Raw genomic sequence first — 71,203 nt, 5'->3', positions numbered from 1 at the left:
GAAAAAGGGGAATGCTTGCAAGCCGAAGAGCACCATCACAACCGTGAAGAATGGGGGTGGCAGAATGACTGGTGCACTTCACAAAATAGATGGCATCATGAAGCAGGAAAATTATGTGGATGTATTGAAGCAACATCTCAAGACGGTGGTGGAAGAAGGTGAGGACCAATGCGCAGCGTGGTAAGTGTCCATATTTGTAATAAAGTAATAGAACACTGAACAAAAACGAACGAACGAAACTGAAACAGTTATGTCTGGTGCAGATAGAAAACACTCAACAGAAAACAATCACCCACGAAACACAGATGGGAAAGGCTACCGAAGTATGATTCTCAATCAGAGACAACTAACGACACCTTCCTCTGATTGAGAACCATACCATACCAGGCCAAACACAAAATAGAAAAACGAACATATACAACTCACCCCCTAACCATACTAAAACAAAGACATAACAAAAGAACTAAGGTCAGAACGTGACAGTACCCCCCCCCCAAAGGTGCGGACTCTGGGCGCAAAACCTGAACCTATAGGGGAGGGTCTGGGCGGGTGTCTGTCCGCAGTGGCGGCTCTGGCGCAGGACGTGGACCCCTCTCCATCATAGTCTTTACCCGCTTCTTAATCTGCCTCTGTGACGCCTTTCGAGCGGCGACCCTCGCCACTGACCTCGGACTGGGGACCCTAGCAACGGGTCCCGAATGGACGGGAGATTCCGGCAGCGCCGGAGTGATGGGCAACTCCGGTAGCACCGGACCGGCGGGAGACTCTGGCAGCTCCGACGTGAAGGGCGACTCCGGCAGCTCCTGGCTGACGGATGGCTCTGGCAGTTCAGGACAGACGGGCGGCTCTGGCAGCTCAGGACAGACGGGCGGCTCTGGCAGCTCAGGACAGACGGGCGGCTCTGGCAGCTCAGGACAGACGGGCGGCTCTGGCAGCTCAGGACAGACGGGCGGCTCTGGCAGCTCAGGACAGATGGGCGGCTCTGGCAGCTCAAGTTATTTTTGGGGCTGCCACTCGTACCAGCCCCGCTGCCGTGCTGCCTCCTCATATCGCTGCCTCCAGCTCTGCCTTGGGGCGGCGATATTCCCCAGCCTGTGCCCAGGGTCCTTCTCCGTCCAGAATCTCCTCCCATGTCCATGAGTCCCGAGATTTCTGCTGCTGCCCGATACCACGGTGCTTGGTCCTTTGGTGGTGGGTGATTCTGTAACGGCCGTTGGCGGTGGAAGAAGGTGAGGACCAATGCATAGCGTGGTAAGTGTCCATATTTTTTTATAAAGTAATAGAACACTGAACAAAAACAACAAAGTGAACGAACTAAACCAAAACAGTTATGTCTGGTGCAGATACAAACACTCAACAGAAAATAATCACCCACGAAACACAGGTGGGAAAAGGCTACCTAAGTATGATTCTCAATCAGAGACAACTAACAACACCTGCCTCTGATTGAGAACCATACCAGGCCAAACACAAAACACAACATAGAAAAACGAACATAGACAACCCACCCAACCTGACCATACTAAAACAACATAACATAATATAAGAAGTAAGGTCAGAACGTGACAGTGCCGAATAAAAAAAACGAGAACAGTTCAACTGTGTTTGGACCGACCTGGCTAGACCTTCTCAAGGTTTCCCTAATCTCGGGGGAATGGAATTGTCGGTTGGGTAGTGATACACAGTGGTGAGAACTATGGAGAAGGATAAAACTCACCTTCTGTTTGTATGGAAGTATGTGCGCAGCTATAAAATGGATTTCTTTATATAATGGACTTTAGAACATTCTCTGAATAAACGGTACTAATCTTTTGCATAAGCTGAGTCTTTGCCTAATTATTATTATACCCATGGTCTTACAAACCTCTGGGATTGGTCAAAGCTATTGATTGATAGTTATTATCATTGGGATTGAACATTCTCATGACAATCAGTCAAGTTAAAGCTTGATTGCAAATGGGTCTTCCAAATGGACAATGACCCAAAGCATACTTCCAAAGTTGTGGCAAAATGGCTTAACCTCTTGATACTCCCCATCCCGTATCCGGGATCGTGAATACAGCCTCAGGCTCATTAGCATAACGCAACGTTAACGATTTCTGAAAATCGCAAATGAAATGAAAATAATATGCCTGCTCTCAAGCTTAGCCTTTTCTTAATCTTGAAACTCCCCATCCCGGATCCGGGATTGTGACTAAGCCTCAGGCTCATTAGCATAACGCAACGTTAACGATTTCTGAAAATCGCAAATAAAATTAAAATAATGCGTTTGCTCTCAAGCTTAGCCTTTTCTTAACAACACTGTCATCTCAGATTTTCAAAATATGCTTTTGAACCATAGAAATTGACTAATTTGTGTAAGAGTATGCAAAGCTAGCATAGCATTTTGTGTAGCATGTAGCACGCAACATTTTCACAAAAGCCAGATAACCAAATAAATAAAATCATTTACCTTTGAAGAGCTTCTGATGTTTTCAATGAGGAGACTCCCAGCCACATACCAAATGCGCAGTGTTTCCTGAAAGCGTCTGTGTGTAGGAGAAATCGTTCCGTTTTCTACATTGCGCCTGGCTACCGAAACGAACCGAAAATGCAGTCACCTACAACGTGAAACTTTTTCCGGATTAACTACATAATATCGACCGAAACATGGCAAACGTTGTTTGGAATCAATCCTCAAGGTGTTTTTTCACATATCTCTTCATTGACATGCAGTTCATGGAAGCTTGCTTCTCTCTCTGTGCCCCATGGAAAAATACTGGCAGGTGACTTTTGCGCACCAATTTCGGCGGAGGACACCGGGCGGACACGTGGTAAATGTGGTCTCTTATGGTCAATCTTCCAACGATCTGCCTACAAATACGTCACAATGCTGCAGACACCTTGGGGAAACGACAGAAAGGGCAGACTCATTCCTCTTGCGTTCACAGCCATATAAGGAGATCATGAAAGACAGAGCCTCAAAAATCCTTGTCATTTCCTGGATGCCAAGTAATCTTGGTTTTGCCTGAAGCTCACGTTAAAGGGCACGCACAGAGAAGATATTTGTATTTCTGGACACGTCAGAGTGTTTTCTTTCGAACAGTAGCAATTATATGCATAGTCGAGCATCTTTTTGTGACAAAATATCTTGTTTAAAACGGGAACGTTTTTCTTCCAAAAATGAAATAGCGCCACCATAAGTGTAAGAGGTTAACAACACTGTCATCTCAGATTTTCAAAATATGCTTTTGAACCATAGCAAATCAAGCATTTGTGTAAGAGTATTGCAAGCTAGCTTAGCATTTTGCGTAGCATTTAGCACGCAACATTTTCACAAAAACCAGATAACCAAATGAATAAAATCATTTACCTTTGAAGAGCTTCGGATGTTTTCAATGAGGAGACTCTCAGTTACATAGCAAATGTTCAGTTTTCCCTGAAAGAATCTTTGTGTAGGAGAAATCGCTCCGTTTTGTACATCACATTTGGCTACCGAAACGAACCGAAAATTCAGTCACCAAAACGTCAAACTTTTTCCGAAATTAACTCCATAATATCGACCGAAACATGGCAAACATTGTGTAGAATCAATCCTCAAGGTGTTTTTTCACATATCTCTTCATTGATATGCAGTTCATGGAAGCCTGCTTTCCCCTCAGAATCGCATGGAAAAATACCAGCAGCTGAAAATGACAAACCAATTACGACGGAGGACACCGGGCGGACACCTGGAAAATGTAGTCTCTTATGGTCAATCTTCCAATGATATGCCTACAAATACGTCACAATGCTGCAGACACCTTGGGAGACGACAGAAAGGGCAGGCTCATTCCTCTCGCATTCACAGCCATATAAGGAGACAATGGAAAACAGAGCCTCAAAAATCCTGCTCATTTCCTGGTTGCCGTTTCATCTTGGTTTTGCCTGTAGCTCCCGTTCTAGGGCACCCACAGACAATATCTTTGCAGTTCTGGAAAATTCAGAGTGTTTTCTTTCCAAAGCTATCAATTATATGCATAGTCGAGCATCTTTTTGTGACAAAATATCTTGTTTAAAACGGGAACGTTTTTCATCCAAAAAAGAAATTGCGCCCCCAGAGTTTCAAGAGGTTAAGGACTACAAAGTCAAGGTATTGGAGAGGCCATCACAAAGCCCTGACCTCAATCCTGTAGAGAATTTGTAGGCAGAACTGCAAATTGTGTGCGAGCAAGGAGGCTACCCAAAACGTTTGACCCAAGTTAAACAATTTAAAGGCAATGCTACCAAATACGAATTGAGTGTATGTAAACTTATGACCCACTGGGAATGTGATAAAAGAAATAAAATCTTAAATAAATCATTCTCTCTACTATTATTCTGACATTTCACATTCTTTAAAATAAAGTGGTGATCCTAACTGACCTAAGACAGGGAATTTTTAATCTGATTAAATGTCCGGAAATGTGAAAAACTGAGTTTAAATGTACTTGGCTCAGGTGTACGCAAACTTCCGACTTCAACTGTACGAAACAAGAGGCTGCTGAAGGAAGGACGGCTCATAATAATGGCTGGAACAGAGCAAATGAAATGGCATCAAACACCTGGAAAACCATGTGTTTGATGTATTTGATACCATTCCAGTTATTCCGCTCCAACCATTACCACGAGCCTGTCATCCCCAATTAAGGTGCCACCAACCTCCTGTGATGTACGAAGGGGTCGTATTTTCTTACTCGCCTGTGTGATAAAAGGCTTGTTTTCATGCAAATGTTTCAAGAGTTTCAAAAGCGACATTAGATCATGATAGACGATTGGCCTTACTTGTCGCCAGTTTGCCCTATAAGATGTCACAAATTATCCAGACAAATGGTCATGGTCATGAGCCTTCTTTCTCCACCTATCCTCTTGCCCCTCCCTGACACTCCCTTTTATCAATGACACTGTCAGTAGAGGTGAATCGGGCCCTTGTCTTGTTTTTGTTGTCTTCCTAACCTTGATATTTGTCTCGATTTTTTTTTTTTTTTTTTTTTTTGTCGAGGTGGCTTGAGGTGGTGTAGTTATGTTCCTATCAACATCAAGGATGTTCAACCTCAGTAAACTAGCAAATATTGTTACTGGCATGCACACATCCGTCTGCAACTGCAAATCAAATGATTAAGGATGTATGTCAATGTTATGCAGCTGTTTTTGAATTTGTTTTTCTCTTCATGCAAAAATCATGTGGCAATATGTTGATGTACGTAAGTGACCTTATCCCATGGTTTGCTGTCTTTTTTTATTTTTATTAAGAGATGTCCAGAAATGTGATCTTGTAAGCAAATCCATATTATAGATAATACTGAATACTTAAACATCTTCCATATTAATTATCTTGCCCCTACATGGCGTAATATTACATGATTTGGAACATTGTAGCTATATAATGAGCACATTGTGTTTGTAATGTAATGAGCACAATTGTTCATTATTCGTGTCTGGGGTCTCCTAATGCTCCTCTAATGTGTGTCTCCTGCCCTCTCTTTTTCTTTTCTAGGAGGTGAATTAGTGTTGCCTATAATAACAGTGGATTCCCTTGAGCCCCCATCCATCGCCACCCGTTACCCTGCTATCCCCCCTCCTCCCACCTCCCTGTCCCCACTTGAGACCACCAAAGTGTCCCTGATGCTGTCCAACCCTCACCCTCCCTGCCCCCCGGATCAGGAGGACTGCGGTGACCCTGTGGAGGTCTCGGCCTTCGGTTCTGGGGAGATGACGGAATCAGATGATGAGGACTTTTACAAAAACTCCCCTCTGGTCACTGATAGGACAGTCCTGCATCCTCCTCCTCCCCCCGCCGTCGGTGAGGGCGGGGCACAGAAACCCCACAATCCCCGCCCCCTTCCTTATGCTCCCACCACCAACCCTGACCAGCTCCACATCCCTGCGGGCAAAATGAACACCCGTGACCAGGTGCTTCTGCCCCCTGCCCCTCCGTCATCCCGGTATACACCTGGACTAACTTACCCCCCCAATTTCCCCCATGTGCCCACAGCCGACCCTACAGCCCCCGGTGAGAAGGTCATGCACCCCGGCCTGGTGGATAGGATCGGAGAGTCCAGTAGCACCACAGGGATGGTGGTTGGCATTGTGGCAGCTGCTGCCCTCTGCATTCTCATCCTCCTCTACGCCATGTACAAGTACCGCAACCGTGACGAGGGCTCCTACCAGACGGACCAGGGACACAACTTCATCAGCAACCCAGTTTCCGAGGGCAACGGGGCCATGGTCAAGCTAGAGAAGACACCAAGCACAACCACGGCTGCAGTAGCTAAGACAGTAACCAAGGGCAAGAAGAACAAAGACAAAGAGTATTATGTCTAAGAGAGGGATGGATAGAGAAGGAGAGAACAAGAGAGATAGGCTAGAGCAGGGTTTCTCAACTCCAGTCCTCGAATACCCCAGAGAAGCACACCTGATTCAACTTGTCAACTAATCATCAAGCCCTCAATCAGTTGAATCAGGTGAGTTTGTCCGGGGCAGCAACAAAGATGTGTGCTGTTGGGGGTACTCTGGGACTGTTGGGGTACACTGGGATAGAGGAAAATCATGGAAAGGGGGTTCTCACAAAGAATTTCACTTCCACATTATCTTCTAGATAAATATCCAAAGTGTAGGGTGTAATTGTTACATTTGTGGCACACAAAAAAAAAGAAAATCCAATTTGCGATCAGTATTTCCACAATTCCTGTTCAATTATGCTTTGAGAATTTGTATCACATACCAAATATTGTATTGGATAACATACCATTTCATACAGGATAAGAAGCATATCCATTTTGCTGTGTTTGTATATAGCACCAATATCTATCAACTGTATGGTTATGGTTCCCAGTGAAAACTCAGTTTAAACCATTGTACTATAGAACCAGGATTGCATGAATGTCAGTTCATCATGCTCTATCTCAAGTCCCTATGTCTTTGTAATGAAGTCAGCGGTATCAGTGTGTACTGAAAGGTCATTATGGTAGATAAGGACAGAGCAACCCAGTAGAGTTTACTAGATTAAACTAAAGCCATACCCATATTTGGAGATTGGGTGACCCACCTTCTCTGCAGACTAGCCTACCCCATTTTTTGTTATCCCACGTAAAACGGCTTTCAACTCTGTCTATCTCTCTGGTTGTCCATGGTGCTATGTTAATGGTCCAATATCATTGAACCATGTTTCCTTTTGGGAAAATACAGGTTTTCAAAGGGAATACACCAGTTCACAGCAGAATTTAGCCAACAAACCCACACCATTGGATGGATGAGATGAGCTGGATTCTCTCATCTCTGTGTGAGGAGAGATCACCAAACGACAGTGTCATTCATTCCATCCAGGAACAAGTTCCTCAAGCTTAACAAATCTCAAAAAGCAAAACGCTACTGTAGCAAAGACATTGCTCTGTAAACATATTTGTATGTATAGATGTCTTGGGTTTGAAAAAGCATTGCTTCTGTGTTTGTTGGAATAGACGGGGGGGACAGACTTGAAAAATATACTACATGTGAGAGATGTTCTGCCCCCACGGTTACCACTGTCATCACTCCAGCCAGATCCCCCTATGAGGAAAGTAGAGACAGTGAATATGAAAGAGAGCTGCAGGACACATACACTTTTGAATAACTTTTTCTGGTTGTTCCTGTGGGAGGGGGGGGGGACATGTCCAAGCTTGTGTCAAGAGGCTGGCTTTCGCTTTCCTTCTTCAAAATTGGCACACAAAAAAAAAAAACTGGAAAGGCACAAACAGTAGAAAAATCTCTTTGAGAGATAAATACTGTGTTACCTTTGAAAGCAAACCAAACATGTATTCTGGTTTTTCTACCCATGAATAAAAGACTGTTCTGTATGATGAACTATTGAAGGGTTGTGAATTGTATAGCTACTTCTCAGATACTTCTGTGTTTCTCTTGTTACCATTCCTGCAGTTCCGTTTTTTAAAAATGTTTCCTTTTAATCCGATACAGATGAAAGGGAGCATTTTGTCTATGATGAGACACCATTGTCTGACTACAGAGACACATTATAAGTATTTTATTTTTGTCAATGTTGAATAACATGACATTTCCATTAAGGACAGGTTAGTGATTGTATGTAAACGTATCAAGAGAAAACACAAAGGATGATGTGCACTCTTTTGATTCATTTCTTAATTTCATGTACATTGAAAAACCTGGCTATCTTTGTCTATTGTTGCCATTCTCTCTGTTGTATCATGTTTACATTTTCAATTTCTGTAATTTCATCTTGGTTTTTTTAAGACGTGCCATTTAACATAAACTTCTCAGAGTATATCCCTGTCCTAACTCAATGATATTGTAAAGTGTTCCTGTGAAATTAACCTTAATATGTGTACAGTACATTGACAGAGGGGAAATACAATTGGTTATATACTTCGTATACTCCTGTGTTGTGTGGCTTTTTTTATGGGTGCAAAGGCCTCATCAAATGAATGGGTGGCACTTGAACTACTACACACAGCCAGTGGCGTCATTAGGCCGGGGCTTCCAGGGCTACAACCCTGGATGTTTTTGGTCCAGCCCTGAACCTTTATATGGTCCAAAATTGTTATTTCATTTTTTGTTACATTTCAGTGTGATGAGTTTGCATAACCACACATCAATTGCGCTATTCAGGATCAAACATTTTAAAAGAATGACATTTTAAAAACAAAAATAAACAATCCAATATACTGCACTAGGAAGAAGCCCCTGGAGTGACGCAGTGTCTGCTGTGATTGGTGGAGATTTCACAAAGCAGTGGACCACTCACATCCCTTGACCCCTCCCCTACAGCAGCAGATAGATGTCAATGTCATCACTCAGCAAAATGCCTGTTACTCAGAGTCAGCATCATCTTTCTTTTGACAGAGAGGCAAAGAAATGCAAGCAGGTTGAGGATGCAGTGAATGGGGTGGAAAGGGCAGAACAGCTAGAAAGGCAAAGTGCATCAGCAGAGTTAGCCACAGGTTTGTGCAGGGTTGGTGGTAGCTAACGAGCTATTCTCCCTCAGTATAAGGGTTGGCTAATGCTGATATGCTAGCTTTAGCGCTCAGCATTCTAAAGCCAGTCAGAGTTAATTAACAGTATATTTAGTGAATGGGCAAGCTTGGGATGTTTGATATAAGTCATGATAGGAAAAGTGTTTATTTCCTTGGCTGGCTAGTTCGGTAGCTACTGGCTGGCTAGCTAGCTGAGACCGAAGACATGAGACATTTTTTCTACCTGAAGCACATATCTTCTGACAGAGACACAGTGCCCCCCTGTGGACTGAAGCTGAAATTTAATACAACATTATATTTAACACTGTTTAAAATTAGCAATGTTGAGGTGGTAGAACTGGCTAAATGAAATGAGTCGTAGAGGTCTTATAACCTATTCCATTCGACAGTTAAACATGCTTGGCTCATGTTGGATATTTCCATATAGGCAATGTAACTATTTGTAAAGAAACTGCCCATCATTAAATTGGTGAAATGATTTAATTGAACTTTTATTTTTATTACCCTTTTTATTCACCTAGGAAATTACTTTTTCTATAGTTGTTGCATTGTCGAGAGGTTAACCTGCAAGTAAGAATTTCCTTGCATTGTGTACTTCATGTATATCATGTGTGGGGGAGGGCAGCCAGAAAGAGAGGGAAAAGATGGCCAGCTTGAAGGTGAACAAAACATTGAAAATACATAGGCCCTTAAGCTATGTGTTCACAAATCTTATGTAATCTAAAAAGCTCACATTGGCTGGTAGAACTGATTGAATTAAATGAATCATGGGGTCTCCCGGGTGGCGCAGTGGTTAAGGGCACAGCACCAGCTGTGCCACCAGAGACTCTGGGTTTGTGCCCAGGCTCTGTCCGTGGAGTGACGCACAATTAGCGTCGTCCGGGTTAGGGAGGGCTTGGCCGTTAGGGATGTCCTTGTCTCATCGCGCACCAGCGACTCCTGTGGCGGGCCGGGCGCAGTGCGCGCAAACCAAGGTTGCCAGGTGTTTCCTCCGACACATTGGTGCGGCTGGCTTCCGGGTTGGATGCGCGCTGTGTTAAGAAGCAGTGCGGCTCGGTTGGGTTGTCGGAGGACGCATGACTTTCAACCTTGGTCTCTCCCAAGCCCGTACGGGAGTTGTAGCAATGAGACAAGATAGTAGCTACTAAAACAATTGGATACCACGGAATTGGGGAGAAAAATGGGTAATATTTTAAATAAAAAATCCAATGAATCATAGAGGTCTTATGACTTCTTTCATTCTACAGGTCTGTTTTTGGCTCATGTGACTTTATATTCATATAACCTAGGGGCTATGTACTGTAGCTTCTTATCTGTCATGTTTGGAGTGGTGCTGCGCTGTTATGTGGACACTTGAATTTTTCTTTACAGTTGAGTTCCCTGGTCGTGTCAGTTTACAGTGACTTACAAGAGTAATTGCCCCAAAAACCAACTTCTCATTTAGAAAAGAGACTATGTGGCATCAATATGAGTCAGAAACATTTATTCTACTGTCAAAATTGACTACAAAGTGTAAATAGGATCATTTTGATTATAAAGTTAGTCTTGTACGAAACTCAATTTTTTGAGACTTGTGGTCATAACTGCATCACAATGTAAATGAAGGTTGGGTTTGTTTCAAACCTGCCCACAGCTGGCAGCACACGAGTAATCATAAATTTGGAGTGCAGCTGTACGCTACCCAATCGTAATACATGTGGTAAATATGGGTTGGCTTTGGATATCCCTATGGGGCTAGTTAGGGCCCATCGGTAAATTACACAATGTATATGGGACAATATATTAAAATTCCGATAGCTTAAAACCTCAAACCAACAATAAACTGTAGAAATTAGTTTACAAATATTGAATGCATTTAATTAGAAAACTTAAAGGTGTCCAACATGAAAATAGTGTCTAATTTGCATTGTGTAATTTATTGTATAGCCCGGAGATAGGCTATCCAAAGTCAAAGTCAGGTCCCACACACCAGCCGACTGAAGCTAATTGGCGAAGTAATTTGGCTAAATCTTCCCAGTGGCTAAAGAACTTAAGTAAAAATACATTAAAGTACTACTTAAGTAGTTTTTCCTTCACTACATTCCTAAAGAAAATAATGTACTTTTTACTCCATACATTTTCCTTGACACCCAAAAGTACTTGTTACATTTTAAATGCTTAGCAGGACAGAAAATTGTCCAATTCACACACTTATCAAGAGAACTTCCCTGGTCATCCTTAATGCCTCTGATCTGGTGGACTCACAAAACACAAATGCTTTGTTTGTAAATTATGTCTGAGTGTTGGATTGTGTCCCTGGCTATCCATACATTTAAAAACAAGAAAATTGTGCCGTCTGCTTTGCTTAATAAAAGGAATTTTAAATTATGTGTACTTTTACTTTTGATACTTGAGTATATTTTAGCAATGACATTACTTTTGATACTTTTATTTAAAATCAAATACTTTTTGACTTTTACTCAAGTAGTATTTTACTGGGTTACTTTTACTTGAGGCCTTTTCTATTAAGGTATCTTTACATTTACTCAAGTATGACAATTGGGTACTTTTTTCACCACTGACTCTTCTCACCTGTGAACACACTCATGAAACAGCCACATCAAACCATACCCTGAATCCAACTCACATCTGAATTCAGTCATAGCCCCGAGCATTCCTTCATGAAGCAAATCTAAAACGAGGCCAAATCAGGAAGTGCAATCACCCTGTAAAACTAACAACATTGCACTTCTACCTTTTAAATGAGCCAAGGGGGAGGACAGATGAGAACAGCAGGCCAGTGGAACAGGCCAGTGGAGCATTTAGAACAGCAGCAGCCAGGGGCAAATGGTAGGGAAGAGGATAATTTAGATGACTCAGACACTGGCCCAAAACGAGTTTAGCTACCCCAGTATCCCCTTGACTGTTTTGGATTGCAAAACTAAAGAGACACTCCAGACAAGACACAGAGACAGCAACAGAAGAGTAGGATATGATGGAGCGAGATACACCAGTCAGACGCAAAGAGAGCAACAAAATAATAGATGGAGAGAGACACCAGACAAGACACAGAATGCAGAATGCAGAGGAGGGGTGAGCACGCAGACTGTATCACTTAAAGCTGCTTAATAGATTCAAATCACTGTGTGTGTGTGTGTGCGTGCGTATGTGTGTGTTTGTGTTTTACTATCCTTATGGGGTACAAATGGGGACATTTCGCCATTCCCCACAAGGAAAAGGGCTATTTTAGGCTTAGGGGTTAGGTTTAGGGTTAGGGTTACAATTACGGTTCGGATTAAGGTTAGGTTAGGGTTAGGGACAATAGGATTTTGAATGGGAATCAATTGTTTGGTCCCCACAAAAGTGTGTGTGAGAGAGGGAGAGAAAGAGAGGGTGTTGGGCTGATAAAAAGGGCGTTATATAAATAAATACAATATGATTGGGTACTGTGGGATTATTGAATCAGTTTGGCTCATTGGACAGGTCAAGTCTATGTTGGAAGTTGTTCAGTGTTTTTTTGCAATACACTAGATGTACTGTATGTGTTCCAGAGAAGAGAGTAGAAAGTGTTCCAGAGTAGAGAGACCCAAAGTAGCAACTGTAATTGAGTACTGGCAATGTGGGAAGGTTCAAGTTACCTGAACAATATCTAATCTCTCAATGTTCTAATCTCTCAATGATCATCTCAAAGTACACCGAATTCATGCTGTTAAATAATAATACAAATTGCCAGAGGGAAAGGCCCCCGGACCCCCCTACTGGTTTTTGGCTAAGCCCCCACCCAGTGTTTACAAATCCTACAAACATCCCCTGCACACAGCCACCATAATGACAGCATAAACATGACTTGGCATCTTCAGGGATACCTTCAAATGTCATGTGCATTCATTTAGTGGTAGGTATGCAATCTAATTTGTCTATCCAAACTAGCTAAACTGAACTGTCACATGACAATTTTTTATTTAACCAGGCAAGTCAGTTAAGAACACATTCTTATTTTCAATGACGGCCTGGGAACAGCAGGTTAACTGCCTGTTCAGGGGCAGAACAACAGATTTGTACCTTGTCAGCTCAGGGGTTTGAACTCGCAACCTTCCAGTTACTAGTCCAACGCTCTAACCACTAGGCTACCCTGCCGCCCCAATGTAACATCCAGTGTCAAGTAAGTTTGTGTTGAGCCATTTCATAAACTAGCGTCAGCTTCTGGGTGACTAGCAGGTTAGATCAAGAGACTATTTTACCTTTGGAGGATGTCTTTCTATACAAACATGTACCACTGTGCAGATATAAGCCATCGCATCAGAGTTTCATCGTCTCTTCCACTGAATGGACTAAGGGCTGGGGTTAGGCCTATAGGGATGGAAGTGGGTTGCCTACTGCCGTGTCTGAATGCTTCAGAACTGTTATGTTTGGGAGTGGATCCATTTCACCTGCTTGTCAGGATGTAATTCTAATGAACAAAATCAATCAGCACTAAATACTCATTGTACACCAGGACCAGTTGAGCCTGCTTCATGTCTGGATACTGTATTTATAAAGCTCGAGACACATCACAGCCAGTGGCATATTGGAATGGGAACAGTGCCATCTACAGTCCAAAGCTATAGGTTCATTGTCTCTGACTCGTTTCTCACGAGATCGCACATCTCCTCCAATCGTTTGTCTACTCCGTGAATTGAGACTTCTCAGTAAAGACAACCCCAGTTATCCCATTATCTATCTCCGCCTAATCAGTTATGATCAAATATAACCATTGATACCTCTTTATTTGCTGCAACTGTGCAGACACTAGAGACTACATTTCAGAGAACAACCAGATGACTTTACTGTCAATAATGGCATAAACCAACCAACACTGCACATGATATTCAAGCACAGGGTTCATTATACCACCTTCTTAGCCTAGTAGACCTATTTCGAAGTTTAGTTTATTCGGATACCCATTAGCTACTGCACATGCTGCAGCTACTCTTCCTGGGGTCCACGTAAAACATACAAATACATAACAAAGTGCAGAACAGTTATAGTCAAGAACAACATAAGTTATGACATTACATTTAAGAAAATAAGAGTTATACATTGGAAAGACACCAAGAGACAACAAAAATACTATTTACACACTATTCATACTGTATATACGTGTATATACATCCCTTGACTTATTCCACATTTCGTGCCACTGGCCTACAAACAATACTCCATAATGTCAAAGTGGAATTATGTTTTTAGACGTTTTACAAATTCATTAAAAATGAAAAGCTGAAATGTCTTGAGTCAGTAAATATTTAGCTCCTTTGTTATGGCAAGCCTAAATAAGTGCCGCAGTAAAACTGTACTTAACAAGGCACATTATGAGTTGTGTGGACTCACTCTGTGTGCAATAATAATACTTTTTGAATGACTACCTCATCTCTGTACCCACACGTACAATTATCTGTAAGGTCCCTCATTCTGGCAGTAAATTTAAAAAAAAAAATGATTCAACCACAAAGACCAGGGAGGTTTTCCAATGCCATGCAAAGAAGGGCCCCTATTGGTAGATGGGTAAAAAAGTATACATTGAATATCCCTTTGAGCATGGTGATATTATTAATTACACTTTGGATGGTGTATCAATACACCCAGTCACTACAAAGATACGGGGCGGCAGGGTAGCCTAGTGGTTAGAGCGTTGGACTAGAAACCGGAAGGTTGCAAGTTCAAACCCCCGAGCTGACAAGGTACAAATATGTCGTTCTGCCCCTGAACAGGCAGTTAACCCACTGTTCCTAGGCCGTCATTGAAAATAAGAATTTGTTCTTAACTGACTTGCCTGGTTAAATAAATGTAAAAAAAAAAATTATAATAATAATACGGGCATCCTTCCTAACTCAGTTGCAGGAGAGGTAGTTATCTACTTAGGGATTTCACCATGAGGACAATGGTGACTTTAAGAAAGTTTCAGTTTATTGGCTGTGATAGGAGAAAACTGAGGATGGATCAACAAAATTGTAGTTACTCCACAATACTAACCTGCTGAGGGGACTTGCTTCCATTCAGCCACAAGAACATTAGTGAGGTCAGGCACTGATTTGGGGCGATTAGGCCTGGCTCGCAGTCCGCGTTTTAATTCATCCCAAAGGTGTTCGATGGGCCTGAAGTCATCTACACCAATCTCGACAAACCATTTCTGTATGGAACCTTGCTTTGTTCACAGGGGCATTGTCATGCTGAATCAGGAAAAGGCCTTCCCCAAACTGTTGGCACAAAGTTGGAAGCACAGAATTGTCTAGAATGGCATTGTCAACTGTTGTTGCTCCTAGACGTTTCCACTTCTCAATAACAGCACTTACAGTTAACCTGGGCAGCTCTTGCAGGGCAGGAATTTAACAAACTGGCTTGTTGGAAAGGTGGCATCCTATGACGGTGTCACATTGAAAGTCACTGAGCTCTTCAGTAAGGCCATTCTACTGACAATGTTTGTCTATGGAGATTGCAAATAAAAAATATTCCAAAACATGCATCCTGTTTGAAATGAGACACTAAAGTAAAACTGCTAAAAATGTGGCAAATACATTTTTTGTCCTGAATACAAAGCACTATGTTTGGGGCAAATCCAATACAACACATCACAGAGTTTCACTCTTCATATTTTCAAGCAAGGTGGTGGCTGCATCATGTTATGGGCATGCTTGTCATTGGCAAAGACAAGGGACTTATTTTTTTATATAAGGAAACAGAATAGAGCTAAGCACAGGCACTGATTTCCAACAGAAACTGGGAGACAAATTCACCTTTCAACAAGTATTTGGTATTTTATTAGGATCCCCATTAGCTGTTGCAAAAGCAGTAGCTGCGCTTCCTGGGGGTCCACACAAAACATTAAACATAATACAGAATGACATAACACAGAACATAAATAGACAAGAACAGCTCAAAGGCAGAACTACATACAATAACCTAATCCACAAGGCCAAATATTCACTGGAGTTGCTTACCAAGATGACATTGAATGTTCCTGAGTGGCCTAGTTACAGTTTTGACTTAAAACTGCTTGAAAATCTATGGCAACGTTTGCAAATGATCATCAACCAACTTGACAGAGCTTAATGAATTGTGAAAAGAATAATGGGGAAATGTTTCACAATACAGGTGTGGAAAGCTCATAGAGACTTACCCATTTAGACTCACAGCTTTACTCAATGCCAAAGGTGTTTCTACAAAGTATTGACTCAGGGGTGTGAATACTTATGTAAATGAAATATTTCTGTATTTGCACAAATTTATAAAACAACAACAACACTTTGTCATTATGGGGTATTGTGTGTAGATGGATGAAAAAAAATGTTTAATATGTTTTGAATTCAGGCTGTAACACACTTTTTGTGGAATAAGTCAAGTGGTATGAATTATTTCTGAAGGCACTGTACATATTCATATTCTTATACAGTACAGTTAAAACAGATCTTCAGAAGAGGAGAGGCGCTGTGATGCAATATGTTTTTTTTCTACATCTGTTTTTTAAGCTAAACTTGCTTTTTTTGCATGTTGTTAATGTTAGTTCTTTGTGTGCAGTTAAGGGAAAGGCGTGCTGCTTTGTTTTGAGCCAGCTGCAGCTTTGCTAGGTATTTCTTTGCTGCACCTGACCATATTACCGGACAGTAATCAAGATGGGACGAGATCAGAGCCTGAATAACTAGTACAGTTGATCTAAGTGTCAAAAGCTCAAAACATATTTTTATAACATACATACCTCGCCCTATCTTCACAACGACTTTGTCAATATGACTTTGTCAATATGACCATCCAGTGTTACTCTTAGGAGTTCAGCTTCTTCATCTTGGTCAATGGTCACACCTTTTATGCACAACTCCAGTTGAGGCTAAGGTCTAAGAGAATGCTTTGAACCAAATTCAAAGCTTTTGGTTTTAGATGTATTTCAGACCAGATTATTGTTATTGACCTATTCTGACACTGACTGTAACTTCTTACCAAGAGTCTCAGTGAGGTCACTGGCTGTAAGTGCTGTTGTGTAGAGTGTGCAATCATTAGCATACATAGTCATTTTAGTTTTTTGTAAGACAGATGGCAAATTATTTGTAAAAACAGGGAAGTGAAACGGCCCAAGGCTACTGCCCTGAGGGATACCGCACTGTACATGTCTGATGTTGGAGAAGCTTCCATTGAGGAACACTCTCTGGATTATATTGGATAAGTACTTCTCCAACCATGTGATGGAAAGTCATAATAAGCTTGTTTATTCAATAACAAATTATGATCAATAACATCTAAGGCTGCACTGAAATCGAACAAAGCTAAGTTTATGGTCAAAGAACAGTAGTCTCAGAAATCCCAGACCTAGGGCTAGAAAGACTGACTTTTATTGTTTTGTGAATATCACATCAGAATTAATTTCCTCATGTGCCCAGTAATTTGAGAATAAAATTACAATAACATTTCCCCCCTAATGTTCCAGAACTCTTAGACCTATACAAATATTCAAGGGGAAAAACTGTATATTAACAAAAACTGTGAAAATAAATGTGTGGAAACTGTTTGGAAGCGCGTTTATAAAGATGCAGAGCGACATGATCATGTTATCAGCATCTGGCAAACAATCTTGGATTATCATGCGGCACTGATTGTCATAGCAATCAGTTTCTTTGCTGTCTTTTTTTATTTAATTTTGAGGCTTTGCTTTCTGTTCACCAATTGTAAAAGTTGTTGTGGAACTATAGCTGGCTACATATTAGAAGAATGACTAATGCAACACGACCAAAATGACACTGTGGAATGTCATTCTCTTCCTGTGTGGGCTTTTGCTTCCCGTGTGAATATGATTGTAGCAGCTAGCGAGCTAACGAATAGGAGCTTTTTAACGCTAGCTATCCAGCTAGCGAACACATGATAAGGGCAATGACGCAAATCTGTACAAACTGACAGTTTTTCTGCAACAAAAAGTAGATATCCACAGTGTCTTTCCAAAGAAGAAATGCCACCATCACCTGAAAACAATGATAGCCAACTGTGGTAAACTAGCCAAATGTACTAGCTAACAACCCGCAGTGGTAAGGAAAAATCCGAGATTCTTCAGCTAGCTAACGACGTTACTGCTTTACACGGAAGAGAAGAGGCACAGCTGAGCAGCGTTGATTTACATAAGGGAGCCGTCGATAAACAATTGAATACTATATAGTTATCACGAGAGGTTACCAAGTTTTCTATCTAGCCAAACACTCCGTCTCAATTCTGATAGCTAATTTAGCGTGGGCTGTTTTATTTTGATGTGGCCTAACTAGCATGCTAATCGAGCGTCCATGATGTATTTGCTGCCAAATCTCTATGTTGGCCATTCTGTTTAATTCAACACATAATGCATTTGTTTATAAGTATTATCTCGAAATGACATGTTGATGTCTTGTTTTTGGAAGCACAATGGTTGGCATATAGCTAACTGCTAACTATTTGGTTATAGCTAACGTTAGCATGTATCTAATGTTAAATGTTTTCAGTTGACAAATCAGCTAGGTAGCTTGCTATGTTTGTTGGTGGAGTGCATTGGTTGGCAAATAACGTCTGGAGGAAATTGTTAATAGCTAAAATAATATGTAGGCAGCTGCTAGCTAGCATTACCTAGCCAGCTAACTTAGATAACAGTAAAATACGTGATATTGTGTCTATCAGTCAGTAGGTAACAGGCTAGTGGGAGTAGTGTTGGCCTTGACGCTAACATTATTGCTACCAAGGGGTGATGAAAAATATAATTCCTAGTTAGTTGGGTTATTAACTAAGCTCCCGAATGGCTAATGAGTAGCTAGCTAGCTTTCTGCATTGGCTGATTCAGATACTTTAGGGTAGTAGTATACATATATATCTATGGAGTATCATTGCAGATGGTTATTCTGATAATTTCTCAGGATTCATAAAGCTTCCGGTCTCGTGAGGTTGAGGACTCCCAAGTACATATCTAAAGAAATGAGTCTAACCTAGTTACGGCTCCATCTCTGAGTAGGAGCATTATTATGATTGCCTGTGACATTAGAGCGGTGCACATTGTCTTCCTCTGAAGGATGTTATCAGGACCTACTCTTAATTTATTGACGTGTGACTCAAAATGCTGGAAATGTGTGAAGAAACCAACCAAAGCAGTTGTGATTTTTCTTCCAGATGAATGTTATTTAGTCAGTGGGTCACCACCAGTGTGCCAAAAAGTAATTCTCCAGATAAAGCAAGGATTACTTTTTTGCAAGAACTGCACAGCAAAGCAGCCCAGTTTGGAGCAAGAACATGCACAGCCTCCCTTGAGATACACTAAGGACTATACACCAGAAAGTGAAGAGGACTGTCTTCAACTGACTCATTAACTTTTCATCCTCAATGGAAGTGCCATTGTAGATACGTGAACGGGTGGCTACAACTGGATCGTCTGGAGCTCCAGCCTTAGAGGAAACCTTGGAACCCTGGGTTGGCTGCTCTGAGGGGGACAATGGGTTCCCAAGCTCTTCAGATACTGCGGCAGGGGGTGTGGGCTTCGCTCACAGGAGGCTGGTATGTGGACCCCCATCAGAGCACATTCTCCAACTGCTTCCACCTGTACCTCTGGATCTTTCTCCTGGCCTTCCCTTTCCTGCTTTACATGGTGAGTATTCATGGAGGGGACAATTTATGGTTTTGATAGATAAGAAGGGTGGAAAATTTCATTTTGACTGGTTGTCATGTTTGTCAGGCACTTTTTACATACACATTTATTAGTGCAGTATCAGCCACTATTCAGGTCAAACTAATTTTTATCATAGGACAGGAGAAAAGGATGATGTTGGTAATAAAGTGGAACAGACTACCATTTCCCCTCCCAATTCAAAACAGCATTCCTTCTCTTACTTTCTTGTTTAAGCTTTTGTGGTCAAACGTGTTAATATTTGCTCTAGTGAAGCTTGTTAGCTGTAAACCAGACATGTTATGTCCTCTCAAGCTGTCATCTTTGAAGAGTGATCCTTCCTTGTCTGTATTGTGATGCCCAATTTGTCCATGTGCCTGCCTATCTAGGTGAACCATTTGTTCATTTACTGGTATTGAGAACAAGGAATGGTTTCACTACCCTCATCATGGGCTCACCTACTTTTATTCCCAGCTCTGGACTCAATCTTTCTTCTCCCCTCTCTTGTCCTTCCGTCCAGTCTCTCCCTCCCAGCCTGGTTGTGGCAGGTGTGTACTGTGCTGTGGTGGCAGCCTTCTTCACTGTCATAAAGGCAGTGAACTTTCGCCTCCATGCCATGTTCGACCTGGGGGAGATAGTGGAGAAGAGGCAGGCCTCGCTCATAACCGACGCCCCACGGCTAGAAGAGGGGGATGATGGGTCCGGAGGCCACGACGGGAATCAGCATGGGTACTGGCGGAGATTTCCAAATCCTAATGGAATCCTTTTTTTGTTGTTAAATCATGTCAAAACAAGATGTCATTCTATGTACATCTGAGTGAAGAGGCTCATTTGTGTTGATGCCTTGAGGGCTGTTATTTCACATGATTGTGGGCAGATTTTAGTGTTATGTTTTCTCATGTTGCTATATTCCCCTCTCAGGGACAGCAATGTTGGTGTGGAGATGACTGTGTTCAGGAAGGTCAACTCAACACCTCCAGTTCGCTGCAGCTCCCAGCACTCTCTGTTTGGACTCAACCAGGTGTCGGTGAGGACTGCCTTGCATTTACGCCGCACACATACATACTCTTTCAAACATAGTTCCACGCAACAAACTGCACACTTCATGCACACTGCACAGGAACATGAAATAATTGGGTTGTTTAATCCCATACAAGTGATCTATATTCCTGTGATATTCATTCTTAATCCAACAAATGTTTTTGTTTCCCCTCAGGAGTTTTTGCCTCAGCTTGATGACAGTGGAGGCTCCAAGGGTATAGCATTAATCTAACTCCACTCTAACCGCAGTGTTGTGGTTGGTAAAGTAGATCTGACTAAGAGTTGCTGTGTTTTTTTTTAACCCAACATGGGCAACAGTGTAATTTAGGGACTGCTTCTTCTCTTCTCAGATATCAAGGATCTGATGCGAGAGCAAGGCAGCAACAACTTGATTGTCACGTCAGCACACCGGGAGATCCTCCGCCACAGCTCCCAGGACCCGATCCGTAAGCATAGCGTTACACTGGAAATAGACCTAGAATCTTTTGTCCATGTGCAAATGGTGATATAACGTTTATTTTCAATCCAACGCAAAACACGTTAGCTATGTTGATCTTTGCTTTGTCGTGTGTACTTAGTTTGGATTTTCACTTCTTTCAGATGTTGCCAACGTTGCCAACATGGTTCAGTCCTGCTTGGCTGCTGCTCTAGGAGGAGAGTTCCCTGGTCTGAGGGGAGTGGGAGCAGGGATGTCAGGGGGATTTGGTAGCTTACAACCTGGGGAGTGCATCTCCATCCCCCCCTCTCCTTCCAGTCAGGAAGACGGAGGAGAGAAGGGCCAGTTGGAAGAGATTGAGGGGATGCTGGAGCAGCTGTCCCAGCAGAGTCCCGACGAGGATGTGATTGTGATGGGAGCCTACTCCCCCCTGGGCCCCTCTGCTGAGTCGGGGAACCTGGGGGACACTCCTATCAGCCCTCTCATAAAGAGCAGTCTGAGTGAGGAGCTGAGTGAGAACCTGTTGGGGCTGGGCCTTGACCCTGTGGCCTTCGCCCCAGGAACAGAGCACCCAGGCAGCCGCAGTGGGGTGGCCTTGGCTGCTGGCTCCACAGACAGCTGCTTCAGTGGGGGTGGGGCGGCCACGGACCGCGAGACCCTCAGCACCGTCAGCAGCTACCGCAGTGAGAAGACTGACTCCACCCAGCTGGAGAGCCCTTCACTCAGCCTGCCTCGGAACATAGACGCAGGGACACCGACCTCTGCCCCAGCCCTGGGCATCAGTACCCTAGAGCCAGCAGAGGAGCCAGTGCTGCAGGGGGGAAGTGATACTGACGACCTGTCGGACAGTGAACTGCTGCGCTCCCCTGCCAAAGAGTGCTCTCTGGGCCAGGAGCTTGATAGGACACTAGTGGAAGGGGAAGATTTGCCACCTGTCCACTCAGATATTGTACAGCCCCCCTCCCTCCAGGACTCCTCTCCCTCCAGTAGTGGGCACTCCGAGTCCTGTGATTTGGACAGGAGGGTTCCCCCCCTCCCCCCTCCGAGGCAGGCCAGCTCGGTGCCGTCAGGGCTGGCCCTGGGTCTAGTGTGTTCCGAGCCTGCGTTGCCCGTCTCCTCCACCCCATTCCTGCACTCTGAGCAGTCCTCTCTGCAGGCCCAGCAGGTGGTGCGCCCCAAAGACTTGAAGCTGCTGCGGACCGGTGGCAGTAGTGTGGGCCACCGGCCTGGCCGCAGGAAAGCCCCTCGTAAGCGAGGTGGAGCGGGAAGCAGCAGCTTTGACTGCGGCTCCTACAGGCGGCACCACGGGCAGCACAGAGACTACATCCCAGTGCGCAGCCGGCTGGGGGCTAAGGCCTACAGCGAGAGCCTGTTTGAGGACTCCAGTGACGAGGATGACGGCAGTGACATGAGCGCCGGCTCAAGTCTGGGCTCCCAGAGACGCTACAGCTCTGACGACGACGACGATGACGACTCGAGTTCCTCTACCTCCTGCTACTCCCCTGACCTCGCTAACGCTGGCATTACGAACCCGCCCCCCTCCTCCACCCAGCTGCCCAACCCCAGGGAAGGAGAGTTGTCTGAGACAGCTGGGCCATCCCACTCCCAAAGGGCTCAGAGGTCAGCTAGCACGGCTAGTGCTAAAACTCACGCCAGGGTGCTCAGTATGGACGGGGCCGGTGGGGGCCACACTAACACTGTGGCCCTGCCCTCCACCATGCTGACCTCCTCCACCCCCGCTCCACGACCCCTCACCGTTTCCAAGTCAGACCTGGAGGCCCGGACCAGCCACACAGACGGCTTCCCTGGAACTCACCACCATCGCCTGGACTCTCTGGGAGGCTCCTGGGCTGGCAACCAGACGGGCTGGAGGGCCGGGGAACTGGTGGAGGAGGGAGCTGTGGGGGGAGGTGAGACATACTATTCTCTCTAACTTTGGGCCTTTATTCATAACGTGTGCTGATCTAGGATCGGATCGCCCCTGTCCATTTCATTATAATAAAAAAGTCAAAACTGATTCTAGATCAGCAAACCTTACTTTTAAACAGTCCCATTCAAGTTGGAAAGCTCTGAAATGTGTAACTGTTTCATTGAATTTTGGATTGTTTGCTATATTTACTTCATTAATCAGGGTCAGGTATTTCTAGAATTCAATCTGAAATGAACGTCCTTGTACTAATGTGAATATCTGCTGCCCCAGCTCTGGCCCCAGAGGAGGGGGGCAAGCGGGACTCGATGAGCAGTGTGAAGAGGACCCAGGCCATCCGCAGGCGACACAACGCGGGGAGCAACCCCACGCCACCCCCCTCTACCATGGGCTCCCCACCCAGGTTGGTCCAGTCAAACACTTCCACACCAGTGTGCTTGCTATACATTTGAAGTCGGAAGTTTACATACACCTTAGCCAACTACATTTAAACTGTTTTTCACAATTCCTGACATTTAATCCTAGTAAATATTCCCTGTCTTAGGTCAGTTAGGATCACCACTTTATTTTAAGAATGTAAAATGTTAGAATAGTAGTAGAGTGATTTATTTCAGCTTTTATTTCTTTCATCACATTCCCAGTGGGTCAGAAGTTTACATACACTCAATTAGTATTTGGTAGCATTGCCTTTCAGTTTTTTAAACTTGGGTCAAACATTTCAGGTAGCCTTCCACAAGCTTCCCGCAATAAGTTGGGTGAATTTTGGCCCATTCCTCCTGACAAAGCTGATGTAACTGAGTCAGGTTTGTAGGCCTCCTTGCTCACACATGCTTTTTCAGTTCTGTCCACATATTTTCTATAGGATTGAGGTCAGGGCTTTGTGATGGCCACTCCAATACCTTGCCTTTGTTGTCCTTAAGCCATGTTGCCATGACTTTGGAAGTATATGCCTGGTGTCATTGTCCATTTGGAAGACCCATTTGCGACCAAGCTTTAACTTCTTGACTGATGTCTTGAGATGTTGCTTCAATATATCCACATATTTTCCTCTCCTCATGATGCCATCAATTTTGTGAAGTGCATCAGTCCCTCCTGCAGCAAAACACCCCCACAACATGATGCCGCCACCACTGTGCTTCACGGTTGGGATGGTGTTCTTCGGCTTGCAAGCATTCCTTTTTTCCTCCAAACATAACGATGGTCATTATGGCCAAACAGTTCTATTTTTGTTTCATCAGACCAGAGGACATTTCTCCAAAAAGTACTATCTTTGTCCCCATGTGCAGTTGTTTACTGTCGTCTGGCTTTTTTAGGGTGGTTTTGGAGAATGGGCTACTTCCTTGCTAAGCGGCCTTTCAGGTTACGTCGATATAGGGCTCGTTTTACTGTGGATATAAGTCCTTTGCTGTTCTGGGATTGATTTGCACTTTTTGCACCAAAGCACATTCATCCCTAGGAGACAGAACGCGTCTCCTTCCTGAGCGGTATGACGGCTACGTGGTCCCATGGTGTTTATACTTGCGTACTACTAACCAGACTTGTGGAGGTCTACAATTTTTTTTTCTGAAGTGTTAGCTGATTTTCTTTTATTTTCCCATGATGTCAAACATAGAGGCACTGCGTTTGAAGGTAGGCCTTGAAATACATCCACGTGTACACCTCCAATTGACTCAAATGATGTCAATTTGCCTATCAGAAGCTTCTCAAGCCATGACATAATTTTCATCAATTTAGTGTATGTAAACTTCTGACCCACTGGAATTGTGATACAGTGAATTTTCTGTCTGTAAACAATTGTTGGAAAAATTACTTTTCATGAGCAAAGTAGATGTCTTAACCAACTTGCCAGAACTATAGTTTGTTAACAAGAAATTTGTGAAGTGGTTGAAATACGAGTTTTAATGACGCCAATCTAAGTGAATGTAAACTTCCGACTTCGACTGCATCTCTTATGCCAGTCACCTCCGTATGTACGTGCTCTGTAAAGCCCAGCTCCTGTCTTCCTGTAGTCTCCAGGACCTCCAGCGTGCCCGTACCTCCTCACACTCGCGGACCCGGACCCTGCCCTCTGCCTTACAGTTCGCCACCTCGCTACTGCTGCCCCGTGGGGGGGTCCACGAGGCATCTACCTTTGACGACACCACAGAGGGGGCTGTGCACTACTTTTATGACGAGGGTGGTGAGTGTGTGTGTGGTGATGCTATAGGCTGAGGCTCGCTTTAGAACCTTGGAGGGTGGGGCGGGGTGCCCTCTCTTAAATTAACCTATCCTGAAGAGAGCAAGAAATAAGCCCCATTGTTCATAGGTTTTACTGAGACATTCATGTATTTAAATTTGCAATGCAAATGATTCTGTCCTAGTTTACAATGTAGTTGTAGTCTCCATTCATTGTTGTTGCTGTGCTGGTGTTTTTCCAGGTGTGAAGAGATCGTACACGTTTGGACCTGCTGGAGGCGGTTATGAGGACCCAGTGGCGTACGTGTCTCTCTCTCTGATGCGCTTTAGGCACTTTGCCCGAAACTGATTTTGATATGTCTGACCCCTTTCCCTCTTCTCCTCTCAGGGAGCGGGAACGACAGTCCCAATCCTCCAGCTTCACTTCCACTGATGTCCAGGAGGGGGCCCCGGTGCTCACCATGCTCCAGCCCAGGCCCGTGGTTCTGCAGGGCATGCAGGTACGCAGGGTGCCCCTGGAGATGTCAGAGATGCCAGAGGTGAGGGGAAACGCCATTCGAATTCCTATTTCAACAGCTTTGTTCTGATGCTGTGTCCGTACCCATTGGATACAGTGATCACAATATAGTGGCTATATCCAGGAAAGCCAAAGTTCCAACAGCTGGGCCTAAAATAGTATATAAGAGATCATCCAAAAGATTTTGCTGTGACTCTTATGTGAATGACATTAAAAATATTTGTTGGTCTGATGTGATTAATGAGGAGCATCCAGACACCACAGTTGATGAATTTATGAAATTGCTTCTTCCAACATGCACCTGTTAAGAAACTGACTGTTAGAACTGTTAAGGCTCCATGGAATGATGAGGAATTGAATAACTGTATGGCTGAAAGAGATGGGGCAACAGGAGTGGCTCATAAGTCTGTCTGCACATCTGACTGGCTGACTTACTGTAAATTGACAAATGTGACTTAACTCAACAAAAAGAAGATTAAACTGTATTATGAAGCCAAGATCAATGATGGGAAACAACTTTGGAGTACTTTAAATGAAATTATGGGCAGTAAGACAAATTAAACTCCATCTTTCATCGAATCAGATGGCTGATTCATCACACAACCATTTGATGTTGCTAGTTATTTTAATTATTACGTCATTGGCAAAGTGGGCAAACTTAGGCAGGAAATGCCAACAACGAACAGTGAGCCATCATACTCATGTGTATATATAAAATAAAATAAAATAATAATGAAAGAAGCATTTCCAGTTTGAATTTTGTAAAGTTAGTGTGGGAGAGGTGGTTATCGATCAATAATACCAAACCTCCTGGCATTGACAACTTATATGGAAAGCTACTGAGGATGGTAGCTGACTCTATAGCCACTCCTATCTGTCATATCTTTAATCTGAGCCTAGAGAAAAGTCTTTGTCCTCCGGCCTGGAGGGAAGCCAAAGTCATTCCGCTACACAAGAGTGGTAAAGCTGCCTTTACTGGTTCTAACAGCAGACCTATAAGCTTGCTGCCAGCTCTTAGTAAACTGTTGGAAAACAGTGTTTGACTAAATACAATGCTACTTCTCTGTAAAAACAAAATAACAACAGACTTTCATCATGCTTATAGAGAAGGGCGCTCAACATGTACTCCACTGACACACATTACTGATGATTGGCTGAAAGACAATGATAATTAGATTGTGGGAGCTGTACTCTTAGATTTCAGTGCAGCCTTTGATTTTATTGACCATAACCTGTTGTTGACAATGGATGTGTTATGGCTTTTCAACCTCTGACATATTGTGGATTCAGAGCAATCTATCTAATAGAACTCTATCTAATAGAAGGGCTTTCTTTAATGGAAGCCAATGGAAACCAATGTTCTGCATCTGGCATTAAACAAAGCATGTGTGTCCATGTATGCTGAGGATTCAACCATACACCCATCAGCAACCACAGCTAAGGAAGTCACTGAAACCCTTAACAACGTCTGTTTTGGATGGGTGGCTAGTCGTAAACTGGTCCTGAACATCTCTAAAACTAAGAGTATTGTATTTGGTACAAATCTTTCCCTAAGTTCTAGACCTCAGCTGAATCTGGTCATGAATGGTGTGGCTGTCGAACAAGTTGAGACAAAATGACTTGGTGTTACCTTAGATTGTAAACTGTCGTGGTCAAAATATAGATTCAATGGTTGTAAAGATGGGGAGAGGCCTGTCCGTAATAAAGAGATGCTCTGCTTTTTTGACACCACACTCCACAAAGCAAGTCCTGCAGGCTCTAGTTTTATCTTAGCTTGATTATTAAGTGCTGCAAAGAAAGTTATAGTTAAGCTGCGGCTGGCCCAGAACAGAGCGGGACGTCTTGCTCTTCATTGTGATCAGAGGGCTGATATAAATACTATGCATGCCAGTCTCTCTTGGCTAAAAGTTGAGGAAATAGTTTGCCGAGTCAACTTCTACACAGCACTGAGACACACACGCGCACACACTTACACCAACATTTCACAGTCCCCAGGTCCAGAACACATTGAAGGAAACGCAGCGTATTATACAGAGCCATGAGTGCATAGAACTCCCTGCCATCTTATATAGTGCATGTGAACAGCAAACCTGGTTTAAAAAATAAATAAAGCGACACCTCACGGCACAACGCATCTCCCCTGTGCGACCTACTTGTTGTGTGTTTGTACTGACATGTATGTGTATCTGATCGATGCACACACACACACTACATGTTAATGTTTTTAAATGTATGTAAATTGTAAAGTATTTTGTCTAGTGTTTTTTTTCCGTTATGTCAGACCCCAGTAAGACTTGCTGTTGCTACTGGCGCCGGCTAATGGGGATCCTAATCAATCAAATCAAAGTCATGTGTTTCAGACAAATTAACCCCTGGACATTTTCTGGCATATTCCTGTAAATGTGGCTTTATTGATTTATTTTATTAATACGCATGATGTTTGACTTGAATCCCCCTCTCTGTCTCCAGTTTGACCTGGACCATGAGTCCCTGCATGAGTCCCACGAGAACACGCTGATGATCGAGGAGAAGGCCAAGCCCAAACAGTACTACCGTTTCTGGGTGCTGCCAGGGAAGTCGCTGAGGGTACGCTACGACCGCCTGGCCCTGCTGGCGCTACTGGACAGGTGAGACACAGCAGCGGGCTAGTTTATCGCAGTGGTAATATGATCCAATGTTTGTAATCTGTACTGAGGAGGAAGCCAAGGTTTGGTTAAGAGGTTATTTTCTATACTGTGGAGTGACAGTGTTAGGGTTACTGCTTTTCCCAAAAAATATAGCATTTTCTGGGAAACCTGGGCATTTTTGTAAACGTTACTGGAATTTTGCAACCCTGGATAGTAAATGACCTATCCTCCATTGTGTCTGTCCTCTAGGAACCGTGGTGTAGGAGAGAATGTGTTTGCGGTGGTGCTGGCCAGCATGGTGGCCTTCCTGGGGTTCCTGCTGCTCCTGGAGGGCTTCTTCAGGGACATCTGGGTCTTCCAGTTCTGCCTGGTCATCGCCAGCTGTCAGTACTCACTACTGAAGGTACGCGACACAAGTCATAAGGACTCAATGAAGTTCTATTCGATTCCTTTTTATTAAAACAGTTATACAGTAAAAAAAATTCAACTGCCGACACGTTTGTGGAACCGCAATAGACCAGTGTTAACTTGAAGTAAACTAATGTTCACGCTTGACATGACTCTCTCCTTCCTCAGAGTGTTCAACCAGATGCTGCCTCCCCAATGCATGTAAGTGGGTGATGTCATTCACAACCATCTGTCTTGGTCATTATCAAGTTGGTAACCTATCTATCGTTGATTCTTGTTTTTGATGGCACACCCTGATGACTGTCTGGTCTAACCCGTCAGGGCCATAACTGGGTCATCGTATACAGTCGGCCCGTCTACTTCTGCCTGTGCTGTGCTCTCATCTGGGTGTTAGACTTGACGGGGCGCTCAGGCCATCTGCAGCCCTTCTCACTCTACGGCGTCACCTTCTTCTCCGCTCACTTCCTGCTCTGTGCCAGGGACGTGCTCATAGGTCAGTCAGTGTTGGCAACTTCTAGCTGTGTGCTTTTATGTCTTTTGTATCGTGTTGCGACCAACCAACTCATTCAAGTCCTTTCTCCATCTGTCTCTTTCTTCCCCCACAGTGTTTGCCTTGTGTTTCCCCGTCATTTTCCTTTTTGGGCTTCTACCTCAGGTCAATACCTTCCTCATGTGTCTGCTGGAGCAGGTCGACATGCACATTTTTGGGGGAACAGGTAAGACGGGACCAAACAGTGAGATGCCATTCACTATAATTCACAAAGTAAATTCTCTGCTTTTTTTGTTGAGTGATGCCTTTTGACCCTGTGTGTGTGTTTTGGTTTCTCTCCACAGCCACCACCAGCCCCTTGTCGTCGCTTTACAGCCTGTTACGCAGTGTGTTGGTGGCCTCTTTGCTCTATGGATTCTGCCTCGGGGCTATCAATGCGCCCTGGGAACATCCCCATGTGCCAGTGCTGTTTTCAGTGTTCTGTGGTCTGCTCCTGGCCCTCTCCTACCACCTGAGCCGCCAAAGCAGTGACCCTGTCATCCTGTGGTCAGTATACCTCTACTCTTTAGTGTTGCATGTCATACCGAAACCTCTGTAGTTTTTCGCAACTACAACATGAAAAACGGTCCGGTATTAGAATTATGTATTCATAAATATTGTTTTTAAAATAAATACACTGCCGTTCAAAAGTTTGTGGTCACTTAGAAATGTCCTTGTTTTTGAAAGAAAAGCACATGTTTTGTTCATTTTTAAAATGACATCAAATTGATCAGAAATACAGTGCAGACATTGTTAATGTTGTAAATTACTATTGTAGCTGGAAACGGCAGATTTTTTATGGAATATCTACATAGGTGTACAGAGGCCCATTACCGGCAACCATCACTCTTATATTCCAATGGCACGTTGTGTCAGTTTATCCAAGTTTATAATTTTAAAAGACTCTGATCATTAGAAAACCCTTTTGCAATTATGTTAGCACAGCTGAAAACTGTTGTCCTGATTAAATAAGCAAAGAAACTGTCCTTCTTTAGACGAGTTGAGTATCTGGAGCATTTGTGGGTTCGATTACAGGCTCAAAATGGCCAGAAACAAATAACTAACTTCTGAAAATCCATGCAAGAAAAAGCCAAGAAACTGAAGATCTCGTTCAACGCTGTGTACTACTCCCTTCATAGAACAGCACAAACGGGCTCTAACCAGAATAGAAAGAGGATTGGGAGGGCCCGGTGCACAACTGAGCGAGAGGACAAGTACAGTAGAGTGTCTAATTTGAGAAACAGACGCCTCACAAGTCCTCAACTGGCAGCTTCATGAAATAGTACTCGCAAAACACTAGTTTCAACGTCAACAGTGAAGAAGAAGAGGCGACTTCGGGATGCTGGCCTTCTAGGCAGAGTTGCAAAGAAAAGCCATATCTCCATAAATAAAATATTTAGATGGGCAAAAGAACAGACACAAGACAGAGGAACTCGGCCTAGAAGGCCAGCATCCCGGAGTCGCCACTTGACTGTCAAATTTCTGCCCCGCTAGAGCTGCCCCGGTCAACTGTGCTGTTATTGTGAAATGGAAACGTGTAGGAGCAACAACGGCTCAGCCGCGAAGTGGGAGACCACTCAAGCTCACAAAACTGCACAGCCGAGTGCTAGAAATGCGCAGTTTGTAAAAATCGTCTGTCCTCGGTTGCAACACTCACTACCGAGTTCCAAACTGCCTCTGGAAGCAACGTCAGCATAATAATTGTTCGTCAAGAGCTTCGTGAAATGGGTTTCCATGGCCGAGCAGCCGCACACAAGCCTAAGACCATCATGCGCAATGCAAAGTGTCGGTAGGAGTGGTGTAAAGCTCTCTACCATTGGACTCTGGAGCGGTGGAAACGCGTTCTCTGGAGTGATGATTCACGCTTCACCGTCTGGCAGTCTGATGGCTGAATTTGGGTTTGGCGGATGCCAGGAGAACGCCACCTGCCCGAATGCATAGTGGCATCTGTAAAGTTTGGTGGAGGAGGAATAATGGTCTGGGGCTGTTTTTCATGATTTGGGCTAGGCCCCTTTACATGCTAACCACAGCATGTGCGAGCATTGCAAATAAATGTACACATGCATGTTATTCAATCATTGCACCCACACTGCTCGCGCGCCTCAAGCAAGCGTCTGTGTAGCCAAGCGCTAAAATAGCAATTGGTTCTATTTGTGACGCTCAACACGCTGCAAGTCCGGCCTCTCCCATCTCCTCATTGGTTGGTAGGAGCATATACCCACGTGGGGAATTGAAAAATGAGCTTAGGACCACACTCCGGTTGGTTTTAGTAATGCTGTAAAGTTGGTTGCCAACCGCCATATAAAGTCCAAAGAAGAAAAAGAAGCCTGACGAAAGGAGGAGATATGTCGAGAAACTAATTCGGTTTACCGTTTTATCTGTGGATTAATTGACGTGGTAGAGGACCTTGTGCATTTGAGGTAAAATAACAACCCAATGTTTATATACCAGGACAAATTAGCGAGCGACAGCAAGCTAGCTAGCTAAATTGCCATTAAATGTTTAAGACTTGTTGACCTGTCCTCAAATTAATATAATTGGTTTCAGAGATTGTTTTGATAGTTCAACCTGCGTGTCCTGATCACTTCTGGTGTGGGCGAACAAAATCACGAGTACATCCGGTTTGGTCAGCATATAAGTTAACAACGCTATTCTATCTGTACTGTTAGTTCCTCTATTTCCTTTTTTTTTTAAAGATGAACACTAACTACATTTTATTTTAAAGATGAGTTTTGAATTGCATGTCCTCCAAAGGCACATTTTTTTTAAAGTGTCCCATACAGGAAGGAGGTCTGCTGTACCTATGTTTTTACCCAAGTTGATTTTAAGACATAAACAGATTGCATCAGGGATTGGTTGTTTCATTTGATTTGTGTTCATTTTGGAGTTGAATCTCCTTTTCAAAAAAGTAACCAGAACTGACCATCTCACAGTGCATCCCCGCTTTCTTTCTTTCGTTTTTTTTTTTCTTGGTGTGGTATCGTTTTATCATCGTGATACTAAACCTGTTATCAGTATCGAAGTCAACATTCTGGTATCGTTGACAACACTACTTTTTACTGCTCTCTGTCTGGTCAATGGACAGCTCATTAGTATCTCTGTGTTGATTTTATGATGAATAAGTTCAAATCAAATTTTATTTGTCACATACACATGGTTAGCAGATGTTAATGCGAGTGTAGCGAAATGCTTGTGCTTCTAGTTCCTACAATGATGTAGATGACATATGTGTGTGTGTGTAGATATACATATCTATATATATCTATATATCTCTATCTATATATCTATATCTCTATCTATATATCTCTATCTATATCTATACCTACTGGTACCTTGAAACTCACTAATATTCCTTGATCCTAGCTACTGTCCTAAGATCAACTCTACCCTGTCACTCATATCATACATTACACTCTGTGGTTTTCTCTCTAGGTCTCTGGTCCGCTCTAAGTTCTTTCCCGAGCTGGAGAGCCGGACCCCGGAGGAGCCTCCTCTGGAGATCAAAGACCCCCTGCCCGGGAAACTACGCGACTCTGTGGTAAGATCAAGGATGCGTCCCAAATGGCACGTCATTCACTGTATAGTGCACTACTTTTGACCAAGGCCCATAGTGCACTACTTTTTAACCAGAGCCCTATCAAATCAAATTGTATTTGTCACATGCGCCCGAATACAACACCCTGTAGTGAAATGCTTACTGACAAGCCCTTAACCAACAACGCAGTTTTAAGAAAAATACCTAAAGAAAAATAAGAAATAAAAGTAACAAATAAGAGCAGCAGTAAAAATAACAATAACGAGGCTATACACAAGAGGTTACACTATGTAGGGAATAGGGTGCTATTTGGGACTCAAACCAAGCATTATGTGAGTGACACAGACTGACCAGGTGAATGCTATTATCACTTACTGATGGCACTTGTTAAATCCACTTCAATCAGTGTAGATGAAGGGGAGCTGACAGGTTAAAGAAGGATTTTTAAGCCTTGAGACAATTGAGACATGGATTGTGTATTTGTGCCATTGAGGGTGAATGGGCAAGACAAAAGATTTAAGTGCCTTTGAACGGGGTATGGTAATAGATGCGAGTGTGTCAAGAACTGCAACGCTGCTGGGTTTTTCACACCACAGTTTCCCGTGTGTATCAAGAATGATCCACCACCCAAAGGACATCAAGCCAACTTGACACAACTGTGGGAAACATCCCTGTGGAAGGCTTTCGACACCTTGTAAAGTCCAATGCGACGACGAATTGAAGCTGTTCCGAGAGGGCAAAGGGTTGCAACTCAATATTAGGAAGATGTTCCTAATGTTTTGTCCGCTCAGTGTATATAACATAAATGTTTGAATGCGGTTGGTGGTCTGAGGTTTTCATCTCTCTCTGTCTGGGTTTTTTACAGAGAGAGATTTTTCACTCAGACCTGGTCATGTGTCCCCTCATGGCTGTCATCACGTTTGCCATCAGTGCCAGCACCGTGTTCATCGCTCTGCAGGTCAGTCAACTCACCTTGTCAACTGTAGATGGACGATATGACGTTTCAATATCTAGAGAGAAACCCTTCTGGTTTTCTATGACACTCACCAGTGAAACCTTGTCTCCCTCCCCTCCAGCCTGCTCTAAGTTACATCCTGTACATGGTGGCCGGGGTGGTGGGCTTCCTCACACACTACCTGCTGCCTCAGCTCCGCAAGCAGCTGCCCTGGTTCTGCCTGGCCCACCCCGTGCTCCGTTCTCGAGAGTACAGCCAGTTCGAGGTCCGCGGTAAGTAGCAACACGCCGCCCCCTAAACGCACACGTTCACACACCCTGAAGAATTGTGTCGAGGCCTGAGGTTTGTCCTTGATTTGTCTTGCCATGCCCTGTCCGTCCCAGATGCCGCCCAGTTGATGTGGTTCGAGAAGCTGTATGCGTGGCTGCAGTGTGTGGAGAAGTACGTTATCTATCCGGCTGTAGTGCTCAACTCCCTCACTACAGAGGCGCAGCGCGTCAGCCTGAAACCCAAGGAGCTTGACATCTAGTAAGCAGCTCAAGCCATCCCCTTTTACCAACCTCACCACACATTCCTCTCCCTCATCCCATCTATCTGTCCAGTCAGAGTTGAAGTTTATTGAGACTACGCTTTGTATTTGCCCAATTAATGTGTTTTGATGTCCCTCTCCTCTCTCTCTCTCTCTCTCCCCCCCTCCTCCAGCGGCCGTGCTCTCTTCATCTCTCTGGCGGGGATGAAGCTGCTGCGCTCGTCTTTCTGCGCCCCGTCTCTGCAGTACGTCACGCTGTCCTTCACCGCCCTCTTCTTCCTCTTCGACTACCCACACTTCTCAGAGACCTTCCTGCTCGACTACTTCTTCATGTCCATCCTTTTCAGCAAGGTACAGAATACTCCTCCCTGGGACTTGGTTTTGCACAAATTCAACCAAATGAAAGTACCTACACATACTTAGCTGTATGTATACTGAACAAAAATATATAAATGCAACATGTGACATTTAAAAATGTTTTACTGAGTTAGTCCATATAAGGAAATCAGTCAATTGAAATAAATTCATTAGGCCCTAATCTATGGATTTCACATCACTGGGCAGGGTTGCAGCTATGGGTGGGCCTGGGAGGGCATAGGCCCACACACTTGGCTGCCAGGCCCACCCAATCAGAATCAGTTTTTCCCCACAAAAGGGCTTTATAACACACACAAATACTCCTCAGCACCCCCCCCCCCCCTTCAGATGATCCCACAGGTGAAGTTGTGGAGGCCCTGGGTTGGCGTGGTTACACTCTGCGATTGTGAGGCCGGTTGGGCGTACTGCCATATTTTCTAAAACAACGGAGGCAGCTTATGGTAGAGAAATGTACCTAAAATTCTCTGGCAACAGCTCTGGTGGACATTCCTGCAGTCAGCGTGTCAATTGCACGCTCCCTCAAAACTTCTGTGGCATTGTGACAAAACTAGACATTTTAAATTGGCCTTTTATTTTCCCCAGCACAAGGTGCACCTGTGATATGATCATGCATATGCCACACCTGTCAGATGGATGGATTTTCTTGGCAAATGAGAAATGCTTAATTACATGGATATAAAACAAACAGTTGTGCACAACATTTGAGAGAAATAAGCTTTTCGTGCATATGGAAAATTTCATTTTTTTATTTCAGCTCATGAAACAAACACTTGGTACAAACACTTTACATGTTCCGTTGATATTTTTGTTCAGCGTAGTTGTACACTCTGACCCTTAAAGGCAAATGTCATCATTTTCCCACGTCATAATCATCAGCACCACCCCACTATCAACACACGCTGTATGTTAAAATGGAGTGTTTCTATGTTTTTTGTGTGTGAACAGATAGAGGAAGAATAGTGTTTCCAGTGACGACATCAACCAATGAACAGGCAATGCCTACTAACACTTAGTTAAAATCACATGATGCACACCGATGTCATTTGAAAAACGTATCTTCTACTCTTTTTTTTAATGCAAAACATAGAAACGTGCCATTTTCATATACGGTATGTTGATGTTAGGGTGGTGCTGGAGATTGATGCATATGACGTTGAACATGTTTGAAATTTCCCTTAAGTCATTTCTGGCTACGCAAGAACGTTACATTGAGAAATGACTGGACTCGGTGTTTGATCGCTCACATTAGATTGGATGGTTTCTCATTACAGCTCTGGGACCTGCTCTACAAGCTGCGTTTTGTCCTCACCTACATCGCTCCCTGGCAGATCACCTGGGGCTCTGCCTTCCACGCCTTCGCCCAGCCCTTCGCTGTGCCCCGTATCCCTGTACACTGGCTCTGTGATCAGCAGAAAACTGTTGGTTAGACTCCATCCTTGTGAAACAAAAGTTCTTTCTGCACTCCCTGTTTTTATTTGATTTATTTCACCTTTATTTAACCAGGTAGGCATGTTGAGAACAAGTCCTCATTTACAATGTTTCTCATTTGCCCATGAGAAAAAGTGTTTGAACAACACTAAATGCTGTGCGCATTGGATGTCCTGTGTGTTAGTGTTGTCTGTTAGAGCTCCTTAACCTAACTCTCAGACTCAGCCATGCTGTTTGTCCAGGCCGTGTTCTCGGCTCTCTTCTCCACCCCTCTTAACCCTGTCCTGGGCAGTGCTGTGTTCGTCACCTCCTACACCAGGCCCGTCAAGTTCTGGGAGAGAGACTACAAGTGAGTTCTTTACTTTCCAGGAGCCCAAGAGATGTAGAGATGGGCATTGTTCAGATCAGGTGGGTGTGATCACTAGGAACCAAACAGAAACAAAGGGAACGAAACAGGGATGGACCTACCTAAATGCGTCCAATAGCAACTCTTGTTTTCGTGGGCAAAACGTTTTCTGCATAGAGTAAACGGTTTCCATTGAAAAATGTTTTGGACTAATGATTAAACCCCATGCCTCTAGCAGTTGCTTGTTGACGTTCAGAGGTCAATGTTAAAACCGGATTAAGGAGATTATTGCTCGATGCCGTGAAAGCTAGCAGACTGCGTTACCATTTTACACAAGTCACCACACTTTTACAGCAGTTTCTTGAGCCTCTGTGTCGCCTGGTTAACGTAATATCTGTCTTTCCAGCACCAAGAGGGTTGATCACTCCAACACGCGACTGGCCACCCAGCTGGACCGCAACCCAGGTCAGCTGCCGCAGTCTTCCTTCCCCTCATCTAACGCGAGTCATCATTCTTTAAAACGACTCTGCTCTCATGCCTGTGGTCCCCTCTCTTCCAGGTGCTGACGACAACAACCTGAATTCCATCTTCTATGAGCACCTGACGCGCTCTCTGCAGCACAGCCTGTGTGGGGACCTGCTGCTGGGACGCTGGGGAAACTACACCACAGGAGACTGCTTCATCCTGGCCTCCGACTACCTCAACGCCCTGGTGCACGTCATCGAGATCGGCAACGGCCTGGTCACCTTCCAGCTGAGGGGGCTGGAGTTCAGGGGTGAGGAGGAGGGGAGAGGGTTTGGGCTAGAATGAGCTTTTATGGAACCGAGTTCAATGTGGTAGTAGGTTTTAATGGTGAGGCGGCCAAGTTCAAATACTATCTTTTCTCTCTCTGTCATTTTCCCTCATCCCCCTCTCCTGGTGTCTCTCCCCCAGGTACCTACTGCCAGCAGCGGGAGGTGGAGGCCATCACCGAAGGGGTGGAGGAGGACGAGGGCTGCTGCTGCTGTGAGCCAGGCCACCTGCCCCACATGCTCTCCTTCAATGCGGCGTTCGGCCAGCGCTGGCTGGCCTGGGAGGTGGCCGCCACCAAGTACGTCCTGGAGGGCTACAGCATCAGCGACAACAACGCCGCCTCCATGCTGCAGGTGTTCGACCTGCGCAAGATCCTCATCACCTACTACGTCAAGGTTTGTGATCCATCCTGAACACACAGTGAACTGTAAAATGAGATACAATAACATGTCATTTGAACAGTTGATGGCCCGGTCTGTAACCAGTGTTTCCTCTCCCGTAGAGCATCATCTTCTACGTGAGTCGCTCTCCTAAACTGGAGGAGTGGCTGGCCAATGAGACGGTCCAGGAGGCGCTGCGGCCCTGCCTGGGCCCGGCCTACGTGGACAGTGACCCAACTTTCAACCTGAACATAGACGAGGACTACGACCACAGGGCCTCTGGCGTCACCCCCACTGCCTTCTGTATGGTCTACCTGGACTGGATCCAGTACTGCAACAGCAGACGCCCAACGGTTAGTGTTCCTTCTCATGTTACTGTTGTGTAGCTGTCAATTCACGTAAAAAAAAAAGTATATATATATATATTTTTTTTTAAACCAGAACTTTCCATAGCAATGTCGTTAGTGTTATCAGCCGACTAGCTTAATGAAATGCTTTGTGTTATAGCCAGTGGAGGACAGCGAGAGGGATTCTCCGCTGATCACCCTGTGTTTTGGCCTCTGCATCCTGGGGAGACGGGCTCTGGGCACAGCCTCCCACAGCATGTCAGCCAGGTAAGTCCCAGGGCCGGAAGGTCTGTCTGTTCGCTAACTGCAGGGAGCGTGTGATATGTCTCTAATGTGATGGCGTATAACCGACGGTGACTATCCGTACGTTTGTACCCCGCCTGTCAGCTTGGAGCCTTTCCTGTACGGCCTCCACGCCCTCTTCAAGGGGGACTTCCGCATCACCTCTCCCAGGGACGAGTGGGTGTTTGCTGACATGGACCTGTTGAACAGGGTGGTGGCCCCCGGGGTGCGCATGTCCCTCAAACTGCACCAGGTAAGACCTATCATATGGGCGTGACTTAATACAGACAGTATGGTGGTCAATGTAATGTCATCGCCCACGCTAAAGGGTGCGTTCGTAAATTCACTCTGGAGTGTCAAACGTGCGCTCTGGGCTGTTCGTAGAATTTAAAAGCGTTGTCAGATTGTCCGTTTGTAAATTCAGAGCGTTTCCCTCTCACGACCACAGTCAAGCACTCGGGGTAAATGGCTAAAGTTGGCTGGCTGGCTAGCTTGCTTGCTAGCTCCTTCCAGACACAAATGGGAGAACACCTCACTCTGACCCTTTTACTCACCCTAGCAGAGCTGGTTAGGCTGTTTTTGTTATCCCAAGGGGTTAATGACTGCAACTGTGTTACCGGCAACAATTGTATTGTTTTTTGTTTTTTTTTGCCAATGTTTACTGACACCAGATTGTTTTGTAAATTCAACAACCTTTCTGAGCTCGGGCACACTCAAACCAGAGTGCTCTGAACTCGGAGTAGATTGCCAGAGCAAATTTACGAGCGCACCCTAAGAATTGACGATTTATTTTAGAAACACTGTGGTGGCCAGAGCTGAGACTAAGAAGCTTAATGATGACATCACTCACACTAAAAAAGTATCCTCTCCGACCCCGTCCCCAACAGGACCACTTCACGTCCCCAGACGAGTACGAGGACCCGGTGGTTCTGTACGACGCCATCACTGCCAACGAGGAGAAGATGCTGATCAGCCACGAGGGCGACCCGGTGTGGCGCAGCGCCATCCTGGCCAACATGCCGTCGCTGCTGGCCCTGCGCCACGTCATGGACGACGGCAGCGACGAGTACAAGATCATCATGCTCAACAAGCGGTTCCTCAGCTTCAGGGTCATCAAGGTGAACAGGGAGTGTGTACGCGGGCTGTGGGCGGGCCAGCAGCAGGAGCTGGTGTTCCTGCGGAACCGGAACCCGGAGCGCGGCAGCATACAGAATGCCAAGCAGGCCCTGAGGAACATGATCAACTCGTCATGTGATCAGCCCATCGGCTACCCCATCTACGTGTCGCCCCTCACCACCTCCTACGCAGGGGGGCACACCCAGCTCCGCTCCGTCTGGGGGGGGCCTGTTAGCCCCCATAACATCTACACCTGGCTCATCAGCAGCTGGGACAGGTACACTTACATTACACAGCCTGCAGTAGCCATGGTAGTGCTGATACACGCACACAGCCAGATATCCCTGCGAAGTTCTCATACTATCACGCACATGCCATACACGGATGTTCTCCCGCTCTCTCTCGCACACGCCCACTGACCGTGTGCGATAAGACAGTTGGATTTTAACTCTGTCTCCCCCCTACAGGTTACAGAAGGGTTGTGGGGCTGGCTGCAACAGTGGAGGGAACATCGAGGACTCGGACTGCGGCGGCGGATCCACCTCCATCTCCAACAACCCAGCGGCTCACACCACCCAGAGCACCCCGGCCTCCAGCCTGCCCCTGCCCCAGCCCCACTTCACCTCCATCCACCCCCCCATGGGTGAGCCCAGGACCCCGCCACTCACTACAGCCTCGGATGTCCACTGTTTAACTGCTGCTAGCTATTATAACAATGTCAATACTGTCAGTATGCTGATAACGCAGCCATGGAAAAGTTTGTGTAATGATTGCTTTCTGTAATGTGTATGAAATGCCTCTCGTTGTCACCGTAGGAACTGACAACCCTGTGGGCCCCACCCCCACCTGGCCCCACCACCCTCAGCCCCTCCCCTTGGCCCTGCTCAGCCAGTCAGAGGGCAGGATGGACGCTGGGCTGGTCACCTCTCTCCACCGGACCTCATCCATCCAGGGTCTCCTGGGCCAGCACCTGTCCAGCTCCCAGCTGTCCTTCAGTAGCTCTGTGGCCATGCCTTCCCTGCCCGGCCCAGAGCGCTTCTGCCCAGGCAGCTTCCAGGAGGGGGTCCACAGAGGGTCCGGACGGACAGGACATGGCCTGGGGCAGGGCAGCGGGCTGCACTATGAGGGCCTCTACGGGAAGTGGAGCCTGTCTGGCAGGAAAGGCTTCAACGGGCCAGCCTCCGCTGAGAGTGACAGCGGAGGGTCTCCGTGCATACGGACACAGGTGAGGATAGTAAAACAACGCGGTGTGTGTGAGAGCTAGAGCATAGCGTGACTGTCTTTATGAACTAGGGCCGTTCTCGGCTAAAAAGCTCATCGATGGGTTGAAATGTTCAAATGTGTATTTTTCCATATATATATATATATATATATATATAGACACCATATGTGTGTTAATAAAATCAACTATATGTAGACTACTGAGCTTGTCTGATGCTTTAAACACACTGATTTAATGACTCGAGGGAGCCAGAGATCAACCTTACCAGAATTTAAAAAATCAACTGTTCCCGACCCTCTTCCTTCCGCTGCTGCTGGCTTTGGCAGATTCTACTGTTAGACCCCTGCTGCTACGCTCCTAATAGGCTACACCAGGGGGTCTGCAACCTTTTGCATTTGGAGTGCCAATTTATCTTACCCTTTTTACTGATCTGTGTGCCAGATGCACAGTTTCATTTTATTTACATTATAGTCTTTGTATCTCAAAATCATTTTCATGTGGTTAATCTGAATTTTAAAAAATTATTTCTATTGCCATTGCCAACTATGTCAAAATAGCCTACATAAAGCCAACAAATAAAAACATTGCAGCCTGCAGGTAGAAAATGTCCTGATAAAATGAATATCCTATAAATCACATTGGCTATGCAAGGCCTGTCTACAAGGAACTTGAAACATTGTATCAACTATTAACTTGGGCCTGAAGCTGGTACTAGCAAACTTGCAACATACAAAATATTCTGGGCCTTCCGTTTCCGCTCCAGTGAGCGCCGGACAGACACACAGCTGTAGGCTATTTGTGCCAGTTTTAAGAAGTAATCAGGTACACCTATTTTATGACTTTTTTTTTTTTCTTCTTTCATGCTGAGTGGTTATCAAAAGAGAACTGGGAAGATATTTCAAATTAAGCAACGTTGAGGAACTATTTTCACTCTCAACAGATGTAAAAACAGACTTACTTGACTTACTGTTTACTTGACAATCAGAGACAATCAGAAACACTATGAGATCCCCAAACGGGCACATTTCGGCCTACTTCTATGTATAATCAGGTGCTCGTCCTTCCTCAACATTGACAGGAGCGCTACAAACAAATGACAATTCGTAAATTGACAACCTCTTAAATGGAAGGAAATAAACCGAAATGTGTTCCTCACAAGTGTAGCCTAGGTCTACCCCGGCAATGAGAACGGTAAAAGACTAATAATAATGCGTTGAATGCATTAACCGAAATGACCGTAACCAGACAAACGTAGATTAGAAATTATGGGAATTAACAGTAAATGTACTACTGGTGATACTGTTGTGCCACCCCCGTGGCCTCTGCAATGGATTAGTCCACTGAGACAGGTGTCAATCAGACAGGTGTCATGTGCCATAAAAATGTTTTTAATATACATTTTAGACTGCTCGGCAAAAAAAAATAAAAACTTGGTCGACCGGCAGACAAACCGACCAGTCGATTTTTAAAAACGGGGTCAGCCCTATCATGAACACATGAGAATAATGTCGCTGCAGCACGTAACATCCTCCAGAACGATGGTATGGTTTTGCGATTGATTTAATGATGGTAATTTGTTGCAGTGGAAACTGAGGCTATTTACGTCTTGTCACTCTGTGTTCCAGTCTACTCCACCTGCAGCCCGGCTTGAGGCCAGCCCAACCCAGGACCCACTGGGCGTTACCCAGTCCGCTGAGACCACGACCCTCACTACAGGGGAGCCCCCCAGCCCCGCCCCCCGGGAGGAGTCCACAGAGCTGCCTTTACTTGAGCACCTGGATTGAGTCTGCACTGGAGAACACATGAGAACCCTTGCAGACAACGCACACCACCACCACGGCCAGTTCTAGAGTGGGCCTGACCGGCTCAGACTGGACTCATTCCAGCTTCCCGGAGTCATTCCAAAGAGAACTGGACTCTGAGGTTCGCTACATCTCTGGCAGATCACAACCTCTCAACATGTTCATTTGTAAATGTTTTCCAGCCTTTGCAATACTGGATGGATCTGGGAGGTTTAAGTACATTCATCTGCCTCTCATCGAGCCACCGTAAGGATGCATGTAAAAACAAAATGTATGCACCAACCCCCCCCCCCTTCCCAAAAAACCCCATTCACCATGTCCCCTCCTAGGACTTGAAACAGGAGCTCTCGCCCGATACACCCTCAGAGTTTCTGTGGACAACCTTTTGGCCATAACTATGGTAACTCTAGCAGGCCAAAAAGCCAGTGCAATTGTAAGGGATGTTGTGTAATGTTTAGTTAGTTTTTTAAAATTATATATAGGGGAAAAACCCCTCGTTTCTCCTCTCCTTCACCTGAGATCCACCAGCAGCAGCAGCAACAGCATAACGAATCCAAAAAGGGAATGCCAATATCCTATGTTGCTGTATGTACAGGTGAAGCCAGAGTTACTACCATAACAAGCCTTGTTCTTTAATCCCCATTCCTGCTCCAACCTGCTGCTTCACTGTAGAAAGAATTCACTGTGGGGAAATCCACTGTGAAACTGCATGGGTCACATCATATGACCAGTCAATATCAACACCCCACCTCCCCCAGCATACCACCCACATTCCAACAGCGCCTCCCTGTAGAAACACCCTCATGCTCGTTCAGGTGTTTCTGACGCATCAACAATCTCAAGCGTTCTGTCAAGGAGCTTGTTTCAGGGATAAGACTCCCGCCTACTCCCACCTTTTCCAACATGCGGTGCTTTTTCCCGGCAGAGTTTACAATCCAGTCAAGCCTGGACACAAGCTCTGAATTTGGGGAGGTCTAGGGAGATATGACTCTGGACAAAGATGGTGCCCATTGTACAGGAACGGGAGGAGATTGTTCAGACCACACGATTCTAAACTGGGATTGTTCTTTCTAAAGCCTTTTTAGATTTTTGTTTCCTATTTTCGGGGTGAGTGGAATGTCTTTATCTTTTTACTTTACTTGAATAATCACAACCTCCTCGGTGGCTATAGGCTAGCCCGTGGAGTTACCCTAGTGACCGACCACTCTCGGCCCTGACCTGATCCAATCAGCTGTGGACTAGACGGTGGGAGGGGCTCTGACAGAGGCCCTTCTGCTTTCCTTGCCTCCAGCTACAGTGCCAGCTCCTCTTACTAGTAAACTACTGCTTCTGCACCTCCTGCTAGTACTACTATACCTACAACTACTGTTTGTGCTTCACTTACCTCCAGCGTTTTAGTTGGAAACAAACCAAGTTGAATAAATATTCAAAACAAAGATGGCATATTTATTATTGACCACACCTGGGAGACTGTTAAAAGGGTTTGTCTATTTGACATGCTGGCGTGATAGAAACACGGCGATCGAAATAGCCTTTTGTTTAATCGTCACCTCTGCCCTGCGTGTTTTGGCGTCGCCGCTGTACACTTTCACCAAGGGTTATCCTCTCTTTATTTGCCGTGTAATATAACTGGAACTGTTCCCCGATGAGTCACTTTAAGACGTTTGCTTTTGTCACCCTGCTTTTTTAACGGGCAAGTGAAGCGCTTGACGCACTTCAGACTAGAGACCCGCTCCCGTGATCTCTCTAACCAGAGCACATATCAGACGAGCTGGCCGTCTCCCACCGTTCTGGTCTGTCCAGAGAGTTACAGAGCCTTACAGCACTACAGTAATCCATGTGGCAGTACCTTGGTCTGCCTGGGCATGTATTTATATCAATGGTAGAGCTATCTGGAATAACCTTTTGTACCATAGTGTAAAGCTGGTCCTAGAAGACTGCCTTGTATGCTCGTTTTCGCCCCTAGCCGTCTTAGCTCTCACTTTAGTTAGCGGACTGTCTACTAAAATTTCTCTGGGAATCTGTTCTTACAGGGTAAGAACTAATAGGTGGAAAACTGCATTCTCATTGGTAACGAATAGGAATGATCTACTCCTTATTGTGTCTGAAAGGGAAGAGACAGGAAGGGTGGAGTTTTCAAAAGCTAGGTGGTTAGATGGTATCTACATAAGTTAGACTGGGTAATTATGCAGTAGCTAGTTTAATTTAGTCTGAATCTTGGGAGTCTGGGCCTCACGGTTGAATTCATGGGTCACTACTCAAAGTGCCAGTCAATGTGATGCCCCCACTACAGAAACAGCAGTGGTTTACTGCCCCTTTGTTCTTCTTTCATTCTGCTTGAGCTACAGGTCTCTTCATTTTCTAAAACCATCCTTTTGGTTGCATCCTCCACATTTTGAGAACTTGGGCTTATGTAAATTGAGTCTTTTTGTTTGTCAGATCATTGAATATTAACGCCGTGGCTGTCTTTGGGTATTGTTGAGGAGGAGCAGACAGGAGCTGGCGCCTACCAGATGTTAAAACCCAGTATCTAGCTAATTGATCGGCCCTTGTTAACGTGTGTCCTCCCTAGGCTCGGGAAAATCAGAGACATTGTAATCGGGGGCCCTTTTTTTGTTGTTTTTCTTTCCCCTTATTCTCAGTGTAATATCCAAAGCAACAGGGAGTACTTTTCTTACTGGGAGAAAGGAAAGCACAAGTTACTGGACAGAACTGGGTGTCTATAATAAAAGGGATTCCTTAATCTCTGCCATTTATGTACAGCATGTTTTGTATATAAATATATATATTTAAAAAAATATATATATATATAAATCTATTTTATTATTATTGGATTTCTGGTTCTTTTTCATGGAAGACACTATGTTGAGTCTTAGGGGAGGTTCTCTCTTGTGTTTTCCTCTCAGAAGAGAGATCCGTCTCCCGAGTGGAAGGGCGCCCTTCACATTCAATCATGCAGTTTGGGAAGAATCGATTAATACTTCTTTTGCACAAATGTTGTATAATAGTACACCATCCCATGTAAAACATCCCATGTTTTTTTTATTGTAATTATTTTAGTTATTTGGGGGGGGGTGTTTTATTTAAAAACTGTATTCCGATATATTAAAAGTTCTGTACAGTTTTCTGTGACCCCCCCCCCCCCCTATTTAAATTAAAGCTTTTCGTGTCATCCTTTGCTAATTAAATGCAATGAGTGCTTTCATTTTACCTTTCCCCTGTCGTATTTTCTCTATCAGCCTTTGTCAGGCAATGTTATCATCATTTGAATATTGATTCAGAACACCGGTCTTGAACAGAAACCAGAGCATATTCCAGTCAAACATTTTATTAGCAAAAAAAGTTAGTTTATCAAGTATTCTATGGGAGAAATATTTCAATAGTGGGAACCAATGTCTATCTGCAGGGCACGGTTAGGTAACTCTCTTCATTCTCCAATGGAATGCACACTCATTCTTAACACATTTTATGAAACAAATGTTCAGTTGAATGAGTTGTAGAGTGTGAGTTGAATCTTTTTTTTTTTTTTTTTGTAGAAGGCATCCAGGTGTTTTTGTCTTCCTTGGATGGAGGGATCAAACAAAGGAGCGTTTGATCAGAGAGGGAGTGTATCTTATCTCGTTATAACACTCCTCTTCCTTTCCCTCCGTCCACTTTCTCTTCTGGCCAGAGCGATGAAGCCACAGTACCAGCACCAGCAGGGCCAACAGCACCAGGGCCATGGACAGGGTCAACAACACCCCCTGGAGGATCCCTGGGGAGCTGGCTGGAGCTGCCGAGAGGGAGCGCGGTACTCAGATTCTAAACTCAGCACTTCCAACACAGTTAAAGTAACGCCGACTTGTTTCGTCAACATTTTCAAAACCCTTGTGTATGATATGATTGACAAGTATTGGTGGTGGGGTAGAGTGAGTGAGAACTGAAGACCAGGGAGGGACTCACGGCTGTAGATAGACAGGTTGACGTAACAGTTCTGGGTCCCCAGGAGGTTGGTGACGGAGCAGCGGTACAGCCCAGAGTTCTGGGACGAGATGTTGACTATCTGGACAGAGCCTGATAGGTCCCCTGACATGGGGAACAACAGAAGTTACAGGACACAAACATTAGTTTGCATTTACAACAATACTGTTTTTAGTCCTGAAATAAAAATTAAACCCATCACAATGGTGTGAATGGCACACTTTTTTTCTGATTGCTGTAGCTGAAGTGATCGTTAGATTAATCTCGTCCTCCAGCCGGCTCTCTATGCGGCAGCAATTGAGCCTGGGAACGAGGTTACCATTAGACAAGCTCCACTGCACCTGCAGCATGTTGTTAATGTCTCTCGGGTTCTAGTCATGGGTTAGTTAGAGAATGGCTGCTCTTACCGTCCATGTTGATGGGTAGTGAGATTTCCTCTGGTTCCAATTTATCCCACCGCATCTCGGGAGTGGGCACCCCCTCAGCCACCATGCAGGACAGGGCAACGCTCCCCCCTGTATCAGTGACCCCATCCCACAGGCACAGGGGCAGCGAGGGTGGTGCTGAAAGAACAAACCACATATCGGGTACAGATTGTCAAAGTAACTCAGAACTCAACGTACAGCATGCTGACTCGATGTTAAATCACACACCGAATGAGATGCGGTTATCGTTGAGAATTGCGTTCAGGGAGTAATACGACATGGTTATAGTGATTTAGTATGTGAACCACCTACCCAGGACGTTAAGGGCCAGTTCCCCTATACCAGGGTCTCCAGTCTCTGGGGGGTTGCTCACCATGCAGCGGTAGGTGCCAGCATCTGAGATGCGTGTGTTGTTGAGGATGATGTCAGCACTCCAGGGGATGCCTAGGAAACCCACCCTGCCTGTCAGGGAGGGGTTCTCGATCACCTGGCCATGATCAAACACTATCACCTGAGGGACAGTGGGGGACACAAATCGGCATACTGAGACATTTCTGACGTGCCAAGCAGAACGTTTCAACACCATCACCGTATCTACTAATGGGGATACAAACTAGACCTGTGTGGGGGAGTCTGGGTCAGAGAAGGGTGCCAGGGTCCAGATGATGTTGAGTCTGGACAGGGGACTCATGGTGAAGAAGGAGCAGGGCAGGGTCACCGAGTCCCCCTGAACCATCTCCAGATTGGAGAGTCTCATGGTTACCCTCACCGCACCTGCACAGGGGATGGAGCTTAGGGCAACACCTATCAATGGGCAAGGCAGGTACATTCCACTATTCAAATTCCTCTCACATATACGAGGTGTCCTATGGTGAATACAAGGTAATACAGCAGTGTGAACGGCACACATTAGTATTTATTGGGTTTTTGGTGGTGTAGCGATGAACTAAAAACGAACTAATGACACAACAAATACCATTCCTTGTGTTTCTATCAACAATGCTTCAAATGGTTTGACCCATGCATGCTCCTGACCCTGGCCTGGGCCTCCCTCCCTCCCCTGCTCTCATTACTGTAATAATGTGTCCTTCCCCACTACTGAGGCATCCCCCGGGCCCTTTGTATGTGTGTGGGAAACTAGCATGGACATTGGGAACTAATTACAGCTGACAGCTCAGGCCAAGCAGCCAAACACGGCTCATCACTGAGAGGCAGAGATAGAACAATAGAGCCATATTCTCTATGCAGTGAAAACCCCTATTGAGATATATATATATATATCAATATTTTTTTTATATACATTTAGATTTGTCTAACTCAGCCATATCAAATACCTCCCATCTTCAGAAGCAGGCTATATCGTCTATTTCAGTTTTTTTTTATTACCAGGAGTTCGTTCTTGTCAATTAGATACCGTACATTTTTTTCAACAAAAAAACAATTACCATCATGTAATCATATAAAACATTTAAAATCCATAGTTTCAAATGATAATGGATCATCTCTGTAGCAAAATAATATGCTGCTGAGATGACATCATACACTGCAATCTTTTTGGCAGACAGGCTACTGGTAAACAAAATAATCTCCCTATAATGAGGTATATTATCTATATTTTGCTCAACTCACCATAATCCAGAAGGGTAGACAGCAGACACACAGCCTGGAGCAGCCACCCTCCAGCGCAGCCCATATCTAAGAAGAAATGTTGCCTACTCTCTGTCCATCACATAACAGCAGTATCAGTAGCAGTAGCCCACCCTTCTGCTCGTTACAAATGTGGAGGCATTGACCGGGCAAACATAATTAATCTATTGAGCGAACACCCCCCCCCCCCCCATCTCTCTCTTTCACTCTCTCTCTCTTTCTCTCTCTCTCTCTCTCACTCTCATACTCTCACACACACACACACATAAATAAATAAATAAAAATGTGTCTAAAAACATATTTACAACCACAATTCCTTAGGCTACCATTTTCAGTCGAGAGAAATAGCACATATGCCATTTAGCAGAAACTTCTATCAAAAGCAACTTCGTTATGGGCATACATTTTACATTTGGGTGTTCCTGGGAATTGAAGCCACAAGCCTAGCAATGCTAACATCATGCTCTTCCAACCGAGTCGCACAGAACCGCAATGACGTAGACGACCAAATACATGTATTGTCTTCAGAAAGTATTCACACCCGTTGACTTTTTCCACATTTTGTGTGTTACAGCCTGAATTTAAAATGGATCAAATTGCGATTTATTTTGTCACTGGACTACACACCAATGTCAAAGAGGAATTCTAATTTTCAATTTTTTTTACAAATGAATTAAAAACGAAAACGTTTTGACTCAGTAAAACGTTACTTAAAAAGTCATATTGACATAAAAACAATAATAGTGTTTAAAAAACATGTATGACTACCTCATCTCTGTACTGGACACTTGCAATTATCTGTAAGGTTCTTCAGTTGAGCAGTGACTCTCAAACACAGATTCAACCACAAAGACCAGGGAGGTTCTCCAATGCTTCGGAAAGAAGGGCACCTACATTACTGGTAGATGGGTAAAAATACAAAAAGCAGACATTGAATATCCCTTTGAGCATGGTGAAGTTATTAATTACATTTTGGATGGTGTATCAATACACTCAGTCACTACAAAGATAGATGCGTCCTTCCTAACTCAGTTGCCGGAGAGGAAGGAAACTGCTCAGGGATTTCACCATAAGGACAATGGTGACATTAAAACAGTTACAGTTTAATGGCTGTGATGGGTGAAAACTAAGGCTGGATCAACAACATTGTAGTTACTCCACAATACTACCCTAATTGACAGAGTGAAAAGAAGGAAGCCTGTACATAATGCAAATATTCCAAAACATCTATTCATTTTTATTTCATTCGGGAAGGCCAGTGTCTCATTTTCAATGGTGCCCTGAGGACATAAAATAAATCAAATGAAAAAACAAGATACAATAAGTACATTACATTAGAACATCACAGGCATCATTAACAAAACGATTAAAGTCAATTTAAAACAATTGCACAACTTGGTGAACTCATTTATCATCAGGGTTTTCAACTGCCCTAGAAGCACCATGGTATCCAAACGTAATGAATTTTGTATGTGATTCCAAAAATGTTGAGCGTTAAAACTAAAAACGGATTTACCTAGTTCGGTGGAGACCTAAGGAATCTCAAGGGTTAACCAACCCTGTGAATGGGTCTGGTATCTCATGTTTTTATACTTTAACAATGAAGTTCGTTAAGTCGGGAAGGTTGTATAATAGAGCTTTGTAAATAAAAAGGGAGTAATGAAGTGATCTACGGGACTTTAATGAGAACCAGCCAACCTTTTGAGACAGGATGCAGTGATGTGTATTATCCTGTTTGCAACAAGGCACTAAAGTAATACAAAGTGTTATGTTTGGAGCAAATCCAATACAACACATTACTGTGTACCACTTTCCATAGTTTCAAGCATTATGGTGGCTGCATCATGTAATAGGTATGCTTGTAAAGGACTGGGGAGTTTTTCAGGATAAGTTCTTGTTGGAGGAAATTATAGTTGAAATGATTAATTATGTATACATTTCTTTTAGAACCATTAAGTTTTAATACTATTATGTTATGGTATGAAATGTGTGGGTTCTTGGTTAAACTAGGACCGAAAATGTAGGTAAAACAAATTAATTGTCTGTACTTCGCAAAAGGGAGAAGGAGGGCAGATATCCTTCCAGACAGATAAGAATGTTTGTTTGATGTTCCATTAGTGGAGAATAAATTATATATTTTAGACAGATTGGAATGTTTGTTCTATGAGGGGAGTAGAAGACGGTCTCCAGAACTGAAGACACTGCGCTATTGTGTGGATCGGAGAAAGTGTGAGAAACTGATGTCATTTTATGTTCTCCTTAAAATGTAATGTTCTTTGTATTTTGGGTCAGTACTATTCGAGAATAAATGCTGAACTTGTTTTTAAGACGGGTCTCGATCTATTTCATGTAAAATTATCCTGAAATAGATAATGTGATTTTGGTTTTGGCTACAAAACATATAGGAATTTAGAATTCCTCTAACAGTTTTTCAGTCTGCTTTCCACCAGAAACTGGGAGATTAATTAAACTTTCAGCAGGTCAAATCTACACCGGAGTCGCTTATACCAAGAAGACAGCGAATGTGTCCGAGTTACAATTTTGACTTAAATCCGCTTGAAAATCGATGGCAATACTTGAAAATGGTTGGTATCAATGATCAAACGCAATTTGACAGAGCTCGAAGAATAATGGGCAGAAGACAGAAAGGGGTACTGCTGTAATAGCTGCCAAAGGTGATTTTAAAATGTACCCAGATGTGTGAATAATTATGTAAATGAGATATTCAATTAAAAAATCTAAAAACATGGTTTCACTTTGTCATTATGGGGTATTGTGTGTAGATGGGATTGTGTGTAATGTAGATTATTAACATTTTGAAGTCAGGCTGTAACACAACAAACTGTGGAATAAGTCAAGGGATATGAATAATTTCTGAAGGCCTTGTAACATAAGCAGACAAACAGATTAGGGGCAGAAGACATTAATTGACATTTGATGCAAATTGGAAAAAGTCCAATGCTTTCACCATTGACTGGAGGCTTTCACGGATATTTTCGATTTCACTGTAGAATTCTCTTGTAGTGGTATAAATTATGTGATAGCTAAAAAGCAATTAAATCGTGTGTCCCTTGTGACACAACGAGTTCTTAAATTAATAACAGGCGGTGTTCCGTGTGTTCTATTTCTCAGAATTCTTGTTCCAAACGGGAGAATGGGGTCATAAGAAGTGGCCTCTGTTCTGGGAATAATTTTGTAAAAAATGTGGGGCGCACATCGTAATTCGGTCATCTTAAATGGTTGTATAAATTCGCCAGTTAACCAGAAGTGTAATCAATGCGCAGGGCCTCAAAATGTAAAGCCTAACACATCGCATTTTGTGACTTTGAAGACACGCAGCTTTGTTGATTGGAGCTGTTTGAAGGTAGGCCGCTTGGGCAGTTGGAGCGCAGTGCCCACCACCAACTCCATGTCGACTTCGTTTAACTAATTGGCATAAATGGCAGGTCCACATTATTAATTAATTCATCTGGCTATCAATTGTCTGATACAGTGAATTAGAGAAATAGAGGGACAAAGAGAGAAAATGTAACCAGGCAACTGGATCAATAATAAATCAACTTTAATGCATGGAAAACTATGGGATGAATCCAATGCGTATTACTGTAGATCCGTAATTTCTGATTGAGCCGACATGTGCAGCGTGTACCATGAATGCAGTCTCTGCGAATGCGGGACCATTGCCTTTAATTGTCAATCGCGCTAAAAAGCAGATATTCAGTGCTACGGAATGAATAGAGCCCATACTTTCTTCCAAGGTTTCAGAGCTCTCATGTTGTTGTTTTTTTCAGCCTGTCTACATACCTTTGAAGTGCATTACAGTTGAAATTGTCACCACACCCTTGGACAGTAAATGGTGAGAAAGGTGTCCCGTGATCACCATGATTACATGTATGAATCACGATTGATGTGTCTTCTGCAACTTATTTAGGTGAGCTGAACTTGTGTAAACTGTGGGCTATTTAGGTGTGACTCAGCCAACAACACTGCAATGTATTTCATTTCCATCATCTCTAGTGAGGAAGGAGTAAGGAACGGCAATGAAAAGGGGCACAAAGAGTCAGCGACCTCGGTGACATGTGAGAATGAGGAGGACATGGATGAAGGGTTTACAGGGACTCTGCTACCTGCGAGAGATGTTCCTTCGTGGATGTGGGAGGGCTTCTCCATAGATGACTACAACCCAAAACCCCAACCCCAAGGTCCCCAACCAAAGATCATCACACCCAAACTGAAGGAAGATAAGAGATGCCTACCCAAAGTGACCGTGCCGCAGCCTTTCAAGATGACCCTGCGTGAGGAGAGCGAGGGGCAGAAGCTTAGAAAGGCCTGGGAGGAGACTGCCAACAAGCCCACAGCCACGCTGCCTCGATTCAAAGCGAACCCTGTTCCCAAGAGCAACCAGTTGCCCTTGTATGATAAGATCGTAGAGGAGTGTGAGAGGCAGAGAAAGGTTCTCTATGAGAAACGGAGAGATCTCATGCTGGTCATGCAACAGCCCTTTAACTTGGGGTCAAAGGTTGCACATGGTTCTGCCAAGAGGATGGCTGTTGCTAAGGGTGATGGAGATGGAACAGCAGCCAAGGAGGGAGACGAGGGACCAAAGCCGGAGAGTTCAGTTCCTGTCCGCTCCTATAAGGACATACTGAAAAGATGTGCCCAGCTGGCTACTCGTCATCCCCCTCCAACGAGAGTGGAGAAGAAGCTCACTTTCCAACCCGTTATCAACCGGACTATACCCGACTTTGGGAGGTTGCACCACAGGTTTGAGGACCGTCTCAGGAGTGTCAGACAGGGAATGCATTCCACTGTGCCACAGCCTTTTAGTTTCCAGCTGAACGCTGGAGGGGATCAGACTGTCAGTACGTCTAAGGAAACTCAAAAGCATGGCAAGAAGGACCCATGCCCCGTGGTGAAGTGGGAGCTAGCTAGAATTCTGGCCAGCTCACAAAGACTTACCAAGTCTGCACTGCTACGAGAGGAGGCTGCGAAGTATGTGCAGAGTATACTGAATTTCAGTTCTTAATTTGATGCAAATGTTGTTGTTTTTTTTAAACTGTGGCAGGTTTCTATTTAGACTCATGAATACATATTCTGCTGTTTACAGGAAGAGACTAGTAACGAGAGAGAAGAGACTGAGAGCAGAGCAGCAGAAGTCAGAAGCTGGCTGTAGTCTTCAGAAAGAAGTGGCCAAGTGGCTCAATGCCCAGAAACAGCGTAGTACTGCCAGGGCACAGCGGCAACAACAGAACTACAGGTATACCTCTTAAGACCATGGAGGGGAGCTCTCAGAATATTACTACTCAGCCCTCCCTTTGTGTAACTTAGGAAGGAGATGATTCTGCGTAGTGCTGAGTATCAATCTGAGCTGGCAGACATGATGGAGAGAGTGAACAATAGACCACTGCTGCTCCAGCGCCACTGGCAGGTCAGAGTTTAGCGTAGAGTTGCAACTCAGCTGATATCCCTCCTTTACCTCCTAACACACTATTCAGCCACAGTGAAGTACTTCTAAGGTCGGGTGCCTACAACCATAGCAGCGGGAAGTAGCCCCCTGAAAAATCATCATAATAAAATATATATTAATAAAAAATAACATCTTCACAAAAGTAGCGCACTATGCCTTTATTAGTCCTGTATTAGCTGACCGATATAGCTGTCTGTAGCGCAGGCAAGCATCCCCCCCAAACTACTTCTCGCGGCTATGCCTCCCTCCACAAAGGGAGGGCCTGATCTCCGGAAGTGGGGATAACATCATAGGGTATTTGTGTTGTGTCCTGTCCACAGACCCGGAGAGAGGCAGACAAGCGTTTCTCCCTGATCCTGGAGCGGGCTGGGCTGGACGAAGCTCTGCTGTGGAGCAAGGCTATGCTCCGGGAACAGGGCCAGCGTTTACAGCTGGAGGCCACAGAGGAAGCCTAGGAGGGCACTGATACAGATCTCCATGAGGAGCTTGCAGACTCCTCTGAGGGACGAACCCTGACAAAGACATGTTTTTACTAGTGTATTAAATTACAAGTGTTTGATCACATTCAAATTGTATGTTGCATCTCTCTACCATCTTATATCAGTGCATTCTTTGAGAAGTCACACTGTTGATATGCAACTAAGATATGCAACTGTTCAAGGAAGTCAGGAACCAAAACACGCAGTCAGTCAGGAAAGCAAAGGCTAACAGAAATTTGCATCCTGTAGCTCTATCTCCAAAAAGTTTTGGGACACTGTAAAGTCCATGGAGAATAAGAGCACCTCGTCCCAGCTGCCCACTGCACTCTAGGCTAGGTTAGGTAACACGGTCACCACTGATGAATCCATGATAATCAAACATTTCAGTTAGCATTTCTCTATGGCTGGCCATGCTTCCCTCCTGGCTACCACAAACCCGGCCAACAGCTCCGCACCCCCCGCAGCTACTTGCCCGAGCCACCCCAGCTTCTCCTTCACCCAAATCCAGATAGCAGATGTTCTGAAAGAGCTGCAAAACCTGGACCCGTACAAATCAGCTGGGCTAGACAATCTGGACCCTCTCTTTCTAAAACTATCCTCCTCCATTGTTGCAACCCCTATTACCAGTTTGTTCAACCTCTCTTTCGTATCATCCGAGATCCCTAAAGATTGGAAAGCTGCCGCAGTCATCCCCCTCTTGAAAGGAGGTGACACTCTAGACCCAAACTGTTATAGACCTATATCCATCCTGCCCTGCCTTTCTAAAGTCTTCGAAAGCCAAGTTAATAAACAGATCACTAACCATTTCGAATCCCACCATGCCTTCTCCGCTGTGCAATCCGGTTTCTGAGCTGGTTATGGGTGCACCTCAGCCACGCTCAAGGTACTAAATGGGCGGCAGGGTAGCCTAGTGGTTAGAGCATTGGACTAGTAACCGGAAGGTTTCAAGTTCAAATCCCCGAGCTGACAAGGTACAAATCTGCCGTTCTGTCCCTGAACAGGCAGTTAACCCACTGTTCCTAGGCTATCATTGAAAATAAGAATTTGTTCTTAACTGACTTGCCTTGTTAAATAAAGGTTAAAAAAAATTAAATATCATAACCGCCATTGATAAAAGACAGTACTGTGCAGCCATCTTCATCGACCTGGCCAAGGCTTTGGACTCGGTCAATCAGAGTATTCTTATCGGCAGACTCAATAGCCTTGGTTTCTCAAATGACTGGTTCACCAACTACTTCGCAGAGTTCAGTGTCAAATCGGAGGGCCTGTTGTCCGGACCTCTGGCAGTCTCTATGGGGGTACCAGAGAGTTCAATTCTCAGGCCGACTCTTTTCTCTGTATATATCATCGATGTCGCTCTTGCTGCGGGTGATTCCCTGATCCACCTCTACGCAGACGACACCATTCTTTATACATCTGGCCCTTCTTTTGGACACTGTGTTAACTAACCTCCAAACGAGCTTCAATGCCATACAACACTCCTTCCGTGGCCTCCAACTGCTCTTAAACGCTAGTAAAACCAAATGCATGCATTTTCAACCGTTCGCTTCCCGCACTGCCTGCCAGACTAGCATCACTATCTGGACAGTTCTGACCTAGAATATATGGACAACAAATACCTAGGTGTCTGGCTAGACTGTAAACTCTCCTTCCAGACTCATATCAAACATCTCCAATTCAAAGTCAAATCTAGAATTGCGTATCTATTTCACAACAAAGCCTCCTTCACTCATGCTGCCAAACTTATCCTAGTAAAACTGACTATCCTACCGATCCTTGACTTCGGCAATGTCATCTACAAAATAGCTTCAAATACTCTACTCAGCAAACTGGATGCAGTCTATCACAGTGCCATCCCTTTTGTTACCAAAGCCCCTTATACCACCCACCACTGCGACCTGTATGCTCTAGTCGGCTGGCCCTCGCTACATATTCGCCGCCAGACCCACTGGCTCCAGGTCATCTATAAGTCTATGCTAGGTAAAGCTCCGCCTTATCTCAGCTCACTGGTCATAATATCACCCACCCATAGCACACACTCCAGCAGGTATATCTTACTGATCATCCCCAAAGCCAACACCTCCTTGGCCGCCTTTCCTTCCAGTTCTCTGCTGCCAGTGACTGGAACAAATTGCAAAAATCGCTGATGTCTGAGCAGCTAACCGATCGCTGCAGCTGTACATAGTCCATCTGTAAATAGCCCACCCAATCTACCTACCTCATCCCCATATTGTTTATATTTAATTTTCTGCTCATTTGCATACCAGTATCACTACTTGCACATCATCATCTGCTCATCTATCACTCCAGTGTTAATCTGCTAAATTGTAATTACTTCGCTACTATGGCCTATTTATTGCCTTACCTCCTCACGCCATTTGCACACACTGTATATACGTTCTTTTTTTCTATTGTGTTATTGACTGTATGCTTATTTATTCCATGTGTAACTCTGTGTTGTTGTTTGTGTTGCACTGCTTTGCTTTATCTTGGCCAGGTCGCAGTTGTAAAAGAGAACTTGTTCTCAACTAGCTTACCTGGTTAAATAAAGGTGAAATATATATATTTTTTAAATAAATTCACTGTCCTCTCCTCCTCTGTAAGGACAAGAATGGAATGGCTTCTAGGACAAGAGCTAATGGGGTTTGATAATAGCTACTATAATTGTACCCCCAGCTGCTTGCATTAGCTAACAGACATGGTAGAGAGATAGAGGTAGAAACTTCTTTGTCTTTCTGGAAAAGTTTTTAATTTGTCTCCATGAAAGCTGAATTATTGTTTATAAATGCAGTCAAATAAAATAAAATGCAATAAGATAGTAAAAAAAATGTAAAAAATCACAATACAGTATAAAAACAATATAACAACTGTAATAAAAAGAAATACAATGGTAAAATACTTAAAATCTTAAATAACTCCAAAATAGAACAAGGTATCTATTAAAAAATGTTACACCAGTGGCTGGGACACCACTGACAGTATCCCACATTGCATAGTTAGATTGACTTCCACATGTTTTAGGGCAATGTAGGTCAGTGTGCAATAATTTTAAATATACATATACAGTACCAGTCAAAAGTTTGGACACACCTACTCAAGGGGTTTTCTTTATTTTTGTACTATTTTCTACATTGTAGAATAATAGTGAAGACATCACAACTATGAAATAACACATATGGAATCATGTAATAACCAAAAAAGTGTTAAACAAATCAAAAATATATTTAATATTTTACATTCTTCAAAGTAGCCACCCTTTGCCTTGATGACAACATTGCACACTCTTGGCATTCTCTTAACCAGCTTCATGAGGAATGCTTTTTCAACAGTCTTGAAGGAGTTCCCACATATGCTGAGCACTTGTTGGGTGCTTTTCCTTCACTCTGTGGTTCCAACTCATCCCAAAGCATCTCAACTGGGTTGAGGGCGGGTGATTGTGGAGGCCAGGTCTGATGCAGCACTTTAATTCCTATATGTTCACCAACCAATTCAACTGTAACAAAGCAAAACACTTTGTCCGTTTCTAAGAATTTGTAAGGTTCTTATTCGCATGAAACAGGCAACGGTCAGTCTCAAAATTAATCTGGATTTGATCTTTTACTAAATAGGGCTATCTTCTGTATACCACCCCTACCTTGTCACAACACAACTGATTGTCTCAAACGCAATTAAGGAAATACATTACACAAATTAACTTTTAACATGGCACACCTGTTAATTGAAATGCATTCCAGGTGACTACCTCATGAAGCTGGTTGAGAGAATGCTAAGAGTGTCCATAGCTGTCATCATGGCAAAGGGTGGCTACTATCTCAAATATAAAATAAATGTTTTGGTTACTACATCATTCCATATGTGTTATTTCATAGTTTTGATGTCTTCACTATTATTCTACAATGTAGAAAATAGTCAAAATAAAGAAAAACCTTGGAATTAATAAGTTTGTCCAAACTTTTGACTGGTACTGTACGTTTTCTTTGGCATTAATTAATATGTGTATATCCCATTTCTATTCAGCGAGTAACACATAAATACACTCTTAGAAAAAATAGTTCCAAAAGGGTTATTTGGCTGTCCCCATAGGAGAACCCTTTCCGGCTCCAGGTAGAACCCTTTTCTTTTCACCGAGGGTTCTACATGGTTCTGCCTGGAATCAAAAAGGCTTCTTCAAAGGGTTCTCCTATGAGGACAGAAGAATATCCCATTTAGGTTCAGGATAGCAGTCTCTTTGTATTAGAGTGTCACCAGACTTACTTTGGTTAGAGCGGTACAGTGGGGTAAAAAAGTATTTAGTCAGCCACCAATTGTGCAAGTTATCCCACTTAAAAAGATGACAGAGGCCTGTAATTTTCATCATAGGTACACTTCAACTATGACAGACAAAATTAGAAAAAAAAATCCAGAAAATCACATTGTCGGATTTTTTATGAATTTATTTGCAAATTATGGTGGAAAATAAGTATTTGGTCAATAACAAAAGTTTATCTCAATACTTTGTTATATACCCTTTGTTGGCAATGACAGAGGTCAAACGTTTTCTGTAAGTCTTCACGAGGTTTTCACACACTGTTGCTGGTATTTTGGCCCATTCCTCCATGCAGATCTCCTCTAGAGCAGTGATGTTTTGGGGCTGTTGCTGGGCAACACTGACTTTCAACTCCCTCCAAAGATTTTCTATGGGGTTGTGATCTCGAGACGAGCGAGGCCACTCCAGGACCTTGAAATGCTTCTTATGAAGCCACTCCTTCATTGCCCGGGCGGTGTGTTTGAGATCATTGTCATGCTGAAAGACCCAGCCATGTTTCATCTTCAATGCCCTTGCTGATGGAAGGAGGTTTTCACTAAAATCTCACGATACATGGCCCCATTCATTCTTTCCTTTACACGGATCAGTCGTCCTGGTTCCTTGGCAGACAAACAGCCCCAAAGCATGATGTTTCCACTCCCATGCTTCACAGTAGGTATGGTGTTCTTTGGATGCAACTCAGCATTCTTTGTCCTCCAAACAAGACAGGTTGAGTTTTCACCAAAAAGTTATATTTTGGTTTCATCTGACCATATGACATTCTCCCAATCTTCTTCTGGATCATCCAAATGCTCTCTAGCAAACTTCAGACGGGCCTGGACATGTACTGGCTTAAGCAGGGGGACACGTCTGGCACTGCAGGATTTGAGTCCCTGGCGGCGTAGTGTGTTACTGATGGTAGGCTTTGTTACTTTGGTCTCAGCTCTCTGCAGATCATTCACTAGGTCCCCCCGTGTGGTTCTGGGATTTTTGCTCACCGTGCTTGTGATCATTTTGATCCCACGGGGTGAGATCTTGCGTGGAGCCCCAGATCGAGGGAGATTATCAGTGGTCTTGTATGTCTTCCATTACCTAATAATTGCTCCCACAGTTGATTTCTTCAAACCAAGCTGCTTACCTATTGCAGATTCAGTCTTCCCAGCCTGGTGCAGGTCTACAATTCTGTTTCTGGTGTCCTTTGACAGCTCTTTGGTCTTGGCCATAGTGGAGTTTGGAGTGTGACTCTTTGAGGTTGTGGACAGGTGTCTTTTATACTGATAAGTTCAAACAGGTGCCATTAATACAGGTAACGAGTGGAGGACAGAGGAGCCTCTTAAAGAAGAAGTTACAGGTCTGTGAGAGCCAGACATCTTGCTTGTTTGTAGGTGACCAAATACTTATTTTCCATCATAATTTGCAAATAAATTCATAAAAAATCCAACAATGTGATTTTCTGTTTTTTTTTCTCATTTTGTCTGTCATAGTTGAAGTGTACCTATGATGAAAATTACAGGCCTCTCTCATCTTTTTAAGTGGGAGAACTTGCACAATTGGTGGCTGACTAAATACTTTTTTGCCCCACTGTATGTAGAAGGTAGTGTTCCCTAAAGCAGGTTCCTCAGCAGGAAGGAGAGGGCTGCCCCTAGAGACAGACCCAGAGCCAGGAAGAAGGTCATCAAGGCACCTGCTGTCTCACAGTCTTTAGACCTCACCAGCCTGGGAAAGAGAACAGGGATCAGGTGGACAGCTCCAGATACTGGGGAACACGTTGCAAACTGCACCGATTGTTACCGCAGTGTAATAACATGTTGCATTAAGCAAAACAAAAAAAACGGTTAATGGAACAACCTGACAAAAAGTGTTGAATAGATTCTGGGAAGATATCAACTTTGTGACTCACTGAGGTGCGTAGGACATGCAGAGACAGATTAAGTATCCATTGGACACGGCAAATAATGTCATGATGGCAACGAAGGCAACGTCGTGGGAGAACAGGACTGGCAGGTACCGATGGTTGTCAGTATTACACAGCATGATGAGAGGGATGAAGACCACGCGGGACACCACGAGCACAGGGAACAGACGGCTTTTCTTTGAGGGCTGTGGGACAGATAAAGACAGAGAGACCCTATTAGGCAGAGAAACATACTCTGAGGCATTGGAGCAGCAATTGAATGCAGTTATTGGTAGTAAAGACAGACAGACAAGAGGGCAGAAATGTCAGACTCACCCACTGAACCATAGAGGTGACACTGCGGCCAATCAGGTCCATGACGTTAAAGACGATGAAGCAGCAGACGCAGAGAAAGTATCGGTCTGAAACATACAGATGTAAGGCAGATGTCCAACCCCAACTGGACATTATAGTACTAGGCAATTATGTGTTGTTCTCCCAACTGTTTGCTCACCCCACTCCTTGTTTCCATACACACTCTTCACTTTTACTGTGACAGCGGGGAAAACCGACAGTGTGACAGCCAGCACACATGTCACACAGAGGGCCATCACCCAAACCTGTACAACAGGAACAAAGTGTGAGAGAAATGTTTGAGAAAACGTTGATTTGAATGGAGATTGGAATGACAGTGGGATCCGGAACACGGCACCTTTTTGAAGACTGCCAGGACAGATGACCTGTCAGTCTGTTTTATCATGAACAGGGCTTCTTTGGTCCCACTGGCCTCAAAATCACCATTTGTTATTATGGGTTCATTGTTGTACTCATTCAGGTCACCATTGGCCAAAGCTTCTTTTTCTTTGTCTTTGAAAAGAATCAAACAAATCGTCAGGCAACTGCACTGATTTGACCGTGATAAAGACAATGACAACCGGTTCAAGAATTATATCGTTTTTGAAGACATATCTGAAAACAAACAAACATATTAAGGAAAGTCACTGCACATAAATGAATTAACTATTAGTAATAATAGCTCTTCTATATGGTATAATGTATTTGTTATTAGTTAAGGATGGAATATAATATTCCATAGACCTACCTGCACTTTCGAGAGGCTTGTTTGGGGTCGCCAGTTGGCCATGGTGACTTTGACTTTTCTCTAAGTAGAACCGGGCAAACTCCTAGAGCCCAACACAAAATCTTATGAGTACATTCCTCTGTAATGTCCAATGCAACAGTAGTAGAACTGACTCTTTCTCTCTTGTCATGGTCGGTGTAGCCACTCACCAGGTGTGGCAGTAGTAAGTAGCTGAGCAAAGTGAGCAGAGTCGCCACACAGGGGGTGATGAAGTAGCCAAGAGCGGCACTGGCCTTGTCTGTTTTACCTACACGGAGAGAAAGAGAAACTCAGTACTAAATAGAATTAAAAGACACGTTCACGTAAAAACAGAGTCAAATCTATCCTGGCAGCCGGAGCTGAGATGGTTTCCCCACCAAACAGGATGTGGTGACCAGTTATTCAGTTGAGTGAAGCTGAAGCATAATACACACGTTTACCACAGTTTGAGCCTGCTCTTACAGTTATACTAATGCCAGATTGTGTTCTGTAGGGTGTGTCTTAAGCCTGTTCACGGTCAGCCTCAAACAACTGTGCCCATGCCCCTATAAGCTTACTGTTTGAAAACCCAGTGCCTTACTTGCAAACAGAGGTACGGCATTTTGCATAACATTGTGAGCAAATGCCATTAGCCAAGGACCTGATTTAGTGAGCCTGTTACTATATTAAGGAGGAGGAGGTCATGTTGATTTAGTGTGCTTGGGTGTCATTGTGTTCGTTGTTAGTGTGTGTCGTGAGGTGATATGGCGTGCGTAGGGAAGTGTAGTACTCACTGAGGATAGAGAGCAGACTGGCCAGGGCAGCGAAGATCCCTGCCAGTCCCTGACCACTCATGAATAACGTGCTGTACTTCGGGGGGAGCATTCCTACCAGCCCAAACAGACTGCCCTGAAGCACAGCTCCAAAAGCTAGAGAACGGAAGGAAGAGGGGATGTGTGAGTATTTCCACATAAAATCTGATTGGAACACATTTTCATCAGACAAATAGTCAAAACAATGATACTACTACTTCTGATTCGAAACGATATAATACGTGATCCAGAGACACATGAGGGCAGGCGGGAACCAACTCACAGTTGATGAACCAGATAGTTGCCATGGTAATAGAGAAGAAGCTGTCGGGCTGCATGGGCACCTTGACCATAATGGCCGTGAGGAGGAAGAGGCAGAGGATGGAGACCAGACTGACAGCAATCCGGACCTTCTCTCTGATACTAACGGCACACAGGAAAAAGAAGGTTGGGTTCGACCACGACACTAAACTAGACCTTCCATTCAAAAGAAGACAGGTGTGGAATTTAAAGTAAGACACATTAGAACCATGTGGTATGTTGCTCACCGCTGATACAGGAAAGAGTTGGCCAGGGTGAAGAGGAGCAGGGGAAGCTGGGCTAGAAGTGTCATAAAGCTGGCAAACTCGTAGTCTTTCGTCACTGGGGTCGTTCCATTAGTAACTGGGGTTGTTCCATTAGCAACTGGGGTCGTTCCGTAACTTGACGGGGTCCCTTTGAGGCGGTCGTCGAAATACTTCAGCAGAAAAGAATGGGAGAACAGAGGTGACATTAGCTGAAGCCCTCTACTCATATCATACGGCAAACTAATATTAGACAGTATGTTTGCCTGAAAGTGTAATATTCAGTGAAAATGTTTATTGTTTGTGGTACCTAAATGTGTGTGTGTGTGTGTGAGTGTCTGGTTGTGATGAGGTAGAGGAGCTGTGTGGTACCTCAGTGGCGGTGATGAAGAAGTTCCATGGCAGCAGTGTCCCCAGTCCCAGGATAAAGATGATGACGGCCACAGCACAGTGTCTGTTAGGGGAGGGAAGACATCACTCACATCTCATGTAGCAACCAATTCTAAATCTGCTGGTAGCACTGCGTTTTAAGGTAGGTTACTGTTTCCACTGGTATTTACTTTGTATTTCATAGGAATGTATGTAGTAAGAATGGGTATTTTATGGTTTACTTACACAATTGGTAATTACCTGGTACTAAATGGTGCCTAGTGATGCTTAATGTATCCCAAAGAAACAAGTCATTTCTATTTTTTGACTGTGTAATTACTGATATATCATGTAATTTCTTATCTGATTCCCATGGACCAGTGCTCAGATGAACGATATGGTATGTCACACCCTGATCTGTTTCACCCATCTTCGTGCATGTCTCCACCCCCCTCCAGGTGTCGCCCATCTTCCCCATTATCCCCAGTGCATTTATACCTGTGTCTTCTATTTGTCTGTTGCCAGTTCCTCTTGTCTTGTCAAGTCCACCAGCCCTAGTCTGTTTTCGAGCCCTCCCAGTTCCGAACTTTTCTGCCTGTCCTCGACCTGCCGATTGCTTGACACTTGTATTTTAATAAATATCAGAGACTCGAACCATCTGCATCTGGATCTCGCCCTGTGTCGTTATATGGTAACTAAATGAAGAAGCACGTGAAAGCTGCTCCCTACATGTTTTTGTCTCAGATGATTCAACCAATGAAAAGTGAGTAAACTCACCGGTCCACAGGGGCATTCTTCTGGGTAGTCATCCTGATGCTCTTGAGTCTGTACACAAACATGGGACAGAGGATAGCTTCAGAACGTGTCACTCTTTTGTGTTGACAAATAACCACAGCAAATCCCCCTGATTTTATCCTAATCAGTCATCTTTGACAAGAAATAACATAATATTTTTGCTCTTGGTGATTTCATCATGTTCTAAAAAGTCTACAACTTAAAAGGAGTTAACCATATCCAGTCCCCTTCCACCATCATTTCTACAACATCATTTCCTTGTCTTCTGCCATGTTCTGGTATCTCGGGTTAGACAAGGCTACTTTCTGAATGAACCATGTGGTAAAAAAGAAAAGCTTTCCACGTGGCTTCTGAAACGAAGTATTCAATGGCAAACTTTGAGATTAAATTAGTATTATTATACAGGATGTTAGACCTATACAACATCTCAAAATGAACGGTTTTATTACTGGCATGGAGAAAAACGTGTTCCATTACTTCGGCTACTACAGGTGTATTATACTATTAGCATTAACTTCAGGCCTATACATCCTTAATAATTATAACGCTCTAGATCTAAATCAGAAATGAGATCCTTCCCAGTGGACTATAACATCTTGGGGTAGCCCACACCAGTCGACACACACTCACCACCTACCTGCCTTATGCTTCAAATAGAAAATGTAGTTGATACATCGAATTATATTGAATTAAATCCTTGGTGTCGGCACCATGGATGGTTCGTCGTAGAACACCACGTTGAGGATGACTCATACACGAACAACAAGGTAACAACAGTAGCTCTACGTACAGGCTGGCACGCTGCGCATGTCGCTCTTTTACATACAAACCAATTGAATGGATGTTTGGCTTGTGTGCATTGTTTTTTTGCGGGCTATTCATTTGATTAATTCCAACAGTTAAAACATGCAACACATTCAACAACACAGCATCTTATTCAAAACTCAAGCAACAGGGCAGTAGTAGCTGAGTGAAGACATAAATTAGTCAATCAGAGAAGAAGTGCCCCCGATGCGGCACTATTAAATTGGACAAATAAAGCACAATTCTTCTTAATTTCTGGATCACATATTTTTTTCTAAGCGAATAAAAAAGTAGCCTATAGTTTGGCGCCTCAAGGCTATTTGAGCTGTTCTTCACGGTGCATAGGTTATATCGCCATGCAAAAAAACACAGCCAAACGAAAAGAAATGCCAACAAAATAATAAAAGCAACGTATGTTAAACATTAAACTCACCAGTTAGAGTCGAATTGTTTAGTAGCTGGTATCGTCCTTGCTATGCTGACAAAACGCGCTCAATGAAGTGAACGCTTTTCAAAATTTAGCGCGAAGTGTTCCCTGTTCCTGTACATGGAGCGCCAATTTTGAGAGCGCCTATTGGCTGTGAAGTTTGTTCCGGGTGGAATTGTACACAATTGTCATACTTGAGTAAAAGTAAAGATACCTTAATAGGAAATGACTAAAGTAGAAGTGAAAGTAACTCAGTAAAATACTACTTGAGTAAAAGTCTAAAATTATTTGGATTTAAATATACTTAAGTATCAAAAGTAAATGTATTTGCTAAAATATACAAAATAAAAAGTAAGAATATAAATCATTTCAAATTCATTTCAAATTCCTTATATTAAGCAAACCAGAGGGTACAATTTTCTTGTTTGCTATGGGGCTATGGAGCCAGATACCTGCCAAAAGGTTGAACGTACATATCGTTAGGATTGTAAGAAAGTCCATAAGTAAAATGTTCGATCAGAAAAGCCATGCGTGAAACATGGCTGTCAGCAGAGCCTTGTCTGGCAGCGAAAGTTTCTACTGACTACTGTTGAGATGTACAAACTATGGCATGAAGGGACGACGAGCGGATAAGAAGCAATCTGTAATTAATGAGCGAGCAAGTCAACATAACTATTTATTCAGCACTTTTGTAATGTACAGCAATAGAATTCAGAACATGGGCCGTTCTTACAGTATTCTCCCTGTACATCAAGTCAGAACCGTAGGATAAATAAAGGAGGCATATACGTACGCAGGCAATGAAAGCTCTTACAAAATGTGATGATCGTATTTCTATAAAACAGGCTATAGGCTACATTTCCATCACCAAGTCAGAACAGTAGGCTAAGTTATGAGGGGGAAAGGGACCAAATTATTAGGGTGAGGCACATATATGGATCCAGATACCTGCCAAAAGGTTGAACGTACGTATCGTTAGGATCGTAAGAAAAGCCATCTGTGAAACATGAAACGTAAATGTGAAATTTAAACTGTGAACATACAAACATGTTACGATTACTGATCATCATTTCAGGCTTGAACAAATCTTGTGTTACATTTCTGACATACAATAATACCTTTCAGAGTTTTGGCAGTTTCATCTCACCAACAAAAAAAACGGACACCAAACGGCCTGAGAGGAGTGCTACGAGAACAAGCATAACACAGTATAAAAAACGGAAGTCAGTAAAACTGGAAAGAGGTATCCTGTACGTTTTCAAGTTAAACATCTCCATTCTCTATTACTCAGTTGCGTTGACATCATATTTAGGTAGCTAATGTAATGGATTTGTTTTCCAGTGCAAGTCTAGATAGCACTAGCTGTATTATGCCTACGACAGTGAAGTTTCAGTCCTCTAAGTGTATCTACAGCATGGGCATATGGGTGACATGGACATCCCCATGCATGCACCTTATCAAAATATGACAAATTCAATATTGCACCCTCCCATTATCTGGGCTCTGTCTGCAATCATAACCAGTAGTATATACCAGGAATAATGAATCATAACCAGTAGTAGATACCAGGAATAATGAATCATAACCAGTAGTATATACCAGGAATAATGAATCATAACCAGTAGTAGATACCAGGAATAATGAATCATAACCAGTAGTATATACCAGGAATAATGAATCATAACCAGTAGTATATACCAGGAATAATGAATCATAACCAGTAGTATATACCAGGAATAATGAATCATAACCAGTAGTATATACCAGGAATAATGAATCATAACCAGTAGTATATACCAGGAATAATGAATCACAACCAGTAGTATATACCAGGAATAATGAATCATAACCAGTAGTATATACCAGGAATAATGAATCATAACCAGTAGTAGATACCAGGAATAATGAATCATAACCAGTAGTATATACCAGGTATAATGAAACATAGACTAATAATAGATGTCTGGTTAATCTTTGAATTATTTATCACCACGGGAGTCTTTGCCACTAAAAATATTGATTTAGTTATTTCATCACTCAAAATCTTACCAAAGCATATTCTGTAGGAGGGCTTAATATGAATTGAAAATGTTTTGACATGATTCATATGAATCGGGTCATGAACATATGGACTTTGAAATGAACAAGTGAGAGGTTAAACAGAGGCTACGTCTGGCATAAGCGTATTCCCACACTTTACAATAACATTGCGGCAGTGGTCTTAGGTAATATTCACATAGGTTATTCCCTCCATCACGACACTGCTGCCCAGTTGAAGAGCTTGTGATCTCCATGCAGCACCACAGCACCATGCGCCTTTGGAAAAGCAGCCCTCAGCTCCAGAAGATGCCCTTCTGGAGGCCTGCAGTCATAAAGTCATTATACTCTAATGTAGGACTATTTCCCTACAAGTCAAATAAAGTGCAGAGCATGCATGATGCACGCAACTCATCATTCCAGCATATTTGATCATTTAATTCATCCTTCAGTCAGTCAGTATGTCATCCATTCAGTCATTTGTCTGAGTTGCAGTAACAACTAAATCAAAGAGAATATAGAACAGTTCATTTGTTTATTTATGTATGTATTCAAATGAATTTAAATCCTCCAAAGTGTTATAGCCTGTCACTTTAATAACTCAATGTTACAACTTGGTCACAACTTGGTCACAACTTGCAGACTTGTTTTCGAGTTGCTGTGCTGTGCGTTTTGTTGCCAACCTATTTTGCTACCTGACAACTTTACGGTTTTTACTTTTTAATTACTGTTTATATATATATATCCCCCCCCCCCCCCCCCTAAGTAGTAACATTAACATGATGCCTTCCAATTGCAGTCGCTGTACTCGCCTTACGGCGAGGATAGCTGTGCTACAAGCCCAGCTTCAGACGCAATCGTTAGGCAAGGGTAATTTCAGTGTAGGAAAGGATGAAACAGTGTCTGTGCCACCAGTAAGTACAGATAGTAGTATAAATCCCCTGGCACAGTCCCCGCAGCCGGACAACTTTCTCACCGTTTCTGGAAGGAAGTGCTGTAGGAACGCTCAACCGGTGTCGCTCATTCAGCCGACAGAAACTTTCAACCGGTTTTCCCCATTAAGCAGCGAGCCGGAGTCAGAGGCCGAGTCTTCTCTGGTCTTTACTCCTCCCGTTACGGGGTCTGAGACGCCGAAGCTTCCCACCATTAGCTCTGACAAATTGAAAACTCTAGTCATTGGCGACTCCATTACCCGCAGTATTAGACTTAAAACGAATCATCCAGCGATCATACACTGTTTACCGGGGGGCAGGGCTACCGACGTTAAAGCTAATCTGAAGATGGTGCTGGCTAAAGCTAAAACTGGCGAGTGTAGAGAGTATAGAGATATTGTTATCCACGTCGGCACCAACGATGTTAGCATGAAACAGTCAGAGATCCCCAAGCGCAACATAGCTTCTGCGTGTAAATCAGCTAGAAAGATGTGTCGGCATCGAGTAATTGTCTCTGGCCCCCTCCCAGTTAGGGGGAGTGATGAGCTCTACAGCAGTCTCACAACTCAATCGATGGTTGAAAACTGTTTTCTGCCCCTCCCAAAAGTTAGAATTTGTAGATAATTGGCCCTCTTTCTGGGACTCACCCACAAACAGGACCAAGCCTGACCTGCTGAGTATTGACGGACTCCATCCAAGCTGGAGGGGTGCTCTCATCTTATCTACCAACATAGACAGGGCTCTAACTCCTCTAGCTCCACAATGAAATAGGGTGCAGGCCAGGCAGCAAGCTGTTAGCCAGCCTGCCAGCATAGTGGAGTCTGCCACTAGCACAGTCAGTGTAGTCAGCTCAGCTATCACCATTGAGACCGTGTCTGTGCCTCGACCTAGGTTGGGCAAAACTAAACATGGCGGTGTTCGCCTTAGCAATCTCACTAGGATAAAGACCACCTCCATTCCTGTCATTATTGAAAGAGATCATGATACCTCACATCTCAAAATAGGGCTACTTAATGTTAGATCCCTTACTTCAAAGGCAACTATAGTCAATTAACTAATCACTGATCATAATCTTGATGTGATTGGCCTGACTGAAACATGGCTTAAGCCTGATGAATTTACTGTGTTAAATGAGGCCTCACCTCCTGGCTACACTAGTGACCATATCCCCCGTGCATCCCGCAAAGGCGGAGCTGTTGCTAACATTTACGATAGAAAATTTCAATTTACAAAAAAAAAAAATGACGTTTTCGTCTTTTGAGCTTCTAGTCATGAAATCTATGCAGCCTACTCAATCACTTTTTATAGCTACAGTTTACAGGCCTCCTGGGCCATATACAGCGTTCCTCACTGAGTTCCCTGAATTCCTATCGGACCTTGTACTCATAGCAGATAATATTCTAATCTTTGGTGACTTTAATATTCACATGGAAAAGTCCACAGACCCACTCCAAAAGGCTTTCGGAGCCATCATCGACTCAGTGGGTTTTGTCCAACATCCTCTGGACCCACTCACTGTCACAGTCATACGCTGGACCTAGTTTTGTCCCATGGAATAAATGTTGTGGATCTTAATGTTTTTCCTCATAATCCTGGACTATCGGACCACCATTTTATTACGTTTGCAATTGCAACAAATAATCTGCTCAAACCCCAACCAAGGAACATCCAAAGTCGTGCTATAAATTCACAGACAACACAAAGATTCTTTGATGTCCTTCCAGATTCCCTCTGTCTACCCAATGACGCCAGTGGACAAAAATCAGTTAACAACCTAACTGAGGAACTCAATTTAACCTTGCGCAATACCCTAGATGCAGTTGCACCCCTAAAAACTAAAAACATTTCTCATAAAAAACTAGCTCCCTGGTACACAGAAAATACCCGAGCTCTGAAGCAAGCTTCCAGAAAATTGGAACGGAAATGGCGCCACACCAAACTGGAAGTCTTCCGACTAGCTTGGAAAGACAGTACCGTGCAGTACCGAAGAGCCCTTACTGCTGCTCGATCATCCTATTTTTCTAACTTAATTGAGGAAAATAAGAACAATCAGAAATTCATTTTTGATACTGTCGCAAAACTAACTAAAAAGCAGCATTCCCCAAGAGAGGATGACTTTCACTTTAGCAGTGATAAATTCATGAACTTCTTTGAGGAAAGAATTATGATTATTAGAAAGCAAATTACAGACTCCTCTTTAAATCTGTGTATTCCTTCAAAGCTCAGTTGTCCTGAGTCTGCACAACTCTGCCAGGACCAAGGATCAAGAGAGATGCTCAAGTGTTTTAGTACTATATCTCTTGACACAATTATGAAAATAATCATGGCCTCTAAACCTTCAAGCTGCATACTGGACCCTATTCCAACTAAACTACTGAAAGAGCTGCTTCCTGTGCTTGGCCCTCCTATGTTGAACATAATAAACGGCTCTCTATCCAACGGATGTGTACCAAACTCACTAAAAGTGGCAGTAATAAAGCATCTCTTGAAAAAGCCAAACCTTGACCCAGAAAATATAAAAAACTATCGGCCTATATCGAATCTTCCATTCCTCTCAAAAATTTTAGAAAAGGCTGTTGCGCAGCAACTCACTGCCTTCCTGAAGACAAACAATGTATACAAAATGCTTCAGTCTGGTTTTAGACCCCATCATAGCACTGAGACGGCACTTGTGAAGGTGGTAAATGACATTTTAATGGCATCGGACCGAGGCTCTGCATCTGTCCTCGTGCTCCTAGACCTTAGTGCTGCTTTTGATACCATCGATCACCACATTCTTTTGGAGAGATTGGAAACCCAAATTGGTCTACACGGACAAGTTCTGGCCTGGTTTAGAT

The 71,203-nt window shown here is 43.8% G+C and overlaps 3 protein-coding genes and 1 pseudogene across 7 annotated transcripts; 2 read left to right on the top strand and 2 right to left on the bottom strand.

Annotated features, from left to right (window-relative positions):
• The window catches only part of LOC135550299 (neurexin-2-like), a 249,410-nt pseudogene extending 241,817 nt beyond the window's left edge, over positions 1-7,593 (top strand).
• Positions 7,594-17,635: 10,042 nt separating this feature from the next.
• LOC135550297 (pecanex-like protein 3) lies at positions 17,636-46,125 on the top strand. 2 transcript variants are annotated; one of them, XR_010457102.1, is made up of 34 exons: positions 17,636-19,581; positions 20,120-20,328; positions 20,521-20,626; positions 20,816-20,855; positions 20,991-21,086; positions 21,241-22,986; positions 23,277-23,406; positions 25,013-25,182; positions 25,421-25,478; positions 25,567-25,717; positions 28,165-28,322; positions 28,572-28,725; positions 28,899-28,931; positions 29,052-29,223; positions 29,336-29,446; positions 29,565-29,766; positions 32,692-32,797; positions 33,660-33,752; positions 33,871-34,021; positions 34,133-34,277; positions 34,452-34,629; positions 35,928-36,036; positions 36,304-36,433; positions 36,837-36,895; positions 36,990-37,205; positions 37,364-37,617; positions 37,725-37,955; positions 38,110-38,216; positions 38,337-38,484; positions 39,119-39,624; positions 39,815-39,990; positions 40,163-40,572; positions 42,195-43,478; positions 46,042-46,125. XR_010457102.1 is itself a non-coding variant. In XM_064980966.1 (33 exons), exons 1-33 carry the CDS (start codon positions 19,429-19,431, stop codon positions 42,351-42,353), a joined length of 6,867 nt encoding a protein of 2,288 aa, XP_064837038.1. In that variant the 5' UTR covers positions 17,636-19,428; the 3' UTR covers positions 42,354-45,581. The 2 variants fall into 2 exon arrangements, 1 of the variants encoding a protein (XP_064837038.1); XM_064980966.1 differs by lacking the exon at positions 46,042-46,125 and having other exon boundaries at positions 42,195-45,581.
• Positions 45,692-48,537, bottom strand: zgc:165604 (uncharacterized protein LOC792578 homolog). 2 transcript variants are annotated; one of them, XM_064980968.1, is made up of 6 exons: positions 48,386-48,537; positions 47,376-47,530; positions 47,069-47,267; positions 46,739-46,894; positions 46,314-46,436; positions 45,692-46,143 (listed from the first exon to the last, which is right to left on the bottom strand). In XM_064980968.1, exons 1-6 carry the CDS (start codon positions 48,447-48,449, stop codon positions 45,947-45,949), a joined length of 894 nt encoding a protein of 297 aa, XP_064837040.1. In that variant the 5' UTR covers positions 48,450-48,537; the 3' UTR covers positions 45,692-45,946. The 2 variants fall into 2 exon arrangements, with proteins under 2 accessions (XP_064837040.1, XP_064837039.1); XM_064980967.1 differs by having other exon boundaries at positions 46,102-46,436.
• An 11,636-nt stretch (positions 48,538-60,173) lies between these two features.
• Positions 60,174-68,551, bottom strand: LOC135550296 (equilibrative nucleoside transporter 2-like). 3 transcript variants are annotated; one of them, XM_064980965.1, is made up of 13 exons: positions 68,411-68,551; positions 64,149-64,196; positions 63,375-63,456; positions 62,988-63,175; positions 62,723-62,862; positions 62,422-62,556; positions 61,819-61,916; positions 61,631-61,712; positions 61,241-61,395; positions 61,043-61,148; positions 60,865-60,950; positions 60,535-60,734; positions 60,174-60,350 (listed from the first exon to the last, which is right to left on the bottom strand). In XM_064980965.1, exons 2-13 carry the CDS (start codon positions 64,178-64,180, stop codon positions 60,239-60,241), a joined length of 1,416 nt encoding a protein of 471 aa, XP_064837037.1. In that variant the 5' UTR covers positions 64,181-64,196; positions 68,411-68,551; the 3' UTR covers positions 60,174-60,238. The 3 variants fall into 3 exon arrangements, with proteins under 3 accessions (XP_064837037.1, XP_064837035.1, XP_064837036.1); XM_064980963.1 differs by lacking the exon at positions 68,411-68,551 and adding an exon at positions 65,404-65,510; XM_064980964.1 differs by lacking the exon at positions 68,411-68,551 and adding an exon at positions 64,804-65,061.
• Positions 68,552-71,203: the final 2,652 nt, after the last annotated feature.

Source organism: Oncorhynchus masou, chromosome 12 (genome assembly GCF_036934945.1).
Source record: "Oncorhynchus masou masou isolate Uvic2021 chromosome 12, UVic_Omas_1.1, whole genome shotgun sequence".
Classification (NCBI taxonomy): domain Eukaryota; kingdom Metazoa; phylum Chordata; class Actinopteri; order Salmoniformes; family Salmonidae; genus Oncorhynchus; species Oncorhynchus masou.
Note: the sequence above shows the minus strand (reverse complement) of the source record. Positions and strands in the feature narration are given on the sequence as shown.

Bases quoted from the DNA above. Each gene is read 5' to 3' on its own strand.
- LOC135550296 (XM_064980965.1), bottom strand. From the start codon at position 64,180: ATGACTACCCAGAAGAATGCCCCTGTGGACCG. The intron at 62,557-62,722 runs GTGAGTTGGTTC...TCCGTTCTCTAG, and splicing joins AACTATCTGGTTCATCAACT to CTTTTGGAGCTGTGCTTCAG. The intron at 60,735-60,864 runs GTGAGTCTGACA...TCTGTCCCACAG, and splicing joins TCACCTCTATGGTTCAGTGG to CCCTCAAAGAAAAGCCGTCT.
- zgc:165604 (XM_064980967.1), bottom strand. From the start codon at position 48,449: ATGGGCTGCGCTGGAGGGTGGCTGCTCCAGGCTGTGTGTCTGCTGTCT. The intron at 47,531-48,385 runs GTGAGTTGAGCA...TCCCCTGTGCAG, and splicing joins GTCTACCCTTCTGGATTATG to GTGCGGTGAGGGTAACCATG. The intron at 46,437-46,738 runs GTAAGAGCAGCC...TCCCCATGTCAG, and splicing joins ACTACCCATCAACATGGACG to GGGACCTATCAGGCTCTGTC.
- LOC135550297 (XM_064980966.1), top strand. From the start codon at position 19,429: ATGGGTTCCCAAGCTCTTCAGATACTGCGGCAGGGGGTGTGGGCTTCG. The intron at 21,087-21,240 runs GTAAGCATAGCG...CACTTCTTTCAG, and splicing joins CAGCTCCCAGGACCCGATCC to ATGTTGCCAACGTTGCCAAC. The intron at 25,718-28,164 runs GTGAGGGGAAAC...CTCTGTCTCCAG, and splicing joins AGATGTCAGAGATGCCAGAG to TTTGACCTGGACCATGAGTC.